At 43.0% G+C, this 61,800-nt stretch overlaps 1 protein-coding gene across 1 annotated transcript; it reads right to left on the reverse strand.

Moving 5' to 3' along the window:
* Positions 1 to 38,998: 38,998 nt before the first annotated feature.
* Positions 38,999 to 54,188, reverse strand: LOC310958506 (long-chain fatty acid transport protein 6). The gene is made up of 10 exons (XM_083929480.1): positions 53,596 to 54,188; positions 49,478 to 49,681; positions 48,678 to 48,836; positions 48,269 to 48,393; positions 46,469 to 46,663; positions 44,315 to 44,405; positions 44,001 to 44,199; positions 41,097 to 41,194; positions 40,396 to 40,526; positions 38,999 to 40,304 (listed from the first exon to the last, which is right to left on the reverse strand). The coding sequence occupies exons 1-10, from the start codon at positions 54,071 to 54,073 to the stop codon at positions 40,128 to 40,130; spliced, it is 1,857 nt and encodes a 618-aa protein (XP_083785606.1). The 5' UTR covers positions 54,074 to 54,188; the 3' UTR covers positions 38,999 to 40,127.
* Between the last annotated feature and the right edge of the window lie 7,612 nt (positions 54,189 to 61,800).

Raw genomic sequence — 61,800 nt, forward strand, 5'->3', positions numbered from 1 at the left:
TAAAGTGCCCTCTTCAAAGCCAAAAAGGGTGGTAAAATACTCTCTAGGAGCCAAAACGTGTGCTATAGTGCCCTTTTCGCAGCCAAAATGCGTGCCAAAGTATTCTCTAGGAACCAAAACTTGCGCTAAATTGCCCTCTTCGAAGCCAGAATGCGTGGTAAAGTACTCCCTAGAAGCCAAAACGTGTGCTAGTGTCCTCTAGCAATCAAAAAACTTGTGCTAAAGTACTCTCTAGAAGCCAAAATGTGTGCTAAAGTGTCCTCTAGGAACCAAAACGTGTGCTAAAGTGCCCTCTAGAAGACAATAAGTGTGCTAAAGTACTCTCTAGGAGCCAAAATGTGTGCTTAATTGTACTCTAGGAGCCAAAAAGTGTGCAAAAGTGTTCTCTAGGAGCCAAAACGAGCGCTTAAGTGCCCTCTAGAAGCCAAAATGTGTGCTTAAGTGTCCTCTAGGAACCAAAATGTGTGCAAAAATGCCCTTTTTTAAGCCAAAATGCGTGGTAAAGTACTCTCTAGGAGCCAAAACGTGCGATAAATTGACCTCTTTCGAAGCCAAAATGATTGTAAAGTACTTTCTAGAAGCCAAAACGTGTGCTAAAGTGGCCTCTAGGAGCCAAAACGTGTGCAAAAGTGTCCTCTAGTAGCCAAAAAGTGTGCTAAAGTACTCTCTAGGAGCCAAAACGTGTGCTATAGTGCCCTCTTCGAAGCCAAATGCGTGGTAAAGTACTCTCTAAAAGCCAAAACGCTTGCTAAAGTGCCCTATTCGAAGCCAAAATGCGTGCTAAAGTACTCTCTAGGAGCCAAAACGTGTGCTAAAGTGCCCTCCAGAAGCCAAAAAGTGTGCTAAAGTACTCTCTACGAGCCAAAACGTGTGCTAAAGTGCCCTCTTCAAAGCCAAAATGCGTGGTAAAGTGCCCTCTACCAGCCAAAACGTGCTAAAGTTCCCTCTTCGAAGCCAAAATGCGTGGTAAAGTACTCCCTAGAAGCCAAAACGTGTGCTAGTGTCCTCTAGAAATCAAAAAACCTGTGCTAAAGTACTCCCTAGGAGCCAAAACGTGTGCTAAAGTGTCCTCTGGGAGGCAAAGCATGTGTTTAAGTATCCTCTAGGAACCAAAACTTGTGCTAAAGTACTCTCTAGGAGCCAAAACATGGGCTAAAGTGCCCTCTAGGAGCCAAAACATGTGCTAAAGTACTCTCTAGGAGCCAAAAGATGTGCTAAAGTGCCCTCTAGGAGCCAAAAAGTGTGCTAAAGTACTCTCTAGGAGCCAAACCGTGTGCTATAGTGCCCTCTTCGAAGCCAAAATGCGTGGTAAAGTACTCTTTAGAAGCCAAGACATGTGCTAGTGTCCTCTGGAAGCCAAAACGAGTGCTAGTGCCCTCTAGAAGCCAAAATGTTTGCTAAAGTATTCTCTAGGAACCAAAACATGTGCTAAAGTGTCCTCTGGGAGCCAAAGCGTGTGTTTAAGTGTCCTCTAGGAGCCAAAACATGTGCTAAAGTACTCTCTAGGTGCCAAAACATGTGCTAAAGTACTCTCCAGATGCCAAAACGTGTGCTATATTGCCCTAATCGAAGACAAAATGCGTGGTGAAGTACTCTCTAGGAGCCAAAACGTGTGCTACAGTGCCCTCTAGGAGCGAAAACATATGTTAAGTACTCTCTAGGAGCGAAAACATGTGCTAAAGATCCGTCTAGAAGCCAAAAAGTGTGCTAAAGTACCTTCTAGGAGCCAAAACGCGCGCTAAAGTGCCCTCGTCGAAGCCAAAATACGTGGTAAAGTACTCTCTAGGAGCCAAAACCTGTGCTAAAGTGCCCTCTAGAAGTCAAAAAGTGTGCTAAAGTACTCTCTAGGAGCCAAAACGTGTGCTAAAGTGTCCTCTGGGATTCAAAGCGTGTGTTTAAGTGTCCTCTAGGAACCAAAACTAGTGCTAAAGTACTCTCTAGATACCAAAACATGTGCTAAAGTAACCTCTAGAAGCCAAAAAGTGTGCTAAAGAACTCTCTAGGAGCCAAAACGTGTGGTATAGTGCCCTTCGAAGCCAAAATGCGTGGTAAAGTACTCTCTAGGAGCCAAAACGTGTGCTAAAGTGCCCTCTTCGAAGCCAAAATGGGTGGTAAAGTACTCTCTAGGATCCTAAACGTGTGCTATAGTGCCCTCTTCGAAGCGAAAAAATGCGTGGTAAAGTGCCCTCTACGAGCCAAAACGTGCTAAAGTGCTCTTTTCGCAGCCAAAATGCGTGCCAAAGTATTCTCTAGGAACCAAAACTTGCGCTAAATTGCCCTCTTCGAAGCCAGAATGCGTGCTAAAGTACTCCCTAGAAGCCAAAACGTGTGCTAGTGTCCTCTAGCAATCAAAAAACGTGTGCTAAAGTACTCTCTAGAAGCCAAAATGTGTGCTAAAGTGTCCTCTAGGAACCAAAACGTGTGCAAAAGTGTCCTCTAGAAGCCATAAATTGTGCTAAAGTACTCTCTAGGAACCAAAACGTGTGCTAAATTGTCCTCTGGGAGCCAAAGCTTGTGTTTAAGTGTCCTTTAGGAACCAAAACTTGTGCTAAAGTACTCTCTAGGAGCCAAAACATGTGCTAAAGTAACCTCTAGAAGCCAAAAAGTGTGCTAAAGTACTCTCTAGGAGCCAAAACATGTGCTAAAGTGCCCATTAGAAGCCAAAAAGTGTGCTAAAGTACTATCTAGGAGCCAAAACGTGTGCTAAAGTGACCTCTGCGAAGCCAAAATGCGTGGTAAAGTACTCTTTAGAAGCCAAAACGAGTGCTAGTGCCCTCTAGGAGCGAAAACATGTGTTAAGTACTCTCTAGGAGCCAAAACATGTGCTAAAGGGTCCTCTGCGATCCAGAGCGTGTGTTTAAGTGTCCTCTAGGAACCAAAACTTGTGCTAAAGTACTCTCTAGGAGCCAAAACTTGTGCTATAGTACTCTCTAGGAGCCAAAACATGTGCTAAAGTGTCCTCTGGGATTCAAAGCGTGTGTTTAAGTGTCCTCTAGGAACCAAAACTAGTGCTAAAGTACTCTCTAGATACCAAAACATGTGCTAAAGTAACCTCTAGAAGCCAAAAAGTGTGCTAAAGAACTCTCTAGGAGCCAAAACGTGTGGTATAGTGCCCTTCGAAGCCAAAATGCGTGGTAAAGTACTCTCTAGGAGCCAAAACGTGTGCTAAAGTGCCCTCTTCAAAGCCAAAATGGGTGGTAAAGTACTCTCTAGGAGCCTAAACGTGTGCTATAGTGCCCTCTTCGAAGCGAAAAAATGTGTGGTAAAGTGCCCTCTACGAGCCAAAACGTGCGCTAGTGTCCTCTAGAAGCCAAAACGAGTGCAAGTGCCCTCTAGAAGAAAAAATGTTTGCTAAAGTGTTCTCTAGGAGCCAAATCGTGTGCTAAAGTGTGCTCTGGAAGCCAAAGCGTGTGTTTAAGTGTCCTCTAGGAGCCAAAACATGTGCTAAAGTACTCTCTAGGAGCCAAAACATGTGCTAAAGTGCCCATTAGAAGCCAAAAAGTGTGCTAAAGCACTCTCTAGGAGCTAAAACGTGTGCTATAGTGCCCTCTGCAAAGCCAAAATGCGTGGTAAAGTACTCTTTAGAAGCCAAAACGTGTGCTAGTGTCCTCTAGAAGAAAAAATGTTTGCTAAAGTGTTCACTAGGAGCCAAAACGTGTGCTAAAATGTGCTCTTGGAGCCAAAGCGTGTGTTTAAGTGTCCTCTAGGAGCCAAAACATGTGCTAAAGTATTCTCTAGGTGCCAAAACATGTGCTGAAGTACAGTCTAGAAGCCAAAACGTGTGCTATATTGCCTTCTTCGAAACCAAAATGCGTGGTAAAGTACTCTCTAGGAGCCAAAACGTGTGCTACAGTGCCCTCTAGGAGCGAAAACATGTGTTAAGTACTCTCTAGGAGCCAAAACATTTGCTAAAGTGCCGTCTCGAAGCCAAAAAGTGTGCTAAAGTACTCTCTAGGAGCCAAAACGCGTGCTAAAGTGTCCTTGTCGAAGCCAAAATGCGCGCTAAAGTACTCTCTAGGAGCCAAAACGTGTGCTAAAGTGCCCTCTAGAAGCAAAAGAGCGTGCAAAAGTACTCTCTAGGAGCCTAAACGTGCGCTAAATAGCCCTCTTCGAAGCCAAAATGCGTGGTAAAGTACTCTCTAGAAGCCAAAACGTTTGCTAGTGTCCTCTAGATCTCAAAAAACGTGTGCTAGAGTACTCTCTAGAAGCCAAAATGTGTGCTAAAGTGTCCTCTAGGAGCCAAAAGGTGTGCTAAAGGACTCTCTAGGAACCAAAACGTGTGCAAAAGTGTCCTCTAGAAGCCAAAAAGTGTGCTAAAGTACTCTCTAGGAACCAAAACGTGTTATAAAGTGTTCTCTTCAAAGCCAAAATGCGTGGTAAAGTACTCTAGGAGCCAAAACGTGCGCTAAATTGCCTTCTTCGCAGCCAAAAAGTGGGCTAAAGTACTCTCTAGGAGCCAAAACGTGTGCTAAAGTGTCCTGTAGAAGCCAAAAAGTGTGCTAAAGTACTCTCTAGCAGCAAAACGTACGCTAAAGTGTTCTCTGGGAGCCAAAGCGTGTGTTTAAGTGTCCTCTAGGAGCCAAAACATGTGCTAAAGTACTCTCTAGGAGCCAAAACATGTGCTAAAGTGCCCTCTAGAAGCCAAAAAGTGTGCTAAAGTACTCTTTAGGAGTCAAAATGTGTGATAAAGTGCCCTCTACAAAGCCAAAATGAGTGGTAAAGTGCCCTCTACAAAGCCAAAATGAGTGGTAAAGTACTCTCTAGGAGGCAAAACGTGCGCTAAAGTGCCCTCTTTGAAGCCAAAAAGTGTGCTAAAGTACTATCTAGGAGACAAAACAAGTGCTAAAGTGCCCTCAAGGAGCCAAAAAGTGCGCAAAAGTAGTCTCTAGGAGCCAATTCGTGTGCTAAAGGTCCCTCTTCAAAGCCAAAATGCGTGGTAAAGTACTCTGTAGGAGCCAAAACGTGTGCTAAAGTGCCCTCTAGGAGATAAAACGTGTGATAAAGTGCCCTCTTCAAAGCCAAAATGCGTGGTAAAGTTCTCTCTAGGAGCCAAAACGTGTGCTAAAGTGCCCTCCTCAATGCAAAATGCGCGGTAAAGTGCCCTCTAGGAACCAAAACATGTGCTAAAGTGCCCTTTTTGAAGCCAAAATGAGTGGTAAAGTTCTCTCTAGTGGCCAAAACGTGCGCTAAATTGCCACCTTCGAAGCCAAAATGCGTGCTAAAGTACTCTCTAGGAGCCAAAACGTTTGCTAGTGTCCTCTAGAAATCAAAAAACGTTTGCTAAACTGTCCTCTGGGAGCCAAAGCTTGTGTTTAAGTTTCCTCTAGAAGCCAAAAAGTGTGCTAAAGTACTCTTTAGGAGCCGAAATGTGTGATAAAGTGCCCTCTTCAAAGCCAAAATGAGCGGTAAAGTACTCTCTAGGAGCCAAAACGTGCGCTAAAGTGCCCTCTTTGAAGCCAAAAAGTGTGCTAAAGTACTCTCTAGGAGCCAAAACAAGTGCTAAAGTGCCCTCAAGGAGCCAAAAAGTGCGCAAAAGTAGTCTCTAGGAGCCAATACGTGTGCTAAAGGTCCCTCTTCGAAGCCAAAATGCGTGGTAAAGTACTCTCTAGGAGCCAAAATGTGTGCAAAAGTGTCCTCTAGTAGCCAAAAAGTGTGCAAAAGTACTCTCTAGGAGCCAAAACGTGTGCTATAGTGCCCTCTTCGAAGCCAAATACAGGTAAAGTACTCTCTAAAAGCCAAAATGCTTGCTAAAGTGCCCTATTCGAAGCCAAAATGCGTGCTAAAGTACTCTCTAGGAGCCAAAACGTGTGCTAAAGTGCCCTCCAGAAGCCAAAAAGTGTGCTAAAGTACTCTCTACGAGCCAAAACGTGTGCTAAAGTCCCCTCTTTAAAGCCAAAATATGTGGTAAAGTGTCCTCTACCAGCCAAAACATGCTAAAGTTCCCTCTTCGAAGCCAAAATGCGTGGTAAAGTACTCCCTAGAAGCCAAAACGTGTGCTAGTGTCCTCTAGAAATCAAAAAACCTGTGCTAAAGTACTCCCTAGGAGCCAAAACGTGTGCTAAAGTGTCCTCTGGGAGGCAAAGCATGTGTTTAAGTATCCTCTAGGAACCAAAACTTGTGCTAAAGTACTCTCTAGGAGCCAAAACATGGGCTAAAGTGCCCTCTAGGAGCCAAAACATTTGCTAAAGTACTCTCTAGGAGCCAAAACATTTGCTAAAGTGCCCTCTAGAAGCCAAAAAGTGTGCTAAAGTACTCTCTAGGAGCCAAACCGTGTACTATAGTGCCCTCTTCGAAGCCAAAATGCGTGGTAAAGTACTCTTTAGAAGCCAAAACATGTGCTAGTGTCCTCTAGAAGCCAAAACGAGTGCTAGTGCCCTCTAGAAGCCAAAATGTTTGCTAAAGTATTCTCTAGGAACCAAAACGTGTGCTAAAGTGTCCTCTGGGAGCCAAAGCGTGTGTTTAAGTGTCCTCTAGGAGCCAAAACATGTGCTAAAGTACTCTCTAGGTGCCAAAACATGTGCTAAAGTACTCTCTAGATGCCAAAACGTGTGCTATATTGCCCTAATCGAAGACAAAATGCGTGGTGAAGTACTCTCTAGGAGCCAAAACGTGTGCTACAGTGCCCTCTAGGAGCGAAAACATATGTTAAGTACTCTCTAGGAGCCAAAACATGTGCTAAAGATCCGTCTAGAAGCCAAAAAGTGTGCTAAAGTACCTTCTAGGAGCCAAAACGCGCGCTAAAGTGCCCTCGTCGAAGCCAAAACATGTGCTAAAGTACCCTCTAGAAGCCAAAAAGTGTGCTAAAGTACTCTCTAGGAGCCAAAACGTGTGGTATAGTGCCCTCTTCGAAGCCAAAATGCGCGGTAAAGTACTCTCTTGGAACCAAAACATGTGCTAAACTGTCCTCTGGGAGCCAAAGCTTGTGTTTAAGTGTCCTCTAGGAACCAAAACTTTTGCTAAAGTACTCTCTAGGAGCCAAAACATGTGCTAAAGTACCCTCTAGAAGCCAAAGCGTGTGTTAAAGTGTCCTCTAGGAGCCAAAACATGTGATAAAGTACTCTCTAGGTGCCAAAACATGTGCTAAAGTACAGTCTAGAAGCCAAAACGTGTGCTATATTGCCTTCTTCGAAGCCAAAATGCGTGGTAAAGTACTCTCTATGAGCCAAAAAGTGTGCTAGAGTGCCCTCTAGGAGCGAAAACATGTGTTAAGTACTCTCTAGGAGCCAAAACATTTGCTAAAGTGCCGTCTCGAAGCCAAAAAGTGTGCTAAAGTTCTCTCTAGGAGCCAAAACGCGTGCTAAAGTGCCCTCTTCGAAGCCAAAATGCGCTAAAGTACTCTCTAGGAGCCAAAACGTGTGCTAAAGTGCCCTCTAGAAGCCAAAAAGCGTGCAAAAGTACTCTCTAGGAGCCAAAATGTGCGCTAAATTGCCCTCTTCGAAGCCAAAATGCGTGGTAAAGTACTCTCTAGAAGCCAAAACGTGTGCTAGTGTCCTCTAGATCTCAAAAAACGTGTGCTAGAGTACTCTCTAGAACCCAAAATGTGTGCTAAAGTGTCCTCTAGGAGCCAAAACGTGTGCAAAAGTGTTCTCTAGGAGCCAAAAGGTGTGCTAAAGGACTCTCTAGGAACCAAAACGTGTGCAAAAGTGTCCTCTAAAAGCCAAAAAGTGTGCTAAAGTACTCTCTAGGAACCAAAACGTGTTATAAAGTGTTCTCTTCGAAGCCAAAATGCGTGGTAAAGTACTCTAGGAGCCAAAACGTGCGCTAAATTGCCCTCTTCGCAGCCAAAAAGTGTGCTAAAGTACTCTCTAGGAGCCAAAACGTGTGCTAAAGTGTCCTGTAGAAGCCAAAAAGTGTGCTAAAGTACTCTCTAGCAACAAAACGTACGCTAAAGTGTTCTCTGGGAGCCAAAGCGTGTGTTTAAGTGTCCTCTAGGAGCCAAAACATGTGCTAAAGTACTTTCTAGGAGCCAAAACATGTGCTAAAGTGCCCTCTAGAAGACAAAAAGTGTGCTAAAGTACTCTTTAGGAGCCGAAATGTGTGATAAAGTGCCCTCTTCAAAGCCAAAATGAGTGGTAAAGTACTCTCTAGGAGCCAAAACGTGCGCTAAAGTGCCCTCTTTGAAGCCAAAAAGTGTTCTAAAGTACTCTCTATGAGCCAAAACAAGTGCTAAAGTGCCCTCAAGGAGCCAAAAAGTGCGCAAAAGTAGTCTCTAGGAGCCAATACGTGTGCTAAAGGTCCCTCTTCGAAGCCAAAATGCGTGGTAAAGTACTCTGTAGGAGCCAAAACGTGTGCTAAAGTGCCCTCTAGAAGCCAAAAAGTGTGCTAAAGTACTCTCTAGGAGATAAAACGTGTGATAAAGTGCCCTCTTCAAAACAAAAATGCGTGGTAAAGTTCTCTCTAGAAGCCAAAACGTGTTCTAAAGTGCCCTCCTCAAATCCAAAATGCGCGGTAAAGTGCCCTCTAGGAACCAAAACATGTGCTAAAGTGCCCTTTTTGAAGCCAAAATGAGTGGTAAAGTACTCTCTAGGGGCCAAAACGTGCGCTAAATTGCCACCTTCGAAGCCAAAATGCGTGCTAAAGTACTCTCTAGGAGCCAAAGCGTGTGCTAGTGTCCTCTAGAAATCAAAAAACATTTGCTAAAGTGCACTCTTCGAAGCCAAAATGCGTGCTAAAGTACTCTCTAGGAGCCAAAACGTGTGCTAAAGTGTCCTCTAGGAATCAAAAGGTGTGCAAAACTGTCCTCTGGGAGCCAAAGCTTGTGTTTAAGTGTCCTCTAGGAACCAAAACTTGTGCTAAAGTACTCTCTAGGAGCCAAAACATGTGCTAAAGTAACCTCTAGAAGCCAAAAAGTGTGCTAAAGTACTCTCTAGGAGCCAAAACATGTGCTAAAGTGCCCTCTAGAAGCCAAAAAGTGTGCTAAAGTACTCTTTAGGAGCCGAAATGTGTGATAAAGTGCACTCTTCAAAGCCAAAATGAGTGGTAAAGTACTCTCTAGGAGCCAAAACGTGCGCTAAAGTGCCCTCTTTGAAGCCAAAAAGTGTGCTAAAGTACTCTCTAGGAGCCAAAACAAGTGCTAAAGTGCCCTCAAGGAGCCAAAAAGTGCGCAAAAGTAGTCTCTAGGAGCCAATACGTGTGCTAAAGGTCCCTCTTCAAAGCCAAAATGCGTGGTAAAGTACTCTGTAGGAGCCAAAACGTGTGCTAAAGTGCCCTCTAGAAGCCAAAAAGTGTGCTAAAGTACTCTCTAGGAGATAAAACGTGTGATAAAGTGCCCTCTTCAAAGCAAAAATGCGTGGTAAAGTTCTCTCTAGGAGCCAAAACGTGTGCTAAAGTGCCCTCCTCAAATCCAAAATGCGCGGTAAAGTGCCATCTAGGAACCAAAACATGTGCTAAAGTGCCCTTTTTGAAGCCAAAATGAGTGGTAAAGTACTCTCTAGTGGCCAAAACGTGCGCTAAATTGCCACCTTCGAAGCCAAAATGCGTGCTAAAGTATCTCTAGGAGCCAAAACGTGTGCTAGTGTCCTCTAGAAATCAAAAAACGTTTGCTAAAGTGCACTCTTCGAAGCCAAAATGCGTGCTAAAGTACTCTCTAGGAGCCAAAACGTGTGCTAAAGTGTCCTCTAGGAACCAAAAGGTGTGCAAAACTGTCCTCTGCGAGCCAAAGCTTGTGTCTAAGTGTCCTCTAGAAGCCAAAAAGTGTGCTAAAGTACTCTTTAGGAGCCGAAATGTGTGATAAAGTGCCCTCTTCAAAGCCAAAATGAGTGGTAAAGTACTCTCTAGGAGCCAAAACGTGCGCTAAAGTGCCCTCTTTGAAGCCAAAAAGTGTGCTAAAGTACTCTCTAGGAGCCAAAACAAGTGCTAAAGGGCCCTCTAGGAGCCAAAAAGTGCGTAAAAGTAGTCTCTAGGATCCAATACGTGTGCTAAACGTCCCTTTTCGAAGCCAAAATGCGTGGTAAAGTACTCTCTAGGAGCCAAAACGTGTGCAAAAGTGTCCTCTAGTAGCCAAAAAGTGTGCTAAAGTACTCTCTAGCAGCCAAAACGTGTGCTATAGTGCCCTCTTCGAAGCCAAATACGGGTAAAGTACTCTCTAAAAGCCAAAACGCTTGCTAAAGTGCCCTATTCGAAGCCAAAATGAGTGCTAAAGTACTCTCTAGGAACCAAAACGTGTGCTAAAGTGCCCTCCAGAAGCCAAAAAGTGTGCTAAAGTACTCTCTACGAGCCAAAACGTGTGATAAAGTGCCCTCTTTAAAGCCAAAATACGTGGTAAAGTGCCCTCTACCAGCCAAAATGTGCTAAAGTTCCCTCTTCGAAGCCAAAATGCGTGGTAAAGTACTCCCTAGAAGCCAAAACGTGTGCTAGTGTCCTCTGGGAGGCAAAGCATGTGTTTAAGTATCCTCTAGGAACCAAAACTTGTGCTAAAGTACTCTCTAGGAGCCAAAACATGGGCTAAAGTGCCCTCTAGGAGCCAAAACATGTGCTAAAGTACTCTCTAGGAGCCAAAACATGTCCTAAAGTGCCCTCTAGAAGCCAAAAAGTGTGCTAAAGTACTCTCTAGGAGCCAAAGCGTGTGCTAGGGTCCTCTAGAAATCAAAAAACATTTGCTAAAGTGCACTCTTCGAAGCCAAAATGCGTGCTAAAGTACTCTCTAGGAGCCAAAACGTGTGCTAAAGTGTCCTCTAAGAATCAAAAGGTGTGCAAAACTGTCCTCTGGGAGCCAAAGCTTGTGTTTAAGTGTCCTCTAGGAACCAAAACTTGTGCTAAAGTACTCTCTAGGAGCCAAAACATGTGCTAAAGTAACCTCTAGAAGCCAAAAAGTGTGCTAAAGTACTCTCTAGGAGCCAAAACATGTGCTAAAGTGCCCTCTAGAAGCCAAAAAGTGTGCTAAAGTACTCTTTAGGAGCCGAAATGTGTGATAAAGTGCACTCTTCAAAGCCAAAATGAGTGGTAAAGTACTCTCTAGGAGCCAAAACATGCGCTAAAGTGCCCTCTTTGAAGCCAAAAAGTGTGCTAAAGTACTCTCTAGGAGCCAAAACAAGTGCTAAAGTGCCCTCAAGGAGCCAAAAAGTGCGCAAAAGTAGTCTCTAGGAGCCAATACGTGTGCTAAAGGTCCCTCTTCAAAGCCAAAATGCGTGGTAAAGTACTCTGTAGGAGCCAAAACGTGTGCTAAAGTGCCCTCTAGAAGCCAAAAAGTGTGCTAAAGTACTCTCTAGGAGATAAAACGTGTGATAAAGTGCCCTCTTCAAAGCAAAAATGCGTGGTAAAGTTCTCTCTAGGAGCCAAAACGTGTGCTAAAGTGCCCTCCTCAAATCCAAAATGCGCGGTAAAGTGCCATCTAGGAACCAAAACATGTGCTAAAGTGCCCTTTTTGAAGCCAAAATGAGTGGTAAAGTACTCTCTAGTGGCCAAAACGTGCGCTAAATTGCCACCTTCGAAGCCAAAATGCGTGCTAAAGTATCTCTAGGAGCCAAAACGTGTGCTAGTGTCCTCTAGAAATCAAAAAACGTTTGCTAAAGTGCACTCTTCGAAGCCAAAATGCGTGCTAAAGTGCTCTCCAGGAGCCAAAACGTGTGCTAAAGTGTCCTCTAGGAACCAAAAGGTGTGCAAAACTGTCCTCTGCGAGCCAAAGCTTGTGTTTAAGTGTCCTCTAGAAGCCAAAAAGTGTGCTAAAGTACTCTTTAGGAGCCGAAATGTGTGATAAAGTGCCCTCTTCAAAGCCAAAATGAGTGGTAAAGTACTCTCTAGGAGCCAAAACGTGTGCTAAAGTGCCCTCTTTGAAGCCAAAAAGTGTGCTAAAGTACTCTCTAGGAGCCAAAACAAGTGCTAAAGGGCCCTCTAGGAGCCAAAAAGTGCGTAAAAGTAGTCTCTAGGATCCAATACGTGTGCTAAACGTCCCTTTTCGAAGCCAAAATGCGTGGTAAAGTACTCTCTAGGAGCCAAAACGTGTGCAAAAGTGTCCTCTAGTAGCCAAAAAGTGTGCTAAAGTACTCTCTAGCAGCCAAAACGTGTGCTATAGTGCCCTCTTCGAAGCCAAATACGGGTAAAGTACTCTCTAAAAGCCAAAACGCTTGCTAAAGTGCCCTATTCGAAGCCAAAATGAGTGCTAAAGTACTCTCTAGGAACCAAAACGTGTGCTAAAGTGCCCTCCAGAAGCCAAAAAGTGTGCTAAAGTACTCTCTACAAGCCAAAACGTGTGCTAAAGTGCCCTCTTTAAAGCCAAAATACGTGGTAAAGTGCCCTCTACCAGCCAAAATGTGCTAAAGTTCCCTCTTCGAAGCCAAAATGCGTGGTAAAGTACTCCCTAGAAGCCAAAACGTGTGCTAGTGTCCTCTGGGAGGCAAAGCATGTGTTTAAGTATCCTCTAGGAACCAAAACTTGTGCTAAAGTACTCTCTAGGAGCCAAAACATGGGCTAAAGTGCCCTCTAGGAGCCAAAACATGTGCTAAAGTACTCTCTAGGAGCCAAAACATGTCCTAAAGTGCCCTCTAGAAGCCAAAAAGTGTGCTAAAGTACTCTCTAGGAGCCAAAGCGTGTGCTAGGGTCCTCTAGAAATCAAAAAACATTTGCTAAAGTGCACTCTTCGAAGCCAAAATGCGTGCTAAAGTACTCTCTAGGAGCCAAAACGTGTGCTAAAGTGTCCTCTAAGAATCAAAAGGTGTGCAAAACTGTCCTCTGGGAGCCAAAGCTTGTGTTTAAGTGTCCTCTAGGAACCAAAACTTGTGCTAAAGTACTCTCTAGGAGCCAAAACATGTGCTAAAGTAACCTCTAGAAGCCAAAAAGTGTGCTAAAGTACTCTCTAGGAGCCAAAACATGTGCTAAAGTGCCCTCTAGAAGCCAAAAAGTGTGCTAAAGTACTCTTTAGGAGCCGAAATGTGTGATAAAGTGCACTCTTCAAAGCCAAAATGAGTGGTAAAGTACTCTCTAGGAGCCAAAACATGCGCTAAAGTGCCCTCTTTGAAGCCAAAAAGTGTGCTAAAGTACTCTCTAGGAGCCAAAACAAGTGCTAAAGTGCCCTCAAGGAGCCAAAAAGAGCGCAAAAATAGTCTCTAGGAGCCAATACGTGTGCTAAAGGTCCCTCTTCAAAGCCAAAATGCGTGGTAAAGTACTCTGTAGGAGCCAAAACGTGTGCTAAAGTGCCCTCTAGAAGCCAAAAAGTGTGCTAAAGTACTCTTTAGGAGCCGAAATGTGTGATAAAGTGCACTCTTCAAAGCCAAAATGAGTGGTAAAGTACTCTCTAGGAGCCAAAACATGCGCTAAAGTGCCCTCTTTGAAGCCAAAAAGTGTGCTAAAGTACTCTCTAGGAGCCAAAACAAGTGCTAAAGTGCCCTCAAGGAGCCAAAAAGAGCGCAAAAATAGTCTCTAGGAGCCAATACGTGTGCTAAAGGTCCCTCTTCAAAGCCAAAATGCGTGGTAAAGTACTCTGTAGGAGCCAAAACGTGTGCTAAAGTGCCCTCTAGAAGCCAAAAAGTGTGCTAAAGTACTCTCTAGGAGATAAAACGTGTGATAAAGTGCCCTCTTCAAAGCAAAAATGCGTGGTAAAGTTCTCTCTAGGAGCCAAAACGTGTGCTAAAGTGCCCTCCTCAATCCAAAATATGTAAAGTGCCATCTAGGAACCAAAACATGTGCTAAAGTGCCCTTTTTGAAGCCAAAATGAGTGGTAAAGTACTCTCTAGTGGCCAAAACGTGCGCTAAATTGCCACCTTCAAAGCCAAAATGCGTGCTAAAGTATCTCTAGGAGCCAAAACGTGTGCTAGTGTCCTCTAGAAATCAAAAAACGTTTGCTAAAGTGCACTCTTCGAAGCCAAAATGCGTGCTAAAGTACTCTCTAGGAGCCAAAACGTGTGCTAAAGTGTCCTCTAGGAACCAAAAGGTGTGCAAAACTGTCCTCTGCGAGCCAAAGCTTGTGTTTAAGTGTCCTCTAGAAGCCAAAAAGTGTGCTAAAGTACTCTTTAGGAGCCGAATCGGTGATAAAGTGCCCTCTTCAAAGCCAAAATGAGTGGTAAAGTACTCTGTAGGAGCCAAAACGTGTGCTAAAGTGCCCTCTAGAAGCCAAAAAGTGTGCTAAAGTACTCTCTAGGAGCCAAAACAAGTGCTAAAGGGCCCTCTAGGAGCCAAAAAGTGCGCAAAAGTAGTCTCTAGGAGCCAATACGTGTGCTAAAGGTCCCTCTTCGAAGCCAAAATGCGTGGTAAAGTACTCTCTAGGAGCCAAAACGTGTGCAAAAGTGTCCTCTAGTAGCCAAAAAGTGTGCTAAAGTGCCCTCTTCGAAGCCAAATACGGGTAAAGTACTCTCTAAAAGCCAAAACGCTTGCTAAAGTGCCCTATTCGAAGCCAAAATGATTGCTAAAGTACTCTCTAGGAGCCAAAACGTGTGCTAAAGTGTCCTCTAAGAATCAAAAGGTGTGCAAAACTGTCCTCTGGGAGCCAAAGCTTGTGTTTAAGTGTCCTCTAGGAACCAAAACTTGTGCTAAAGTACTCTCTAGGAGCCAAAACATGTGCTAAAGTAACCTCTAGAAGCCAAAAAGTGTGCTAAAGTACTCTCTAGGAGCCAAAACATGTGCTAAAGTGCCCTCTAGAAGCCAAAAAGTGTGCTAAAGTACTCTTTAGGAGCCGAAATGTGTGATAAAGTGCACTCTTCAAAGCCAAAATGAGTGGTAAAGTACTCTCTAGGAGCCAAAACATGCGCTAAAGTGCCCTCTTTGAAGCCAAAAAGTGTGCTAAAGTACTCTCTAGGAGCCAAAACAAGTGCTAAAGTGCCCTCAAGGAGCCAAAAAGAGCGCAAAAATAGTCTCTAGGAGCCAATACGTGTGCTAAAGGTCCCTCTTCAAAGCCAAAATGCGTGGTAAAGTACTCTGTAGGAGCCAAAACGTGTGCTAAAGTGCCCTCTAGAAGCCAAAAAGTGTGCTAAAGTACTCTTTAGGAGCCGAAATGTGTGATAAAGTGCACTCTTCAAAGCCAAAATGAGTGGTAAAGTACTCTCTAGGAGCCAAAACATGCGCTAAAGTGCCCTCTTTGAAGCCAAAAAGTGTGCTAAAGTACTCTCTAGGAGCCAAAACAAGTGCTAAAGTGCCCTCAAGGAGCCAAAAAGAGCGCAAAAATAGTCTCTAGGAGCCAATACGTGTGCTAAAGGTCCCTCTTCAAAGCCAAAATGCGTGGTAAAGTACTCTGTAGGAGCCAAAACGTGTGCTAAAGTGCCCTCTAGAAGCCAAAAAGTGTGCTAAAGTACTCTCTAGGAGATAAAACGTGTGATAAAGTGCCCTCTTCAAAGCAAAAATGCGTGGTAAAGTTCTCTCTAGGAGCCAAAACGTGTGCTAAAGTGCCCTCCTCAATCCAAAATATGTAAAGTGCCATCTAGGAACCAAAACATGTGCTAAAGTGCCCTTTTTGAAGCCAAAATGAGTGGTAAAGTACTCTCTAGTGGCCAAAACGTGCGCTAAATTGCCACCTTCAAAGCCAAAATGCGTGCTAAAGTATCTCTAGGAGCCAAAACGTGTGCTAGTGTCCTCTAGAAATCAAAAAACGTTTGCTAAAGTGCACTCTTCGAAGCCAAAATGCGTGCTAAAGTACTCTCTAGGAGCCAAAACGTGTGCTAAAGTGTCCTCTAGGAACCAAAAGGTGTGCAAAACTGTCCTCTGCGAGCCAAAGCTTGTGTTTAAGTGTCCTCTAGAAGCCAAAAAGTGTGCTAAAGTACTCTTTAGGAGCCGAATCGGTGATAAAGTGCCCTCTTCAAAGCCAAAATGAGTGGTAAAGTACTCTGTAGGAGCCAAAACGTGTGCTAAAGTGCCCTCTAGAAGCCAAAAAGTGTGCTAAAGTACTCTCTAGGAGCCAAAACAAGTGCTAAAGGGCCCTCTAGGAGCCAAAAAGTGCGCAAAAGTAGTCTCTAGGAGCCAATACGTGTGCTAAAGGTCCCTCTTCGAAGCCAAAATGCGTGGTAAAGTACTCTCTAGGAGCCAAAACGTGTGCAAAAGTGTCCTCTAGTAGCCAAAAAGTGTGCTAAAGTGCCCTCTTCGAAGCCAAATACGGGTAAAGTACTCTCTAAAAGCCAAAACGCTTGCTAAAGTGCCCTATTCGAAGCCAAAATGATTGCTAAAGTACTCTCTAGGAGCCAAAACGTGTGCTAAAGTGTCCTCTAAGAATCAAAAGGTGTGCAAAACTGTCCTCTGGGAGCCAAAGCTTGTGTTTAAGTGTCCTCTAGGAACCAAAACTTGTGCTAAAGTACTCTCTAGGAGCCAAAACATGTGCTAAAGTAACCTCTAGAAGCCAAAAAGTGTGCTAAAGTACTCTCTAGGAGCCAAAACATGTGCTAAAGTGCCCTCTAGAAGCCAAAAAGTGTGCTAAAGTACTCTTTAGGAGCCGAAATGTGTGATAAAGTGCACTCTTCAAAGCCAAAATGAGTGGTAAAGTACTCTCTAGGAGCCAAAACATGCGCTAAAGTGCCCTCTTTGAAGCCAAAAAGTGTGCTAAAGTACTCTCTAGGAGCCAAAACAAGTGCTAAAGTGCCCTCAAGGAGCCAAAAAGAGCACAAAAATAGTCTCTAGGAGCCAATACGTGTGCTAAAGGTCCCTCTTCAAAGCCAAAATGCGTGGTAAAGTACTCTGTAGGAGCCAAAACGTGTGCTAAAGTGCCCTCTAGAAGCCAAAAAGTGTGCTAAAGTACTCTCTAGGAGATAAAACGTGTGATAAAGTGCCCTCTTCAAAGCAAAAATGCGTGGTAAAGTTCTCTCTAGGAGCCAAAACGTGTGCTAAAGTGCCCTCCTCAATCCAAAATATGTAAAGTGCCATCTAGGAACCAAAACATGTGCTAAAGTGCCCTTTTTGAAGCCAAAATGAGTGGTAAAGTACTCTCTAGTGGCCAAAACGTGCGCTAAATTGCCACCTTCAAAGCCAAAATGCGTGCTAAAGTATCTCTAGGAGCCAAAACGTGTGCTAGTGTCCTCTAGAAATCAAAAAACGTTTGCTAAAGTGCACTCTTCGAAGCCAAAATGCGTGCTAAAGTACTCTCTAGGAGCCAAAACGTGTGCTAAAGTGTCCTCTAGGAACCAAAAGGTGTGCAAAACTGTCCTCTGCGAGCCAAAGCTTGTGTTTAAGTGTCCTCTAGAAGCCAAAAAGTGTGCTAAAGTACTCTTTAGGAGCCGAATCGGTGATAAAGTGCCCTCTTCAAAGCCAAAATGAGTGGTAAAGTACTCTGTAGGAGCCAAAACGTGTGCTAAAGTGCCCTCTAGAAGCCAAAAAGTGTGCTAAAGTACTCTCTAGGAGCCAAAACAAGTGCTAAAGGGCCCTCTAGGAGCCAAAAAGTGCGCAAAAGTAGTCTCTAGGAGCCAATACGTGTGCTAAAGGTCCCTCTTCGAAGCCAAAATGCGTGGTAAAGTACTCTCTAGGAGCCAAAACGTGTGCAAAAGTGTCCTCTAGTAGCCAAAAAGTGTGCTAAAGTGCCCTCTTCGAAGCCAAATACGGGTAAAGTACTCTCTAAAAGCCAAAACGCTTGCTAAAGTGCCCTATTCGAAGCCAAAATGATTGCTAAAGTACTCTCTACGAGCCAAAACGTGTGCTAAAGTGCCCTCCAGAAGCCAAAAAGTGTGCTAAAGTACTCTCTACGAGCCAAAACGTGTGATAAAGTGCCCTCTTTAAAGCCAAAATACGTGGTAAAGTGCCCTCTACCAGCCAAAACGTGCTAAAGTTCCCTCTTCGAAGCCAAAATGCGTGGTAAAGTACACCCTAGAAGCCAAAACGTGTGCTAGTGTCCTCTAGAAATCAAAAAACCTGTGCTTAAGTACTCCCTAGGAGCCAAAACGTGTGCTAAAGTGTCCTCTGGGAGGCAAAGCATGTGTTTAAGTATCCTCTAGGAACCAAAACTTGTGCTAAAGTACTCTCTAGGAGCCAAAACATGGGCTAAAGTGCCCTCTAGGAGCCAAAACATGTGCTAAAGTACTCTCTAGGAGCCAAAACATGTGCTAAAGTGCCCTCTAGAAGCCAAAAAGTGTGCTAAAGTACTCTCTAGGAGCCAAACCGTGTGCTATAGTGCCCTCTTCGAAGCCAAAATGCGTGGTAAAGTACTCTTTAGAAGCCAAAACATGTGCTATTGTCCTCTAGAAGCCAAAACAAGTGCTAGTGCCCTCTAGAAGCCAAAATGTTTGCTAAAGTATTCTCTAGGAACCAAAACGTGTGCTAAAGTGTCCTCTGGGAGCCAAACCGTGTGTTTAAGTGTCCTCTAGGAGCCAAAACATGTGCTAAAGTACTCTCTAGGTGCCAAAACATGTGCTAAAGTACTCTCTAGATGCCAAAACGTGTGCTATATTGCCCTAATCGAAGACAAAATGCGTGGTGAAGTACTCTCTAGGAGCCAAAACGTGTGCTACAGTGCCCTCTAGGAGCGAAAACATATGTTAAGTACTCTCTAGGAGCCAAAACATGTGCTAAAGATCCGTCGAGAAGCCAAAAAGTGTGCTAAAGTACCTTCTAGGAGCCAAAACGCGCGCTAAAGTGCCCTCGTCGAAGCCAAAACATGTGCTAAAGTACCCTCTAGAAGCCAAAAAGTGTGCTAAAGTACTCTCTAGGAGCCAAAATGTGTGCTAAACTGTCCTCTGGGAGCCAAAGCTTGTGTTTAAGTGTCCTCTAGGAACCAAAACTTTTGCTAAAGTACTCTCTAGGAGCCAAAAATGTGCTAAAGTACCCTCTAGAAGCCAAAAAGTGTGCTAAAGTACTATCTAGGAGCCAAAACTTGTGCTAAAGTACTCTCTAGGAGCCAAATAATGTGCTAAAGTGCCCATTAGAAGCCAAAAAGTGTGCTAAAGCACTCTCTAGGAGCTAAAACTTGTGCTATAGTGCCCTCTGCGAAGCCAAAATGAGTGGTAAAGTACTCTATAGAAGCCAAAACGTGTGCTAGTGTCCTCTAGAAGAAAAAATGTTTGCTAAAGTGTTCACTAGGAGCCAAAACGTGTGCTAAAGTGTGCTCTTGGAGCCAAAGCGTGTGTTAAAGTGTCCTCTAGGAGCCAAAACATGTGCTAAAGTACTCTCTAGGTGCCAAAACATGTGCTAAAGTACAGTCTAGAAGCCAAAACGTGTGCTATATTGCCTTTTTCGAAGCCAAAATGCGTGGTAAAGTACTCTCTAAGAGCCAAAAAGTGTGCTACAGTGCCCTCTAGGAGCGAAAACATGTGTTAAGTACTCTCTAGGAGCCAAAACATTTGCTAAAGTGCCGTCTCGAAGCCAAAAAGTGTGCTAAAGTACTCTCTAGGAGCCAAAACGCGTGCTAAAGTGCCCTCTAGAAGCCAAAAAGTGTGCTAAAGTACTCTTTAGGAGCCGAAATGTGTGATAAAGTGCACTCTTCAAAGCCAAAATGAGTGGTAAAGTACTCTCTAGGAGCCAAAACGTGCGCTAAAGTGCCCTCTTTGAAGCCAAAAAGTGTGCTAAAGTACTCTCTAGGAGCCAAAACAAGTGCTAAAGTGCCCTCAAGGAGCCAAAAAGTGCGCAAAAGTAGTCTCTAGGAGCCAATACGTGTGCTAAAGGCCCCCCTCAAAGCCAAAATGCGTGGTAAAGTACTCTGTAGGAGCCAAAACGTCTGCTAAAGTGCCCTCTAGAAGCCAAAAAGTGTGCTAAAGTACTCTCTAGGAGATAAAACGTGTGATAAAGTGCCCTCTTCAAAGCAAAAATGCGTGGTAAAGTTCTCTCTAGGAGCCAAAACGTGTGCTAAAGTGCCCTCCTCAAATCCAAAATGCGCGGTAAAGTGCCATCTAGGAACCAAAACATGTGCTAAAGTGCCCTTTTTGAAGCCAAAATGAGTGGTAAAGTACTCTCTAGTGGCCAAAACGTGCGCTAAATTGCCACCTTCGAAGCCAAAATGCGTGCTAAAGTATCTCTAGGAGCCAAAACGTGTGCTAAAGTGTCCTCTAGGAACCAAAAGGTGTGCAAAACTGTCCTCTGGGAGCCAAAGCTTGTGTTTAAGTGTCCTCTAGAAGCCAAAAAGTGTGCTAAAGTACTCTCTAGGAGCCAAAACGTGTGCTATAGTGCCTTCTTCAAAGTCAAATATGGGTAAAGTACTCTCTAAAAGCCAAAACACTTGCTAAAGTGCCCTATTCGAAGCCAAAATGCGTGCTAAAGTACTCTCTAGGAGCCAAAACGTGTGCTAAAGTGCCCTCCAGAAGCCAAAAAGTGTGCTAAAGTACTCTCTACAAGCCAAAACGTGTGCTAAACTGCCCTCTTTAAAGCCAAAATACGTGGTAAAGTGCCCTCTACCAGCCAAAACGTGCTAAAGTTCCCTCTTCGAAGCCAAAATGCGTGGTAAAGTACTCCCTAGAAGCCAAAACGTGTGCTAGTGTCCTCTAGAAATAAAAAAACCTGTGCTAAAGTACTCCCTAGGAGCCAAAACGTGTGCTAAAGTGTCCTCTGGGAGGCAAAGCATGTGTTTAAGTATCCTCTAGGAACCAAAACTTGTGCTAAAGTACTCTCTAGGAGCCAAAACATGGGCTAAAGTGCCCTCTAGGAGCCAAAACATGTGCTAAAGTACTCTCTAGGAGCCAAAACATGTGCTAAAGTGCCCTCTAGAAGCCAAAAAGTGTGCTAAAGTACTCTCTAGGAGCCAAACCGTGTGCTATAGTGCCCTCTTCGAAGCCAAAATGCGTGGTAAAGTACTCTTTAGAAGCCAAAACATGTGCTATTGTCCTCTAGAAGCCAAAACGAGTGCTAGTGCCCTCTAGAAGCCAAAATGTTTGCTAAAGTATTCTCTAGGAACCAAAACGTGTGCTAAAGTGTCCTCTGGGAGCCAAACCGTGTGTTTAAGTGTCCTCTAGGAGCCAAAACATGTGCTAAAGTACTCTCTAGGTGACAAAACATGTGCTAAAGTACTCTCTAGATGCCAAAACGTGTGCTATATTGCCCTAATCGAAGACAAAATGCATGGTGAAGTACTCTCTAGGAGCCAAAACGTGTGCTACAGTGCCCTCTAGGAGCGAAAACATATGTTAAGTACTCTCTAGGAGCCAAAACATGTGCTAAAGATCCGTCTAGAAGCCAAAAAGTGTGCTAAAGTACCTTCTAGGAGCCAAAACGCGCGCTAAAGTGCCCTCGTTGAAGCCAAAACATGTGCTAAAGTACCCTCTAGAAGCCAAAAAGTGTGCTAAAGTACTCTCTAGGAGCCAAAATGTGTGGTATAGTGCCCTCTTCGAAGCCAAAATGCGCGGTAAAGTACTCTCTTGGAACCAAAACATGTGCTAAACTGTCCTCTGGGAGCCAAAGCTTGTGTTTAAGTGTCCTCTAGGAACCAAAACTTTTGCTAAAGTACTCTCTAGGAGCCAAAACATGTGCTAAAGTACCCTCTAGAAGCCAAAAAGTGTGCTAAAGTACTATCTAGGAGCCAAAACTTGTGCTAAAGTACTCTCTAGGAGCCAAAACATGTGCTAAAGTGCCCATTAGAAGCCAAAAAGTGTGCTAAAGCACTCTCTAGGAGCTAAAACGTGTGCTATAGTGCCCTCTGCGAAGCCAAAATGAGTGGTAAAGTACTCTATAGAAGCCAAAACGTGTGCTAGTGTCCTCTAGAAGAAAAAAATGTTTGCTAAAGTGTTCACTAGGAGCCAAAACGTGTGCTAAAGTGTGCTCTTGGAGCCAAAACGTGTGCTAAAGTGCCCTCTAGAAGCCAAATTGTGTGCTAGAGTACTCTCTAGGAGCAAAAAGGTGTGCTAAAGTGTCCTCTGGGATCCAAAGCGTTTGTTTAAGTGTCCTCTAGGAACCAAAACTTCTGCTAAAGTACTCTCTAGGAGCCAAAACATGTGCTAAAGTAACCTCTAGAAGCCAAAAAGTGTGTTAAAGAACTCTCTAGGAGCCAAAACGTGTGGTATAGTGCTCTCTTCGAAGCCAAACTGCTTGGTAAAGTACTCTCTAGGAGCCAAAATGTGTGGTATAGTGCCCTCTTCGAAGCCAAAATGCGCGGTAAAGTACTCTCTAGGAGCCAAAACGTGTGCTAAAGTGTCCTCTAAGAACCAAAACTTGTGCTAAAGTACTCTCTAGGAGCCAAAACATGTGCTAAAGTAACCTCTAGAAGCCAAAAAGTGTGCTAAAGAACTCTCTAGGAGCCAAAACGTGTTCTATAGTGCCCTCTTCGAAACCAAAATGCGTGGTAAAGTACTCTTTAGAAGCCAAAACGTGTGCTAGTGTCCTCTAGAAGCCAAAACTAGTGCTAGTGCTCTCTAGAAGCCAAAATGTTTGCTAAAGTGTTCTCTAGGTGCCAAAATGTGTGCTAAAATGTCCTCTAGGAACCAAAACTTGTGCAAAAGTGTCCTCTAGAAGCCAAAACATGTGCTAAAGTAATCTCTAGGAGCCAAAACGTGTGCTAAAGTGTCCTCTGGGAGCCAAAGCGTGTGATTAAGTGTTCTCTAGGAGCCAAAACATAAGTTAAAGTACTCTCTAGGCGCCAAAACATGTGCTAAAGTACTCTCTAGAAGCCAAAACGTGTGCTATATTGCCCTCTTTGAAGCCAAAATGCGCGCTGAAATACTCTCTAGGAGCCAAAACGTGTGCTAAAGTGCCCTCTAGAAGCCAAAAAGCGTGCTAAAGTACTCTCTAGGAGCCAAAACGTGCGCTAAATTGCCCTCTTCAAAGCCAAAATGCGTGGTAAAGTACTCTCTAGAAGCCAAAATGTGTGCTAAAGTGTCCTCTAGGAGCCAAAACGTGTGCAAAAGTGTCCTCTAGGAGCCAAAAGGTGTGCTAAGGGACTCTCTAGGAACCAAAACTTGTGATAAAGTGTCTTCTTCAAAGCCAAAATGCGTGGTAAAGTACTCTCTAGGAGCCAAAATGTGCGCTAAATTGCCCTCTTCGAAGCCAAAAAGTCTGCTAAAGTACTCTTTAGGAGCCAAAACGTGTGCTAAAGTACCCTTTTCGAAGCCGAAATGCGTGCTAAAGTACTCTCTAGGAGCCAAAATGTGTGCTAAAGTGCCCTCTAGAAGCCAAAAAGTGTGCTAAAGTACTCTCTAGGAGCCAAAACTTGTGCTAAAGTGCCCTCTAGGAGCCAAAACATGTGCTAAAGTACTCTCTAGGAGCCAAAACGTGTGCTAGTGTCCTCTAGGAGCCAAAACATGTGCTAAAGTGCCCATTAGAAGCCAAAAAGTGTGCTAAAGTACTCTCTAGGAGCCAAAACGTGTCCTATAGTGCCCTCTTCGAAGCCAAAATGAGTGGTAAAGAACTCTTTAGAAGCCAAAACGTGTGCTAGTGTCCTCTAGAAGCCAAAACGAGTGGTAGTGCCCTCTAGAAGCCAAAATGTTTGCTAAAGTGTTCTCTAGGAGCCAAAACCTGTGCTAAAGTACTCTCTAGGTGCCAAAACATGTGCTAAAGTACTCTCTAGAAGCCAAAACGTGTGCTATATTGCCTTCTTCGAAGCCAAAATGCGTGGTAAAGTACTCTCTAGGAGCCAAAACGTGTGCTACAGTGCCCTCTAGGAGCGAAAACATGTGTTAAGTACTCTCTAGGAGCCAAAACATGTGCTAAAGTGCCGTCTAGAAGCCAAAAAGTGTGCTAAAGTACTCTCTAGGAGCCAAAACACGTGCTAAAGTGCACTTGTCGAAGCCAAAATGCGTGCTAAAGTACTCTCTAGGAGCCAAAACGTGTGCTTAAGTGCCCTCTAGAAGCCAATTAGTGTGCTAAAGTACTCTCTAGGAGCCAAAACGTGTGTTAAAGAGTTCTCTAGGAGCCAAAACGTGTCCTAAAGTTTCCTCTAGGAGACAAAACATGTGCTAAACTACACTCTAGGAGCCAAAACATGTGCTAAAGTGCCCTCTAGAAGCCAAAAAGTGTGCTAAAGTACTCTCTAGGAGCCAAAACCTGTGCTATAGTGCCCTCTTCGAAACCAAAATGCGTGGTAAAGTACTCTTTAGAAGCCAAAACGTGTGCTACTTCCCTCTAGAAGCCAAAACGAGTGCTAGTGCCCTCTAGAAGCCAAAATATTTGCTAAAGTACTCTCTAGGAGCCAAAACTTGTGTTAAAGTGTCCTCTGGGACCCAAAGCGTGTGATTAAGTGTCCTCTAGGAGCTAAAACATAAGTTAAAGTACTCTTTAGGCGCCAAAACATGTGCTAAAGTACTCTCTAGAAGCCAAAACGTGTGCTAAAGTACTCTCTAGAAGCCAAAACGTGTGCTATATTGCCCTCTTCGAAGCCAAAATGCATGGTAAAGTACTCTCTAGGAGCCAGAACGTGTGCTAACGTGCCCTCTAGGAGCAAAAACATTTGTTAAGTACTCTCTAGGAGCCAAAACGTGTGCTAAAGTACTCTCTAGGAACCAAAAATTGTGCAAACGTGTCCTCTAGAAGCCAAAACATGTGCTAAAGAACTCTCTAGGAGCCAAAAAGCGTGTTAAAGTGTCCTCTGGGAGCCAAAGCGTGTGATTAAGTGTCCTCTAGGAGCTAAAACATAAGTTAAAGTACTCTCTAGGCGCCAAAACATGTGCTAAAGTACTCTCTAGTAGCCAAAACGTGTGCTAAAGTACTCTCTAGAAGCCAAAACGTGTGCTATATTGCCCTCTTCGAAGCCAAAATGCATGGTAAAGTACTCTCTAGGAGCCAAAACGTGTGCTAACGTGCCCTCTAGAAGCCAAAAAGTGTGCTAAAGTACTCTCTAGGAGCCAAAATGCGTGCTAAAGTGCCCTCTTCGAAGCCAAAATGCACGCTAAAGTATTCTCTAGGAGCCAAAACGTGTGCTAAAGTGCCCTCTAGAAGCCAAAAAGCGTGCTAAAGAACTCTCTAGGAGCCAAAACATCCGCTAAATTGCCCTCCTCGAAGTCAAAATGCGTGGTAAAGAACTCTCTAGAAGCCAAAACGTGTGCTAGTGTCCTCTAGAAATCAAAAAACGTGTGCTAAAGTACTCTCTGGAAGCCAAAATGTGTACGAAAGTGTCCTCTAGGAGCCAAAACGTGTGCAAAAGTGTCCTCTAGGAGCCAAAAGGTGTGCTAGAGGACTCTCTAGGATCCAAAACTTGTGCAAAAAGTGTCCTCTAGAAGCCAAAAAGTGTGCTAAAGTACTCTCTAGGAACCAAAACGTTTGATAAAAAGTCCTCTTCAAAGCCAAAATGCGTGGTAGAGTACTGTCTAGGAGCCAAAACGTGTGCTAAAGTGCCCTCTTCAAAGCCAAAATGCGTGCTAAAGTTCTGTAGGAGCCAAAACGTGTGCTAAAGTGCCCTCTAGAAGCCAAAAAGTGTGCTAAAGTACTCTCTAGGAGCCAAAACGTGTGCTAAAGCGCATCTAGAAGCCAAAAAGTGTGCTAAAGTACTCTCTAGCAGCAAAACGTATGCTAAAGTGTCCTCTGGGAGCCAAAGCGTGAGTTTAAGTGTCCTCTAGGAGCCAAAACATGTGCTAAAGTACTCTCTAAGAGCCAAAATATGTGCTAAAGTGCCCTCTAGAAGCCAAAACGTGTGCTAAAGTACTCTTTAGGAGCCGAAACGTGTGCTATAGTGCCCTCCTGGAAGCCAAAATGCGTGGTAAAGTACTCTCTAGGAGCCAAAACTTGTGCTAAAGTGCCCTCTAGGAGCCAAAACATGTGCTAAAGTACTATCTAGGAGCCAAAACTTGTGCTAGTGTCCTCTAGAAATCAAAAAACGTGTGCTAAAGTGCACTCTTCGAAGCCAAAATGCGTGCTTAAGTACTCTTCGAAGCCAAAATGCATGGTAAAGTACTCTCTAGAAGCGAAAACGTAAGCTAAATTTCCCTCTTCGAAGCCAAAATGCGTGCTAAAGTACTCTCTAGGAGCCAAAACGTGTGCAAAAGTAGTCTCTAGGAGCCAAAACGTGTGCTTAAGTGCCCTCTTCAAAGCCAAAATGAGTGGTAATGTACTCTCTAGGAGCCAAAACGTGCTCTAAAGTGCCCTCTTTGAAGCCAAAAAGTCTGCTAAAGTACTCTCTAGGAGCCAAAACAAGTGCTAAAGTGCCCTCTAGAAGCCAAAAAGTGCGCAAAAGTAGTCTCTGGGAGCCAATATGTGTGCTAAAGGTCCCTCTTCGAAGCCAAAATGCTTGGTAAAGTACTCTCTAGGAGCCAAAATGTGTGCAAAAGTGTCCTCTTCAAAGCCAAAATGCGTGGTAGAGTACTGTCTAGGAGCCAAAACGTGTGCTAAAGTGCCCTCTTCAAAGCCAAAATGCGTGCTAAAGTACTCTGTAGGAGCCAAAACGTGTGCTAAAGTGCCCTCTAGAAGCCAAAAAGTGTGCTAAAGTACTCTCTAGGAGCCAAAACGTGTGCTAAAGCGCATCTAGAAGCCAAAAAGTGTGCTAAAGTACTCTCTAGCAGCAAAACGTATGCTAAAGTGTCCTCTGGGAGCCAAAGCGTGAGTTTAAGTGTCCTCTAGGAGCCAAAACATGTGCTAAAGTACTCTCTAAGAGCCAAAACATGTGCTAAAGTGCCCTCTAGAAGCCAAAAAGTGTGCTAAAGTACTCTTTAGGAGCCGAAACGTGTGCTTTAGTGCCCTCCTGGAAGCCAAAATGCGTGGTAAAGTACTCTCTAGGAGCCAAAACTTGTGCTAAAGTGCCCTCTAGGAGCCAAAACATGTGCTAAAGTACTATCTAGGAGCCAAAACTTGTGCTAGTGTCCTCTAGAAATCAAAAAACGTGTGCTAAAGTGCACTCTTCGAAGCCAAAATGCGTGCTTAAGTACTCTTCGAAGCCAAAATGCATGGTAAAGTACTCTCTAGAAGCGAAAACGTAAGCTAAATTTCCCTCTTCGAAGCCAAAATGCGTGCTAAAGTACTCTCTAGGAGCCAAAACGTGTGCAAAAGTAGTCTCTAGGAGCCAAAACGTGTGCTTAAGTGCCCTCTTCAAAGCCAAAATGAGTGGTAATGTACTCTCTAGGAGCCAAAACGTGCTCTAAAGTGCCCTCTTTGAAGCCAAAAAGTCTGCTAAAGTACTCTCTAGGAGCCAAAACAAGTGCTAAAGTGCCCTCTAGAAGCCAAAAAGTGCGCAAAAGTAGTCTCTGGGAGCCAATATGTGTGCTAAAGGTCCCTCTTCGAAGCCAAAATGCTTGGTAAAGTACTCTCTAGGAGCCAAAATGTGTGCAAAAGTGTCCTCTTCAAAGCCAAAATGCGTGGTAGAGTACTGTCTAGGAGCCAAAACGTGTGCTAAAGTGCCCTCTTCAAAGCCAAAATGCGTGCTAAAGTACTCTGTAGGAGCCAAAACGTGTGCTAAAGTGCCCTCTAGAAGCCAAAAAGTGTGCTAAAGTACTCTCTAGGAGCCAAAACGTGTGCTAAAGCGCATCTAGAAGCCAAAAAGTGTGCTAAAGTACTCTCTAGCAGCAAAACGTATGCTAAAGTGTCCTCTGGGAGCCAAAGCGTGAGTTTAAGTGTCCTCTAGGAGCCAAAACATGTGCTAAAGTACTCTCTAAGAGCCAAAACATGTGCTAAAGTGCCCTCTAGAAGCCAAAAAGTGTGCTAAAGTACTCTTTAGGAGCCGAAACGTGTGCTTTAGTGCCCTCCTGGAAGCCAAAATGCGTGGTAAAGTACTCTCTAGGAGCCAAAACTTGTGCTAAAGTGCCCTCTAGGAGCCAAAACATGTGCTAAAGTACTATCTAGGAGCCGAAACTTGTGCTAGTGTCCTCTAGAAATCAAAAAACGTGTGCTAAAGTGCACTCTTCGAAGCCAAAATGCGTGCTTAAGTACTCTTCGAAGCCAAAATGCATGGTAAAGTACTCTCTAGAAGCGAAAACGTGAGCTAAATTTCCCTCTTCGAAGCCAAAATGCGTGCTAAAGTACTCTCTAGGAGCCAAACCGTGTGCAAAAGTAGTCTCTAGGAGCCAAAACGTTTCCTTAAGTGCCCTCTTCAAAGCCAAAATGAGTGGTAAAGTACTCTCTAGGAGCCAAAACGTGCTCTAAAGTGCCCTCTTTGAAGCCAAAAAGTCTGCTAAAGTACTCTCTAGGAGCCAAAACAAGTGCTAGAGTGCCCTCTAGAATCCAAAAAGTGCGCAAAAGTAGTCTCTGGGAGCCAATACGTGTGCTAAAGGTCCCTCTTCGAAGCCAAAATGCTTGGTAAAGTACTCTGTAGGAGCCAAAATGTGTGCTAAAGTGCCCTCTAGAAGCCAAAAAGTGTGCTAAAGTACTCTCTAGGAGATAAAATGTGTGATAAAGTGCCCTCTTCGAAGCCAAAATGCGGGGTAAAGTACTCTTTAGGAGCCAAAACGTGTGCTAGTGTCCTCTAGAAATCAAAAAACGTGTGCTAAAGTGCACCCTTCGAAGCCAAAATGCGTGCAAAAGTACTCTCTATGAGCCAAAACGTGTACTAAAGTGCCCTCTAGAAGCCAAAACGTGTGCTAAAGTACTCTCTAGGAGCCAAAATGTGTGCAAAAGTGCCCTCTTCAAAGCCAAAATTTGTGGTAAAGTACTCTCTAGGAGCCAAAACGTGTGCTAAAGTGCCCTCTTCAAAGCCAAAATGCATGGTAAAGTGTCCTCTAGGAGCCAAAACATGTGCTGAAGTCCCCTTTTTGAAGCCAAAATGCGTGGTAAAGTACTCTCTAGGAGCCAAAACGTGCGATAAATTGCTCTCTTCGAAGCCAAAATGCGTGGTTAAGTACTCTCTAGGAGCCAAAACGTGCGCTAAATTGCCCTCTTAGAAAGCCAAAAAGTGTGCTAAAGTACTCTCTAGAAGCCAAAACGTGTGCTATAGTGCCCTCTTCGAAGCCAAAATGCGTGCTAAAGTACTCTTCGAAGCCAAAACGTAAGATAAATTGCCCTCTTCGAAGGCCAAAATGCGTGGTAAAGTACTCTCTAGTAGCGAAAACGTGCGCTAAATTGCCCTCTTCGAAGCTCAAAATGCGTGCTAAAGTACTCTCTAGGAGCCAAAACGTCTGCTAAAGTGCCCTCTAGAAGCCAAAAAGTGTGCTAAAGTACTCTCTAGAAGCCAAAACGTGTGCTATATTGCCCTCTTCGAAGCCAAAATACGTGCTAAAGTACTCTTCGAAGCCAAAACGTAAGATAAATTGCCCTCTTCGAAGGCCAAAATGCGTGGTAAAGTACTCTCTAGTAGCGAAAACGTGCGCTAAATTGCCCTCTTCGAAGCTCAAAATGCGTGCTAAAGTACTCTCTAGGAGCCAAAACGTCTGCTAAAGTGCCCTCTAGAAGCCAAAAAGTGTGCTAAAGTACTCTCCAGGAGCCAAAACAGGTGCTAAATTACTCTCTAGGATCCAAAACATGCGCTAAAGTGCCCCCTAGAAGCCAAAAGTGTGCTAAATTACTCTCTAGGAGCCAAGACGTGCGCTAATTTGCCCTCTTCGAAGCCAACATGCGTGCTAAAGTACTCTCTAGGAGCCAAAACGTGTGATAGTGTCCTTCAGAAATCAAAACGAGTGCTAAAGTGCCCTCTAGAAGCCAAAATGTGTGCTGAAGTGTCCTATAGGAGCAAAAACGTGTGCTAAAGTACTCTCTCGGAACCAAAACTTGTGCAAAAGTTTCCTCTAGAAGCCAAAAAGTGTGCAAAAGTAGTCTCTAGGAGCCAAAACATGTGCTTAAGTGCCCTCTTCGAAGCCAAAATGCGTGGTAAAGTACTCTCTAGGAGCCAAATCGTGCGCTAAATTGCCCTCTTTGAAGCCAAAAAGTGTGCTAAAGTACTCTCTAAGAGCCAAAACATGTGCTAAAGTGCCCTCTTCAAAGCCAAAATGCGTGGTAAATTGCCCTCTAGGAACCAAAACATGTGCTAAAGTGCCCTTTTTGAAGCCAAAATGCGTGGTAAAGTACTCTCTAGGAGCCAAAACGTGCGCTAAATTGCCCTCTTCAAAGCCAAAATGCGTGGTAAAGTACTCTCTAGAAGCCAAAACGTGTGCTAGTGTACTCTAGAAATCATAAAAACATGTGCTTAAGTACTCTCTAGAAGCCAAAACGTGTGCTAGTGTCCTCTAGAAGCCAAAACGAGTGCTAATTTGCCCTCTTCGAAGCCAAAATGCGTGGTAAAGTACTCTCTAGGAGCAAAAACGTGTGATAGTGTCCTTCAGAAACCAAAATAAGTGCTAAAGTGCCCTCTAGAAGCCAAAATGTGTGCTAAAGTGTCCTCTAGGAGCCAAAGCGTGTGCATAAGTGTCCTCTAGGAGCCAAAACGTGTGCTAAAGTACTCTCTCGGAACCAAAACGTGTGATAAAGTGTCCTCTTCAAAGCCAAAATGCTTGGTAAAGTACTCTCTAGGAGCCAAAACGTGCGCTAAATTGCCCTCTTCGAAGCCAAAAAGTGTGCTAAAGTACTCTCTAGGAGCCAAAACGTGTGCTAAAGTGTCCTCTGGGAGCCAAAGCGTGAGTTCAAGTGTCCTCTAGGAGCCAAAACATGTGCTTAAGTACTCTCTAGGAGCCAAAACATGTGGTAAAGTGCCCTCTAGAAGCCAAAAAGTGTGCTAAAGTACTCTTTAGGAGCCGAAACGTGTGCTATAGTGCCCTCCTGGAAGCCAAAATGCATGGTAAAGTACTCTCTAGGAGCCAAAACTTGTGCTAAAGTGCCCTCTAGGAGCCAAAACATGTGCTAAAGTACTCTCTAGGAGCTAAAACGTGTGCTAGTGTCCTCTAGAAATAAAAAAACGTATGCTAAAGTGCACTCTTCGAAGCCAAAATGCGTGCTTAAGTACTCTTCGAAGCCAAAACGTGCGATAAATTGCCCTCTTCAAAGCCAAAATGCGTGCTAAAGTACTCTCTAGGAGCCAAAACGTGTGCAAAAGTAGTCTCTAGGAGCCAAAACGTGTGCTTAAGTGCCCTCTTCAAAGCCAAAATGAGTGGTAAAGTACTCTCTAGGAGCCAAAACGTGCTCTAAAGTGCCCTCTTTGAAGCCAAAAAGTGTGCAAAAGCCAAAATGCGTGGTAAAGTACTCTCTAGTAGCGAAAATGTGCGCTAAATTGCCCTCTTCGAAGCCAAAATGAGTGCTAAAGTACTCTCTAGGAGCCAAAACGTGTGCAAAAGTAGTCTCTAGGACCCTAAACGTGTGCTTAAGTGCCCTCTTCGAAGCCAAAATTCGTGGTAAAGTACTCTCTAGGAGCCAAAACGTGTGCCGAAGTGCCCTCTAGAAGCGAAAAAGTGTGCTAAAGTACTCTATTGGAGCCAAAACGTGTGCTAAAGAGCCCTCTTCAAAGCCAAAACGTGTGCTAAAGTACTCTCTAGAAGCCAAAACGTGTGCTATTGTCCTCTAGAAGCCAAAACGAGTGCTAATTTGCCCTCTTCGAAGCCAAAATGCGTGGTAAAGTACTCTCTAGGAGCCAAAACGTGTGATAGTGTCCTTCAGAAATCAAAACAAGTGCTAAAGTGCCCTCTAGAAGCCAAAATGTGTGCTAAAGTGTCCTCTAGGAGCCAAAACGTGTGCAAAAGTGTCCTCTAGGAACCAAAACGTGTGCTAGAGTACTCTCTCGGAACCAAAACTTGTGCAAAAGTGTCCTCTAGAAAGCCAAAAAGTGTGCTAAAGTAATCTCTAGGAGCCAAAACGTGTGCTAAAGTGCCCTCTAGAAGCCAAAAAGTGTGCAAAAGTAGTCTCTAGGAGCCAAAACATGTGCTTAAGTGCACTCTTCGAAGCCAAAATGCGTGGTAAAGTACTCTCTAGGAGCCAAAACGTGCGCTAAATTGCCCTCTTTGAAGCCAAAAAGTGTTCTAAAGTACTATCTAGGAGCCAAAACATGTGCTAAAGTGCCCTCTTCAAAGCCAAAATGCGCGGTAAATTGCCCTCTAGGAACCAAAACATGTGCTAAAGTGCCCTTTTTGAAGCCAAAGTGCATGGTAAAGTACTCTCTAGGAGCCAAAACGTGCGCTAAATTGCCCTCTTCAAAGCCAAAATGCGTGGTAAAGTACTCTCTAGAAGCCAAAACGTGTACTAGTGTACTCTAGAAATCATAAAAATGTATGCTTAAGTACTCTCTAGAAGCCAAAACGTGTGCTAGTGTCCTCTAGAAGCCAAAACGAGTGCTAAAGTGTCCTCTAGAAGCCAAAATGTGTGCTAAAGTGTCCTCTAGGAGCCAAAACGTGTGCAGAAGTGTCCTCTAGGAGCCAAAACGTGTGCTAAAGTACTCTCTCGGAACCAAAACGTGTGATAAAGTGTCCTCTTCAAAGCCAAAATGCTTGGTAAAGTACTCTCTAGGAGCCAAAACGTGCGCTAAATTGCCCTCTTCGAAGCCAAAAAGTGTGCTAAAGTAATCTCTAGGAGCCAAAACGTGTGCTAAAGTGCCCTCTTCAATGCCAAAATGCGTGCTAAAGTACTCTCTAGGAGCCAAAACGTGTGCTAAAGTGCCCTCTAGAAGCCAAAAAGTGTGCTAAAGTAATCTCTAGGAGCCAAAACGTGTGCTAAAGCGCCTCTAGAAGCCAAAAAGTGTGCTAAAGTACTCTCTAGCAGCAAATCGTATGCTAAAGTGTCCTCTGGGAGCCAAAGCGTGAGTTTAAGTGTCCTCTAGGAGCCAAAACATGTGCTTAAGTACTCTCTAGGAGCCAAAACATGTGCTAAAGTACTCTCTAGGAGCCAAAACATGTGGTAAAGTGCCCTCTAGAAGCCAAAAAGTGTGCTAAAGTACTCTTTAGAAGCCGAAACGTGTGCTATAGTGCCCTCCTGGAAGCCAAAATGCGTGGTAAAGTACTCTCTAGGAGCTAAAACGTGTGCTTGTGTCCTCTAGAAATCAAAAAACGTGTGCTAAAGTGCACTCTTCGAAGCCAAAATGCGTGCCTAAGTACTCTTCGAAGCCAAAACTTGCGATAAATTGCCCTCTTCGAAGCCAAAATGCGCGCTAAAGTACTCTCTAGGAGCCAAAACGTGTGCAAAAGTAGTCTCTAGGAGCCAAAACGTGTGCTTAAGTGCCCTCTTCAAAGCCAAAATGAGTGGTAAAGTACTCTCTAGGAGCCACAACGTGCTCTAAAGTGCCCTCTTTGAAGCCAAAAAGTGTGCAAAAGCCAAAATGCGTGGTAAAGTACTCTCTAGTAGCGAAAATGTGCGCTAAATTGCCCTCTTCGAAGCCAAAATGAGTGCTAAAGTACTCTCTAGGAGCCAAAACGTGTGCAAAAGTAGTCTCTAGGAGCCAAAACGTGTGCTTAAGTGCCCTCTTCGAAGCCAAAATGCGTGGTAAAGTTCTCTCTAGGAGCCAAAACGTGTGCCAAAGTGCCCTCTAAAAGCGAAAAAGAGTGCTAAAGTACTCTCTAGGAGCCAAAACGTGTGCTAAAGTGCCCTCTTCAAAGCCAAAACGTGTGCTAAAGTGCTCTCTAGGAGCCAAAACGTGCGCTAAATTGCCCTCTTCAAAGCCAAAATGCGTGGTAAAGTACTCTCTAGAAGCCAAAACGTGTGCTAGTGTACTCTAGAAATCATAAAAACTTGTGCTAAAGTACTCTCTAGAAGCCAAAACGTGTGCTAGTGTCTTCTAGAAGCCAAAACGAGTGCTAATTTGCCCTCTTCAAAGCCAAAATGCGTGGTAAAGTACTCTCTAGGAGCCAAAACGTGTGATAGTGTCCTTCAGAAATCAAAACGAGTGCTAAAGTGCCCTCTAGAAGCCAAAATGTGTGCTAAAGTGTCCTCTAGGAGCCAAAACGTGTGCTTAAGTGCCCTCTTCAAAGCCAAAATGAGTGGTAAAGTACTCTCTAGGAGCCAAAACGTGCTCTAAAGTGCCCTCTTTGAAGCCAAAAAGTGTGCAAAAGCCAAAATGCGTGGTAAAGTACTCTCTAGTAGCGAAAATGTGCGCTAAATTGCCCTCTTCGAAGCCAAAATGAGTGCTAAAGTACTCTCTAGGAGCCAAAACGTGTGCAAAAGTAGTCTCTAGGAGCCAAAACGTGTGCTTAAGTGCCCTCTTCGAAGCCAAAATGCGTGGTAAAGTACTCTCTAGGAGCCAAAACGTGTGCCAAAGTGCCCTCTAGAAGCGAAAAAGAGTGCTAAAGTACTCTCTAGGAGCCAAAACGTGTGCTAAAGTGCCCTCTTCAAAGCCAAAACGTGTGCTAAAGTACTCTCTAGGAGCCAAAACGTGCGCTAAATTGCCCTCTTTAAAGCCAAAATGCGTGGTAAAGTACTCTCTAGAAGCCAAAACGTGTGCTAGTGTACTCTAGAAATCATAAAAACGTGTGCTAAAGTACTCTCTAGAAGCCAAAACGTGTGCTAGTGTCTTCTAGAAGCCAAAACGAGTGCTAATTTGCCCTCTTCAAAGCAAAAATGCGTGGTAAAGTACTCTCTAGGAGCCAAAACGTGTGATAGTGTCCTTCAGAAATCAAAACAAGTGCTAAAGTGCCCTCTAGAAGCCAAAATGTGTGCTAAAGTGTCCTCTAGGAGCCAAAACGTGTGCTTAAGTGCCCTCTTCAAAGCCAAAATGAGTGGTAAAGTACTCTCTAGGAGCCAAAACGTGCTCTAAAGTGCCCTCTTTGAAGCCAAAAAGTGTGCAAAAGCCAAAATGCGTGGTAAAGTACTCTCTAGTAGCGAAAATGTGCGCTAAATTGCCCTCTTCGAAGCCAAAATGAGTGCTAAAGTACTCTCTAGGAGCCAAAACGTGTGCAAAAGTAGTCTCTAGGAGCCAAAACGTGTGCTTAAGTGCCCTCTTCGAAGCCAAAATGCGTGGTAAAGTACTCTCTAGGAGCCAAAACGTGTGCCAAAGTGCCCTCTAGAAGCGAAAAAGAGTGCTAAAGTACTCTCTAGGAGCCAAAACGTGTGCTAAAGTGCCCTCTTCAAAGCCAAAACGTGTGCTAAAGTACTCTCTAGGAGCCAAAACGTGCGCTAAATTGCCCTCTTCAAAGCCAAAATGCGTGGTAAAGTACTCTCTAGAAGCCAAAACGTGTGCTAGTGTACTCTAGAAATCATAAAAACGTGTGCTAAAGTACTCTCTAGAAGCCAAAACGTGTGCTAGTGTCTTCTAGAAGCCAAAACGAGTGCTAATTTGCCCTCTTCAAAGCAAAAATGCGTGGTAAAGTACTCTCTAGGAGCCAAAACGTGTGATAGTGTCCTTCAGAAATCAAAACAAGTGCTAAAGTGCCCTCTAGAAGCCAAAATGTGTGCTAAAGTGTCCTCTAGGAGCCAAAACGTGTGCAAAAGTGTCCTCTAGGAACCAAAACGTGTGCTAGAGTACTCTCTCGGAACCAAAACTTGTGCAAAAGTTTCCTCTAGAAGCGAAAAAGTGTGCTAAAGTACTCTCTAGGAGCCAAAACGTGTGCTAAAGTGCCCTCTAGAAGCCAAAAAGTGTGCAAAAGTAGTCTCTAGGAGCCAAAACGTGTGCTTAAGTGCACTCTTCGAAGCCAAAATGCCTGGTAAAGTACTCTCTAGGAGCCAAAACGTGCGCTAAATTGCCCTCTTTGAAGCCAAAAAGTGTTCTAAAGTACTCTCTAGGAGCCAAAACATGTGCTAAAGTGCCCTCTTCAAAGCCAAAATGCGTGGTAAATTGCCCTCTAGGAACCAAAGCATGTACTAAAGTGCCCTTTTTGAAGCCAAAGTGCGTGGTAAAGTACTCTCTAGGAGCCAAAACGTGTGCTAAATTGCCCTCTTCAAAGCCAAAATGCGTGGTAAAGTACTCTCTAGAAGCCAAAACGTGTGCTAGTGTACTCTAGAAATCATAAAAACGTGTGCTAAAGTACTCTCTAGAAGCCAAAACGTGTGCTAGTGTCCTCTAGAAGCCAAAACGAGTATTAAAGTGCCCTCTAGAAGCCAAAATGTGTGCTAAAGTGTCCTCTAGGAGCCAAAACGTGTGCAGAAGTGTCCTCTAGGAGCCAAAACGTGTGCTAAAATACTCTCTAGGAACCAAAACTTGTGCAAAAGTGTCCTCTAGAAGCCAAAAAGTTTGCTAAAGTACTCTCTAGGAGCCAAAACGTGTTAAAGTGTCCTCTGGGAGCCAAAGCGTGTGTTTAAGTGTCCTCTAGGAGCCAAAACATGTGATAAAGTACTCTCTAGGAGCCAAAACATGTGCTAAAGTGCCCTCTAGAAACCAAAAAGTGTGCTAAAGTACTCTCTAGGAGCCGAAACGTGTGCTATAGTGCCCTCTTAGAAGCCAAAATACGTGGTAAAGTACTCTCTAGGAGCCAAAACGTGTGCTAGTGTCCTTTAGAAATCAAAAAACGTCTGCTAAAGTGCCCTCTTCGAAGCCAAAATGCGTGCTAAAGTACTCTTTGAAGCCAAAACGTGCGATAAATTGCCCTCTTCGAAGCCAAAATGCGTGGTAAAGTACTCTCTAGTAGCGAAAATCTGCGCTAAATTGCCCTCTTCGAAGCCAAAATGCGTGCTAAAGTACTCTCTAGGAGCCAAAACGTGTGCAAAAGTAGTGTCTAGGAGCCAAAACATGTGCTTAAGTGCCCTCTTCAAAGCCAAAATGCGTGCTAAAGTACTCTCTAGGAGCCAAAACGTGTGCTAAAGTGCCCTCTAGAAACCAAAATGTGTGCTAAAGTACTCTCTAGGAGCCAAAACGTGTGCTAAAGTGCCCTCTTCAAAGCCAAAATGCGTGGTAAAGTGCCCTCTAGGAACCAAAACATGTGCTAAAGTCCCCTTTTTGAAGCCAAAATGCGTGTTAAAGTACTCTCTAGGAGCCAAAACGTGCGCCACAATGCCCTCCTCGAAGCCAAAACGTGTGCTAAAGTACTCTCTAGAAGCCAAAACGTGTGCTATAGTGCCCTCTTCGAAGCCAAAATACGTGCTAAAGTATGCTTCAAAGCCAAAACGTAAGATAAATTGCCCTCTTCGAAGGCCAAAATGCGTGGTAAAGTACTCTCTAGTAGCGAAAACGTGCGCTAAATTGCCCTCTTCGAAGCCAAAATGCGTGCTAAAGTACTCTCTAGGAGCAAAAACGTGTGCTAAAGTGCCCTCTAGAAGCAAAAAAATGTGCTAAAGTACTCTCTAGGAGCCAAAACATGTGCTAAATTACTCTCTAGGAGCCAAGACGTGCGCTAATTTGCCCTCTTCGAAGCCAAAATGCGTAGTAAAGTACTCTCTAGGAGCCAAAACGTGTGATAGTGTCCTTCAGAAATCAAAATGAGTGCTAAAGATCCCTCTAGAAGCCAAAATGTGTGCTAAAGTGTCCTCTAGGAACCAAAACATGTGCAAAAGTGTCCTCTAGGAGCCAAAACGTGTGCTAAAGTACTCTCTCGGAACCCAAAACTTCTGCAAAAGTGTCCTCTAGAAGCCAAAACGTGTGCTAAAGTGCCCTCTAGAAGCCAAAACGTGTGCAAAAGTAGTCTCTAGGAGCCAAAACGTGTGTTTAAGTGCCCTCTTCGAAGCCAAAATGCGTGGTAAAGTACTCTCTAGGAGCCGAAACGTGTGCTAAAGTGCCCTCTAGAAGCGAAAAAGTGTGCTAAAGTACTCTCTAGGAGCCAAAACGTGTGATAAAGTGCCCTCTTCAAAGCCAAAATGCGTGGTAAAGTACTCTCTAGGAGCCAAAACGTGCGCTTAAGTGCCCTCTAGGAGCCAAAACATGTGCTAAAGTACTCTCTAGGAGCCAAAACGTGTGCTAAAGTTCCCTCTTCGAAGCCAAAATGCGTGGTAAAGTACTCTGTAGGAGCCAAAACGTGTGCTAAAGTGCCCTCTTCAAAGCCAAAATGCGTGGTAAAGTGCCCTCTACGAACCAAAACATGTGCTAAAGTGCCCTCTAGGAACCAAAACATGTGCTAAAGTGCCCTTTTCAAAGCCAAAATGTGTGGTAAAGTACTCTCTAGGAGCCAAAATGTGTGCTAAATCGCCCTCTTCGAAGCCAAAATGCGTGGTTAAGTACTTTCTAGGAGCCAAAACGTGCGCTTAATTGACCTCTTCGAAGCTATAACTGTGCTAAAGTACTCTCTAGGAGCCAAAACGTGTGCTAAAGTGCCCTCTTCAAAGCCAAAATGCGTGGTAAAGTGCCCTCTAGGAGCCAAAACATGTGCTAAAGTGCCCTTTTGGAAGCCAAAATGCGTGGTAAAGTACTCTCTAGGAGCCAAAACATGTGCTAAAGTACCCTTTTGGAAGCCAAAATGCGTGGTAAAGTGCCCTCTTCAGTGGCGAGGATGCGCTGTGTGCCCTTTTTTCCCCCTTTTTTTCGCCCCTGCCCTTCAAGGAGTCTGTAAAATTCTGTCTTTTTACTATTCTGCCAGCGACTCAGATCGGAGTCGAACCTGTGCCAACCGGGCCGGGCACTGCTTATAATGGCTCTATGAGTAATTACTCTTCCTTGGTTCCCCGGATGTTTACACTGAATTTTACAGTATATACTGAATTTTGCAGCTGAATTTAAAATCTGTTGAATTTCTTACCTTTTAATTTATAACATTGAATTGTATACATTGTATTCTGCATCTGAATTTGGTTTATTGGTATTTTTTACACTGAATTTTGTAACGTTGAATTCTTTAACCTTGAATTTGTGAACATTGAAAAATAAAGTTAAATTCAGAGTCAAAATGTTCAGAAACATATTTTCAATGCATAAATATTCAGTGTTAGACATTCAATGTCCTTTTAATTCAACAAATTACATCCATACACTTGGCCTGTGATAGTTCCCCCCACAATAAACCACATTATAGCCACTTCAATGAGACCATGTCATAAGTAAGGACAGTTTGTGAGGGTGAAAACAGTGTGCTAATAAGCCTGTGAATGTTCTCATTCGTCCAGGTCATCGTTATCCTCAAAGCAATTTCAGTCAAAAACAACTGGACTGGTTGTTTGTCTAGGAAGACGTTTCACCTCTCATCCAAGAGGCTTCATCAGTTCATGTACGCATCTGACCAGGCTGGGACTGGTCCTGTGTGCTAATAGATTTCACCATGAAACTCTCCCAACTGATTACTTACGCTAAGACAATTACTATGTTTTTGAATTACAAGTTTTCCCAAATGTTATTTTGTTTAAATGAGGCATTATCTAAATGGTAACCTTTGGTGAATCTACACAGAGGCAAAGCGTAGTAAAATAAACACCTAACTGTGTATTTTGGATTGGTTCTTTCCACTAGTCTGAATGAAGGCTCGTTAAGGAAGCAAAATAGCATCATTAATATTCTATTGTAATATTGTGGATTATTATTAAACAGAAGACCTAAAATGAACCATGAATCAGAAGTTTATTTTTTGTCAAAATTTGAAATTCATACATTACAGCCATTCATATATCCATTAACACATAAAATGTACATACATAGGAAAATATCTATTTGATAGGGATCACATTTACAGTAGGTATCGGTTTTTACTGTTCTATCAACAAATATACAGCAATATTAAAATTCAACTGAATATTACCAACGTGTCCAGGTCAAATTTCAGTGGACAGACTGAATAATTTTCCACCAGGCCAGACATTATTGTACATGTCACTAGTGGAATACAGAGCAGGTCTGAGGGTTACTGTAACCTGACCAGACAGGATCAATCCAGAGCTTGTGAATTCATCACAAAAACTGCAGTTCAACATTAAAAGGTATTTTCAATAGTGTTAAAATATGAAACATTCCCATGCCAAAAAAGAAAAGGAAAAATAAACTTAATACTGAATTTCCACCAGGTTGGAGTGTATAATTGTCTTTACAAAGTTACAAAGTTGTGAGTTTTATATTAATAAGTAATAATAATAATAATACAATTTTAACTTAAGAGCACTGATATAACACTACATAACATTTTTAATTCTGTTATTTGTTTACACCTAGGTGTAATTTATACTTAAGCCACATTAAACTTAAGAAGTATTCATCCATCCCGTTCTTCTAAGAAAACACAATTCCCCCAGGCAGTGGAAAGGTTAAATAGCATCATTTCTCAAATAAAAGTTTGAACATAAAAAAGATATATATACAAAAAAAGTGATTTGAATAATGGCCATGCCCAGAATGATTACTGTACAGCTGTCTCCAATAAAAGGACAGACAAAACATTTCGTGGGAGTGGGTTTACCGCTGCTCTCAAAGTTTTAGAAAATTCAGTGAGTAAGTAACTAGGTTAGAATCTTCTTATGCAAGTTTGGTCGATTGATGAGCATTTAAATTCTCTTTCATCATTTAGACAAAAATATACTAAACAAAGTCACTTGTTTTCAGCACTTCTGAAAGGCTTCTGCTAAGTCGTGATTTGTCATGGTTGAATCATTGAAAATAGGTATGAACACTGTGAGAAGGCGTAGACACAGCTTTGTTTTCATGAACATGCTCCCAAACCAGGGTTATAAGTCCTGACAAATGGAAATGTGGCCAAACATGGATTATGTTCACTGACCTCTCCATGTTCGGTGAATGACTATCTGCACTCTTGAATTCACTTGGACCAAAATGGTTATAAATGGATCTTTCCAGACACAATGTCATGATACAGACAAACAGTCAGGGGAACATAGTCCTTCTGAGAGACATCTAAGAAGCACAGAAGATCCTGGGTGACGTGTGGATTAAAACCCTCCTGGACCAGCTTCACCTTCTGCTGCTTGAAGGTCTCAGTCACATCCAGAGCGGGCTGAGAACACAGGCGGGGATACAAATCACCAACATCACTTCACACTGTAAAACACTTCATAGGGCAGGTAGTGAACACCTGCATGACTTACCTGTATTCTGAGAAACCACGGCCAGGCATATGCAGGGAGGCTGTTTACTAAATGGTTGTAGAGTTTTGTTCCATTTAATTTTTGACCCTGCTTTAAGACGATCGCAGCCATACCTGCCCGACCTTCATACCCTGCATACACAAATTGGAAAAAGTCAATTACTGAAAAAGCCATGCTGAATGAACAACAGCAAATTTCAGAATTGCGAAGTAGAAGGCACTGCTGGTTCTGGAAGTATTTGGATTTTCTTTTGATGATATCAAACTCCAACAGAAGAACAAGAAGAAAATATGTTTTTGAGTGGAAGGGACTTTAAGTAAAAGAATCTGAAAACTTTTCACAGACCCCCTGGCAGAGTGCCATGGACCACACTTTGACTTTTGCTGGTGTATAATACCAAGGATAGAGTGTGGACCAAGTAAAAAGTATGTCGTCTATTTAAATTGTCTGTATCTGAAGCTAGAGTCGGGAAATGTGACCTTGGGACCAAGTAGCACCACATCTGGCTCAACCTGGTCATTGTCTCACTGGTGGCTGGCCCCACAGGCCCGTCCCCGACCTTGCATTGGCTGTGCTCCATTTGGTCGTGCTGGGGTGATGTTTTGTACATAGTAGCAATACATACTTGGTCAATACATTGATTGTGATTCTGTAGATAAGGCAGTATTAGTAATCACAGTGTAACACTAGATTCCACAGACCTGGCACGGTGACTCCGTAGATGTTGACCTCCTGGATGAAATCCAGAAGACCTAAGACCTCTGACACCTCTGTGGTGGACACATTCTCTCCTTTCCACCTGTAGGGCACCAGGTTATACAAAGTTACACCTGCATTAACAGATTTTTGTGGCAGAATAAAGTTGGTGAACTAAACAGTTGCTTATTTACACATCCAGCAGTTATGTAGCAACACTGTCATTCTATTAATTTCACTTCCTCTCCGTATTTGTCTCTACCATCTCCTGAGGGAAATATCTGCTCATCTTTGGCTTCTAAATGCTCCTCTATGTTCCCCAGCTAGTCTCTAACAGTGTCTGTGCTGTTTGCTGCTGAGCAGTTTTTTCTCTGAAATCAGCTTGCTGCTGCTGCTGCTGCTGCAAACAACACTATGAAAGTGCTGAGTCAACCAAAACAGTGAGATTGAGCTGAAACTCACTATAAAGCTCTGTAAAGCAGCAATTCTTTGTTCGATCCTCACTATGAGTGACTCTTCACATTGTCCTTCCATCACACTTGAAATATTGATTTTAACTTTTGTTTTTTGCAATTTCGCAATTATTGGATAGTTGACAATGAAGAGGCAGACAGGGAGAGCGGGGGGTTGTATGTCATGCAACAAAGGTCCCTGTCGGGATCTGAACTGGAGACGTTGATGTGGTGATGTGGTGATGTGGTGATGTGGCGTGTGCTGCAATCATTTGGCCACCAAGACGCTCCACATTTACTGAGGCCAAACTCCTTAACACTGTTTCAGACCAGAGAACCTTGTTTCTCACAGTCTGAAAGTCCTTCAGGTGTCTTTCACTGAGGAGAAGTTTCCATGTGGCCATTTTGCCATGAAGTCCAGATCGGGGGAGTGCTGCAGTGATGGTCCTTCCAGAAGTTTCTCCACTCTCAACACAGCCAAAAGTATGGGTGGAGCTCAGCAGTCAGCTCATAATTATGCATAACTTTAAGATTTAATAAAATTGATGAGTCCTCATCCTGACATTCCCGACTATGGAGTCTTTTATGATGGTAGTGGGATGGCGTGGGCAGAGTGGGATGTGTAGCTGGAAATGCTGGAGTAACCAACACCCCAGGGTTCCTTTGGAGAGCTGGTCCAACTGTTAGCCCTGTGGTGTCCATAGATGAAGGAGACTGGAGGCCTTCCCTTAGCGGAGGTGTTAAATCTGTTGGCCAGCTGGATGTCCTGGGAGGAGAAGATGGAACAGGTACTCTTCTTGCTGTGTTTTTTCTTATGGACAGGGGCTCAGGGCTCCATTCACTGGAGGGTAGAGCTTACCAGCCAGAGCCTTTGGTCTAGCACCAGTTTGCCCCAGGAATCTATAGCCTGGGAGGGAGCTGCTTCTGAGCATGAAACAGCCACGATAGCATTAACAGGGCAAGTGCCAACTAGGGATAAGGGAGCTGTCTCCTTTACTTCAATAAAGGGTGGATATTGTTTGTTACAGGAATACACAGTCTGCACACCAAGGTGGAGAGGTGAGTGGCGGCATGCCTGTCTGGCTAAATATGCTTTGTTTTTCAGTGGAATGGTGGCATGGCGCATAGCATGCAGCGTGCTGATTTACTGGACTCACACAGCCTTTAAAGAGGTAGTTCATATTTGTAGTGTGGCTGTATGAGGTAGTAGGTAGTACGTAGTAGGTCCATGTAGTGTGTTACCTACAGTAGATGGCAGTCGTAATGCCTCCAGTTTAGAGAAGCAGACAGCAACGTACTGCTGGATGGGGGCAGCACCTAAACAGATTTTTAAACACCTAAAAAACATTAATATCAGTTGAACTGTACGCTCTACTTTTAATTGACTTTTATTTTACTTTTGATTATTTTCCCAGCTTTACCTTGCCACCCTTTTTTAAGAGTCCCTATTATGCCTTTTTGGGTTTTCCTGTCCTTATGTTATATAGTATAGGAAAAAAGATATTCCACACCAAAGGCTGTTTTCCATACGGTTGTGCCTCCCTCAGACAGTACTTGTCTTTACCTGGCTGAAACGCTCATGCATTTTTGTATTTACTACCATGAATGTAGTACCTCATTCGTTCCCTAGAATGCCTGGCTGTGCCTTCCTGCTAGTTAGGCATGCCCTCAAACAGAGCGGTGCGGACCTGCGCAGAGACTAGCGGTTAGCCACCGGGACCTGTCAGCTATCTGCTCTGTTGTCAGCTGCAAGAACCAACAGAATAGCAGTCATGTACTCCCACCATCAGAGGAGCTGGAGACCCAGTGGATTAACTTTAGTTTTGAGGATTTTTTAAACTTCACACTTTGGCCACTTAATGCTGTTTTTGTTTTTATTTTGGGGGTTAGCCTGATAAAGCTAATGTTAGCATGTTGCATGGCTAGCTTCTATATAGACAGTGTTTTCAGAGGTAACTGATTCCGTATATGGTAAGGGGCGTAACATTTCCGACACGCAGCCTAAACGGTTGACAATCACAGCAGAGCAGACCAGCTGACCAATCAGAGCACACTGGGCTTTTTGGGTTTGTGTGTTTTTTTGAAAATCAAACCATACTGTAGCTGACCAGAAAAATACAAATATGACCTAAAACCTAGTTTACTAGGGCCTCTTTAGCATGTTTAGCAAGTTCTCTATGCTCTCTTTAAAGCCACAGACTCCATTGAAAAAAACAGTAATTTTACCTGAGCAGGGCAGCGGTAGACCAGCACCTCCTATGTCAGGTGGAGACAGTATGTAGGCTGCTAACTAAGCTTATTATACAACATTGGTAAAGGGTTTCTATTCAATATGACACCGACAAAACATTTTAATTTCATTGTATCCTCATTTTCAACAAACCTGCCAAATGAAATACAAATACCTTAGCAAGGTTTCATTAGCACAGTTTTAAATGATACACACAGTCACAGTACCTGAAGGTGTCCCCGATACGGTCACGGAAGTGAAGAAAGTCCCTATGATCGTGGAGCAGGAGGTCTCCAGTGTTGAAATACACATCCCCAGCTTTAAACACATCCCTGAGCAGCTTCTTCTCAGACTGGACCTGGTTCCCAGCATAGCCCAAGAACTGGTTTATAGCGGTCAGAGGAGCTACCAGGATCCCTGCCTCTCCTGTGCATAGAAACAGGAAGTACATTTAGTGGACACACATGGGCTCTTCCTCTGTACATACAGCTATGTACTCCAGACATTAATGTTAAAGAGACTGGGTATCTGATTCATTTACCTATTTGTGCTTGTATGCATCTTCCAGAGTCTGTTCGGACTGGCTCGTATGTTTGTGGGTCATATCTCAGGAGCTCAAAGGGCATAGACAGCTGAAAAACAAGAGTTGTGACTTGATGAGCCACTGTCTGACTAATAGTTTCTAGACTTCACTAGATCATTGTTAAATAGCATACAGTCAATTCAATTCAATTTTATTTACAGTGCCAAATCATAACAAAAGTTATCTTAGGACACTTTACAGAGTAGGTACAGACCACACTCTATGACTTATTCATGATTTACAGAGACCCAACAATTCCCTCATGAGAACCGAACCAGAACAGACCCAGCTCTATGGAAGACGGACCTCTGTCTGCACCGGTTGGGGACGAAGAAAAGGAGAGACACAAAGACAAACAGACAGACACACTTCCAGAGATGCAAGCAACCAAAAAAACAGTAACTATAATAATATCTATAGTAATGTGATTATGACTTATATGTTATGGCAGTTAATATAGTAGAATAGTAGAAACAAGCACAGTTAAGGTGATATATATAAGGTGAATATGACAATGATAATAATTATGGTGGCAAACATGATCAATGATGAGTAGTGGTAAAAACAGCTGTGATACAGTAAGGCATACACACATTGATGATGTTTTTATGGCTACAAATTTTATAATTTATAAGACTAATGATAGTTTATATGAGTACTACTGATAATAGGAGCAGGAAGCATCATGCAGGACCACGGCAGTAGGCACCACAACGATCAACAGAGACCTAAATCTGACTGCAGCCATATTCCTTAGACTGCACGATGCACTGCTGCCTCAGTATATATTGTATACATTTTATGTTTTAGATATTTATTAGTCAAAGTCTACATTTTGATTTGGAGATACATGTACTACCTTTTTGCAAAATAAAACACTTATACTTACTGTTACTTATCATCCATCCATCAAAATATTAGTACACATGAACAAGTCTCTCCCAAATCCAAAAACTAGAGTGCTAAAACGTAATTTATAAACAGGTGCTACGTGTGTAACTGCTCTATAGATAATGAACTGGGAAAGATGTTATAGATGATACTGAGAGATGCTTTGTGGCTTCCATATTATTTATTTATTTAAATGTATTTATTTGGCCTTTTCATGCATTTATTTGTTAGGGACAGCTTTCAAAGAGTGACATGCAGCAAAGGGCCCCAGGTGGGAATTGAACATGGCCGCTGCATCGAGAAGACGTCTGGCTTCTATATATGGGCCGCCCAACCACTAACCACTGAACCTCCAGGTGCCCCTGGAGATATTTTATACATTTAAGTATGTAGGTGATGGACCTTTTGTAATCACAACATCACAGCATTTCAAGTGGCTTTATTATCTTCAACTGAGGTAATCCAAATTTGAGTCCCTAGTATGGGTCTAGCTCCAAAAACACTGGATTTCCCCAAGCCCCCACCACAGCGACTTCCTGGTTGATCCAATCAGGAAGTGCCAAAAACGGCAGCTCTCTGAGTGTCCACTAGGGGCAGGTTTCATAACAGAGCAGTTTCTCATTGACCCCCATGTTAAACAGGCCGTTTCCCAGCATCATTAAACCTGTTTAAGGCCTGGTACAAAAAAACATTCTAGTCAGTATGTTTAGTTCATATCTCCTTGACAAGAGTGAGGGGGGTGAATTTTTTCTTGTACCAGACTAGTTTTTATTTTATTGGAGGTTAAAGTTTATGAATAATAAGGGGTGGGGCCTCTTGACTGAAAGCTAGCCTCTGGCCCTCACTTAAACGGAGGTAAACGTCATCCAGATGGACGTATCTCCCTCCCCCCAACATCACATACATGCCCTTTTTTGGTCAGAGGAAATGAGGTGGTATCTGTCTGACAAGATGGCGATTACCGTAGTCGAGGAAGATTGGATCAAGTTAAGAGAACGGACCCCGGTCGGGTATGCTACGTCCAATTTTCATAGTCTATGGATTTCCCACAATGCAAGAAATAGAACATTTTCGTTAGAACTCCCCGCCTAGGAAGTATGACTTTTACAGTCAGCTGACCTTCTTGGGCCGGGGAAGAGATGTTTTCAATATGATAAAGCAGTAATCCAAATGATGCTCCAAAAGCACGAGACATAATTAAAAACAGTTTGGTATCCTGACCTTGTTGAAAAAGCTTGCCCTCCCAATTGGTCCGACCTCATCGGTGTAGTTGAGGAAGCCGATGCTGGCCTCAGTCAAGCCGTAACCCTCTCTGATCTTGATTCTACCAAAACGTTTGACAAACCCCTTCCAAACATCTGATCTGAGACCACTTCCTGCTGCCAGTCGAACTCTGTGGGATCTCTCCTCTGGAACCTGGAGGCAGGAGAAGACTTGGATTTAGAAACAGCATTTCATTTTTTCAAGGAACAGGTCTACCTTTGGGAGATCATGTACAGGCTCATCCAGAGTCATAGGAGAAGATGTTTTCACATGAGTTTCTGTGTGTCCTGTACAGAGATGGGTCTGGGACGTGTTTAGTCTCACTTTGCACACTGACTGGAAGCAGTGGGAAACTGCGAGGAGCCTGTAAAAGTGAAAACTGGACTCTCAACAAGTCTCTTGACATCTACTAATAGGCCAGTCAGCAGTTAGTGTAAGAGTCAATCTCTGATCAACCAATTGGTGAAAGGTTGACCCCATGAAACACACACATATGGTCCTCTCATTCATCACACACGCTAACACCACTGATTAGTTTACTTTTTCATTTGGCGTAATTTGACTTAATTTAATCAAACAAAAGGGAGGGGGGGGGGGTTATAAGGCCTGCAGAGTCATCTTAATGAGGCGAAGGAGTCTTCTGCAGAAAATAGCAATACAGCAGCACTTGGTTATTAGCTGCAACATCAATCTTATTAGAAATTCCTGTTTGGGATACCTTACAAAATATAATTTTGTGTGTCATAATGGGTATAATAATGTTGGGAATAAGGAAATCACACAAGCTGAACAGCACAACAATCTATGTAAATAATGACAGCTTTATTACTTACTACTCTATAAAATACACGATCAATAAGACTTTCTTAAGAAATGATCAGTTAATGAGGCGAGTGAACTTAAACACATGTAAGCCTACCTATACTCACCTGTAAGATGTGTAGGAAAACTGAAAGTGAAATGCATGTCAGACAGTGAAGTGTTTTGAACTGGAGTAGGCTAACAGCCAAAATACACGGGGAACAGACGCATAGAGTACGTAGACGGGATGCAGCAGGGTTCTTAACCTGCTACACAGACTGTCAGTAACGCGTGGCTGCTTCTTGCAAAATGATAATGCAGTTGTTCTGCAGGTTTGGAAGCTGTGCTGCCTCACATTGCACTCTGGTACAATGATGTATGTGTCTTAATTATTTTAAACAGATTGTATTTGCTTTTTAGCTGTGTAAAAACAGAGTTGAGCCATGTGGCGCCCACGGCATCCATTGACCATGCAGCTGCTTCATTTGTATATAATGGAAGTAGTACACACCCCATGTATGTTGACCGTTCAATTTATATTCATTTATATTCCTTCGACGGTGGTTATGTACATTACAGCCACCTAACCATTGATGTACTTTCTTGCAAATTGCACCGTGGTTGACATACACTTCTGAAGTGACCATTATCGTTGGATCGGTCCCTCGGCCCTCTGAGGGTCAAGTTCATTTCTGTTTTTCAGACCAATGGAACAACACTTATGATAATTGCGGGGATTCCCCCCAGGACATGTTGAATGAGCAACCATTTAGCCCCTCCACTCCCAAAATAGATTTGTACCATCCAATATGATCATATTATCATTAATATTAGCTGTGATTGACACTGTAGCCTCTAGGGGGCAGCTACTGTATCTCCAGCTTCAAGTCAACGTCTAGTCAAACGTTAGAATTGAGGATAAAGAAAATGGTTTGGTTTAAATGTCGTCAGTCTTACCGTGGGATGGTTGAACAGGTATCGACAGAGCTCTCCTATGTACTGTACCACCGTCACATTGTGCTTGACACAGTCCTTCCAAAACTGACTGGCAGAAAACTTCTTTTTTAACACACACGTTGCACCTGTGATTCAAAGGAGAAGCAAAATAGTGCTAAAACCTCAGATTTTCAATATATACTACATGTCTAGCAATGTCAACAAAAACTACTTATAGCTAGAGCTGTAGAGAGACCTTTTCTCTGCTGTGTTTCAGCCTTTTCTCCTGTTATGTGAGGAAGTGAGAATTCCTTAAAGGCCAATAAAGAGGATATCCGCCAACATGTTGCTTTCCCACAGCATTTGCCCTGGACCTTAGAATGTACTGAATATAAATGGAAAATCTTCCAGGAATTGTCTATGTTCTTACCAAGGTTTATGCATCCTCCAATCCCTAACAGGGAAGCGGACATGTGGTAAAGAGGAAGAGTGATGTAGATGATGTCATCAGATGTGGCTCCACACATTTGAAAGAATGCCATACTCAGTATGGCTTTAAAATGACCTACACGGGCTGCCTTGGAGAGACCTGGAAGAGAACAGAACCAGTTCCTGAAGGAGTCGTCCACGTGCTGTAGACTTAAAGGTGCATATATACATGTATATATATATACTGTATACATATAGTGTATATTTATTTATTAGGGCTGCCGTGATTAGTGATCATAACCAATGACGTTTCACTACTTTGCTGTCAGTGTTTCTCTAAATTTCATTCTGCAGTGGCGGTGCTGATGAGCGCCATTGTTGAAATTTCACACGATCATTCCTCTGCTGTCGCGTTGAGTGGTGAAATCTACGGCCCAAAAGGCTGCATGCAGCGGGCAGCAGAGCAGTCCATTAGTTTTCTTTTTTAATCATAATGCCAGTTTGAACCTGCAGTTTTCCATTTTAATATGTACTGTATATATATGTATATATAAATAACTTTGACAAACTGTCATTGTTAAATGAAAATGTAAACCAATGTTCACACATTATATAAATATATACATTAAACTAATGGACTGCTCTGCTGCCCGCTACATGCAGCCATATATATCTATATCTATATCTAGGTACTACATATATGAAAGTGACAAATACAATTCTGATTAAACAATCAGTTGCTAAAGGGCTGGCCCTCTGGAGTTAATGTAATAACTGAAGGATACAATGCTCATGTAGTACCTGTGGTGCCTGAAGTGAAAATGAAGAGAAAGTTTGACATGATGTCAACTTTAGGAAGGTCATTTAGGGTTTCTCCAGACATGTGTTCCACCTTATCTAGTAAAGTGCTAAAATGCTCAGAATGTGATGTGTGATCCACCAGCCACACAGCTATATGGTCTTTCTTTAGATCAGACGACACCTCCTCCAACAAAGGCACCAAACCTGGAGAAACACACACAATGGGACGTGTCACTGCTGCTTCATCAAACACAACAAACACACAAAGAGCGGTGGATTTCACTCTCCAGACATTGTAGAGCTATTTCGTGCTGAGCTCGGACTCTGTCCTGGCTGTGTTCAACATGACCCCTTCCATGAACACTTACATGGGTGTGCTTATTGATGGGAGAAGTCATGGCAGGGTACTTTGCTCTCTCCCTGTCAACTATCAGTGTGACTGATAGCACTTCTCATGTTAGGACACTTCTATAGGAGGCCCTGACCACAAATGTGTTACCTTTCATTTTTTCTAATACTTTTTCACCTTTTACTGTACAATAAAGGAGAGATAGTACCGATAGCAATGTTACAACAGCTGCATTCTCTAGATAACCTGAGTAACAGTAACTTATTATGATATATACAATATTAAAACTGCGTAAAAGGGGCGTCCTGCAAAGCAAGTACTTTTTCTTTTAATACATTGAGTGCATTTTGCTGATAATATTTTCCGTAGAAAAAGAGATTTAAGTAAAATGTATTTAATAGAGGACTATTTAAACTGCAATTTTATGGTATTAGTGAGTACTTCTTCCTCCACTGCCATATTTTCATTTCGCACAATTATATCTTATATTGCTACAAATTTCACCTACGGTGGCCCTGAAATGCAAATCACAACGGCAAATAGGAAAACATTTCAACAAATTATAAAACATAAAGGCAAATAGGAAAACAAACTAGCAAATGGGAAAACAAAATGACAAATCATAAAACACAATGGCCAATAGGAAAACCGGACAGTAAATCATAAATGCTGGACATACGTACGACAGGAGATTTGATATGTTGTCAACCAATTCCAACATCAGGATAAGTGTACGCACTTAAAAGTCATGTTTGAGAGCATCAGGTTTGTAAAGAAGGAAAAACTATTCCCAACTGGATGAGGTGAGACGTGTCGTCCTTACAGAGCTGTGTGGACCAGGGCAACTACTCGGCTTTCAGACTGTGGCAGGTACATCAGCAAAGGTTGTGTTTAAAACGTAGCTAGTGTTTTTGCTGTCGCTAGTCCAATATACTCATCCTGATGTTTTGGTTGGTTGACAACATAGCAACCATCATGTCGTATATATGCCCTGCATCAAAATAAATCTTAAATACTCATGTTTTACAAATAGGCTCTTTTCTGTGTTTTTCACCCGTACTTCCTGTTAAAGGACAGACAGTCCAATCAGGAGGGTCCATCCTCTGAAAAAAATAGACCCACCTTTTCCGGAAGAAGTGAATGTCTTGTTTTATGATTTGCCATTCTGTTTTCCTATTTTCTTTTGTGTTTTATGATTTGTTGAAATGTGTTCCTATTTGGCGTTGTGTTTTATGAGTTTTATAATTTGTTGAAATGTTTTCCTGTTTGCCGTTGTGGGCCACTGTACGTATCTCATGTTTGATGGCTGAATTTGCTCTTTGAATGTTATGTAGTTTACTCTTTTGATTACACTTTTTACTCTGCAGAGTCTGTGGATATGGTAGGTAAGCCACTGTACACTGCTCTGAGTGTGATTGTGAAGAATATGTGTTTGAATCCTTGAGATAAAATGACTAATTTAGACATTTCAATGTATCTTATGTGACAAGAAACCCAGCAAACGGGGTCAAAATAATGGGACAAAAAGGGCCAATTAGTGCTGGGCCATAATTCCATATGATCATTTATCATCCATCATCTTTCAGTGGAACCGATCATGAAGAAATCATACAATGGAGAAGATCAAAATTAGAGAATAAAACATAAATACTTTATTTGTATTATTGAGAATTTGATTTGATAGAATATCAGCTGTGTCTAGACCACTGCTGTACTGGCATGTTTTTTTTAAATAACCAAGGCACCTCAACAAAAACCTTTATTTTGTAAAAAAAAAAAAAAACAGTGATCATAATGAGATAGTAACCACTGTGTCAGGAAGATTTCCACCATGTTTTCTTCTCTAGGATTAAAAAATGAACAGGAAGTGTAGAGGCCACAGCTTTGAATGACTTCAGCACATCTGCACCCACAGGACATCACTAGTTTCTCACACTGCTCTGGTTTGATCTTGGTCCATTCTGACTCTGTCACTTCCACAGTTCACTAACTGGAGTGGGTTTCTTACACATTACTTTGTTACAGAAGATTTTCCAGACGTTCTCTATGGGGTTTAGATCTGGACTCTGACACCTTCTCCTCCAAAAACTGACTTTTTTTTTTTTTACACACTTTGGGTTCAGTCCTTCCTCAGTCCGATGCAAAACATTAAGGTTCCCATCAGACCCAAATAAACTGAAATTTAATGTCATGTAATGGTTTGCGGGATGTTTTCTGCAGCAGGAGTTGGGCTTCTTGAACAGCTACATGGCAGGGTGAATACAAATGTTTATTTGAACCTCCTTCACCAACATGCAACACCTTAACTGCAAGGTGAGAGGTGGGCTTTTGTAAAGCATGTCTGCACATGTACGAGCACGAACGTGTGCACGGGTACGAGCGCGAGTCCTACGGTGGTTCTGACATCATTTTATGTGCGCCTGTTCGGACATAGAAAAAAGGACGGACCATGCGCGGACATTTAAAACAGTGGCAGCGAAAGGTTCACGTTGGTGTGATGCAGAGGTGGAGTGTTTACTGCAGATTTGTTTGGATGAAAATATTCAAAAACAGTCGACAAGACGCACAAAAACTCTGAAGTCTACGGAAAGATTTGTAAACAAAGCGACGCATCGTGATGACGTCAATCAATAGTGTGAGTACAAACGGTCCTGGACCGCGGGGGGAGAGGGAGGGGGGGACAAGTACCCTAAAGCACGGGGCACGGTACGGATGGACAGTGTTAGTGCACCCTTAGAAATCCACTGCAGTTAGTGAACTGTGGAAGAGACTGAGTCAGAATGGACCAAGATCAAACCAGAGCAGTGTGAGAAACTAGTGATGTCCTGTGGGAGCAGATGTGCTGAAGTCATTCAAAGCTGTGGCCTCTACACTTCCTGTTCATTTTTTAATCCTAGAGAAGAAAACATTGTTGAAATCTTCTCTTCTGACACAGTGGTTACTGTTCTCTAATTTTACTCACTGTGTTTTAACAAAATAAAAGGTGCTGCCTTGGTTATTTAAAAAAAACAAAAAAAATGTTAGTTAAGCAGTGGTATTGCCACAGCTGATATTCTATCACATTCTGAACAATAAAAATAACAATATTTCAAAATAAATGTTGTTGATAAAGAGCACATATTAACTTGTTTTTTCAGAAATTTCAGAGCAGCAATTTCAGAATTTTAAACCTGGCTTTATCCAATGTTCAAATTTCTGTTTTGAACATTCGTGAAAATCAGCACATATTTCCTGGATGATTTACAAATTGCATATATTCACAGACATCTTCATTCAATTCCTTAGTGTTAGTAATCAACTGGAGAAGTTTCATGGTGATATCTAATGATGTTTAAACTATTCACCTGGGTTGTCTCCCTTTAAAAAGAAAAAACAAGTAGTTTGGCAAATGCTTGTTATGAATTTGAATTCAACTATGAAAGTTGTCTTAATAATTCACTTGAATCAAAAGTACCAGCATATTTAAATAGGCTACATTTGTGTTTTCCATAAGGCGCAGGTATCCAGAACAGAAGCGTGTGCTGCAGCTGCCCAGATACCGGGGCCCCTCTCATGACCCGAGTCTTTGTCCGCCTCTGCTGGAGCCGTCGGCCACACTTTCTAATGTGTGTGCGAGCTTATTGTGTGTGTGGAAATGGTACCCACTCTCAATAGTGTGGGAGTGTCGATAGAAAGGGCCGTGGTTGTGATAAACCGGTGCACGGTGAGCAGCATTCAAAGAGTTTGCCTCAGCTACCGGGAAACAAACGCTAAGGGAAACGTGCAATACCTGCGCCGACAACAAGCGTCCTGGCCCCGCAGCCGTGGAGGCAGTGAAGCAGGGCTCGGGCTTTAACGTTGACGTTGAGGAAGGCCACTTCACAGCCCACTTTACACAGTCCCAACCACACGCAAATAAAGTCCGGCTCGTTGAACATCAACAGGGCAACAATGTCCCCTTGTTTCAAAGAGCCCTCCGTCCTGAACGCGTTCGCGAACTGGTTACTTCTCCTGTCCACGTCCTGGTATGTCAGAGTCTGCTCTTCGAAGATGATGAAGGGCTTGTTCGGGTTCTTCCTCGCCTGGAAGAGAAAACAGTCGAGGTATGTGACGATTCCTTGCTGCATACGAGCCTGTAACGTCTTTGTGTACCTCCGAAGTTTCAGGTAATGTATCAAATCCGCCCAGAAGAAGGGATAACTCATCCTCTGGTAGAGAAGTAGAGCCAGTAGTCCTGCTAAAAAGCTGGTAAACACCAGAGTTAGCATCTTAACGTAAAAACACCACGCCTCACTTCAAGACTGCTCCCAAACTTGAACTAGTCCAAATAACAGGCTGTGTTCGCGCCTGTCTTCATGAAACCTACAATCAGGCTGATGACACGGTAACAGCCAATGAGCACTGCGGTCAGGCAGCTCCCACCTCCAAATACACGGTCGAACTAGTTCCTACGTTGTTTTGAGGTACGGATATATACTAGGCATTACGGTAGAAGCGTGTTAGAACCACTTCAAAATAAAAGCTACGTTCCGGTGAACAATAATTAAATCTGTCATTCAGTTAGTATGTCTATAAATACATAAACAAGTGAATAAAACAAAAAGGATAATTATTTAATAATAATATTAAGGAATTCAGCCTTCAAATTGTATTTCTGAGGAAAAGCAATGGCAATTGTGTAAATAACTAATCAATCAATTCTCAAAGACCAATGTGACTTCAGAATAGCAGTACCCCACAGTGTCATTCAGAAACATACTGTTTCCACAGACCAGTTTCACTTCAAAATGATAGCAGACTACCTGAGAGAGGCTCTCATTTCTAGGACCATAGAAATAAAATGGATAGAAAGCACATTACAATTCAAATCAACCTACTAGAATGGTCAACGCAGCGGCCATTTTTATGTGGGCAAGTTGCAGAGATGAGATTCCGCAGTAATTAAATTGGCAGTGGAGTAGTAAAGTTAGGGGAACCAGCCACTTAATGGGACACATTTCAGACTTACCACCCTTACCCCTTCCCCTTAGCCCTACCCCTTGTTTTTGCACATTCATGTGTGTGTCCCAATTTTGCGCGTTCACATTTGTGTCCCAATTCTCATTTGGGTTAAGGGGTAGGGCCAAGAGGAAGGGCTAGGTAGCCCTTCAAATAAAGATTCCGAAGGACCACACTTGAAATGGAGGGCTTTGAGTAATATCCCAGCATCCACCGCCTTACCAGGCATCAAAGTTGTTTTAAAAAGCAGGCCGGTGTCAAGTTTTTACCATGGCGAAAGAATCACACAAATGTAAGTACTTTCAGTGTTTTAATTAATATATAATTACGGCAGTCATGTGTTATGTACAATGTTTGAGCCGTTTTTAATTGTCAAGTTAGTTTTGAATCAATAATGTTAATGTTAAGGTTGTCGTAGCCGATGCTAATGTTACGGTGGCTGTAGCTAGCTGGGGATCATCCTATGTTCCCTGGGTCCTATGTTCTCCATGTCTTTGGTTGATGGCAGACATGGGTACAAAGAGAAGGAGGGCCCAGGAAATAGTCATAATAATGACTTGAGACGATGGCATTTTGGTTTGTTTAGGACTGAAATTGTCATGTCTGGTGAGGCAGCAGTCTGCTAGCGGCAAGAGATGATGACACGACGGTAATCAAGGGATGTCTCATTTCTTAGGGGTAAGGGGTAGGGCTAAGGGAAAGGGGTAAGGGGTAGGGCTAAGGGAAAGGTCTAAGGGGTGGATTTGGGATGCAGCCTTAATGCTTCATCCACAAACTGGTCACCGTGGCGGAAAGCACATTGCTATCGGCAGATGAGTGACAGCTTTTTTCAGCTAGTTTTATGTGAATGGTGTTGTACGGGGGCATGGCAGAGTTAGCAAGCTAGCTAATTAGGGGAGCGTTCCTATGTTCCCCGGGTCATATGTTCCCCGCTGTTATTTGTTCCACAATCAGTGCCGAATTCCCTGGCAAATAGACCCTAACACTACCCCCTAACCCTGACCCTAACCGTAACCCCTAACCCTAACAAAATGCTCAATTAAATCAGTGAAGGCAAAGGCTTATGCGACCAGGGAGCACAGGACCCCTTTGGGGAAAAAGGACCTGGGTAACATACGGATGACCCCATAGCTAACTAGCTATCTACTGTTTGGCGGCTGGCTTGCTGGTTCCGACGTGCTTTCATGCTGCAGTGGTTACTAAAAAAGCGTTGGAGTCACCCAGCCTGCTGACCCGCTGCCTCTGGGTCGACGGTCTCTCCGACACCCTCCCTCGAGGTTGTCTCCTGAGCTGCATCAGTTTGCTGTTCTCCCAGCGTGGGCTGACAGACTTTACAGCTCTACTGATGTGTGTGGTCACCATGACAACTAACAACAATCGCCATTTTGCTTTGTAACAATCAAATGACTCTGGAAAACAACTCAAGCTTGGAGTCCCCAAGTAGCACTTAAAGACCAAGTTTAGAGGTGAGCTGGTTGCAGGAGAGGTGTCAGTTCACCTCCTGGGCACTGCCATGATGCCCTTGAGCAAGATAAAATCCATCTTATTCCTCATCAATTTGATTTAAAAAAATATCACATGTGCTAAAGTTGAGGGTGCCTTTAATTGGTACGCTGTTGAGGCACCATTGGAAGTAATTTGAGTCTGGCTTCCTCTTGTTTATGAAGCTACAGGCTTTACACAAGACAAGGCAAGTTTATTTATATAGCACAATTCAACAACAAGGTAATTAATTAAAATAAAGTGATTTACATAAAACATTAAAAGCATTGGGAAAAAATACATAACATTACATATAAATAACATATAAAATTACATTTAAATATATAAAATGACATTCAAATAAAATAATTAAAGATCAGGACATTTCTGAAAAGGAATTTTCAGTTTTTACAGTGCAGTACAAGCAGTTAATAAATTATTTTGTTTACTGAAATCAGTCTTGAATTAAATTATGAGAACAAAGGCTCAGTTCACACTGCAGTTCACAGTGACTCTTCCTTCTTCCTAATATCACTCGCTCACAAATTTGCCTGCTGCTGCCACACTGTTTTAGCATTAAGCCATTAAGTTCTGTAATACATGATGATAATGACATGTTGGCTTCCATAAACACCATTGTTGCGTGATGTCATCAATGATCAACTGCTCATGTGCAGGAGCTTGAGCTGTACAAACAGCAACCTGTAGAGAGGCCACATTTAAAGACGTAATGTGAACAGACAAACAATCAGAATAGTGCATTAAGACCTGCAGTGTGAACGGAGCCTAATAGTTGCAGCAGACTTGCAGTTTTCTGGAAGTTAAACGCGGTGCATAAAAACTTAAATCTGCCTCTTCATGTCCCAGACCTGACCTGTCCCATGTTTAGTCCTGACTCTGGGGACACAGAGCAGACCTGTCCCATGTTTAGTCCTGACTCTGGGGACACAGAGCAGACCTGTCCCATGTTTAGTCCTGACTCTGGGGACACAGAACAGACCCGTCCCAGGTTAAGTCCTGACTCTGGGGACACAGAGCAGACCTGTCCCAGAGGATCTGAGAGGTCGGAATGGTCCAAAGCTGAGCAGAAGATCTGAAATGTATTTTGGTCCTAAACCATTCAGTGCTTTTTAAACTAACAGAAGGATTTTGAAATCAATTATTTGACAGACAGGAAGCCAGTGTAAAGATCTGAGGACAGGAGTGATATGATCAACTTTTTTGGGTCATAGTGAGGACTTGAGCAGCAGCGTTCTGGATTAACTGCAGCTGTCTGATGGACTTTATAGGGAGACCTGTAAAGACACTGTTACAGTAGTCGAGCCTGCTGAAGTTAAAGTCCTGCTGACACATAATTCCTTTAATCCCTGATATATTCTTTAGGTGATAGTAGGCTGACTTTGTGACTGTTTCAATGTGGCTGTTGAAGTTCAGGTCTGAGTCCATGACTACAACCAAGTCTCAGGCTTGGTTTGTGGTTTTTAGCATTACTGTTTGAAGATGGGTGCTGACTTTTGATCGTTCTTCTTTGGCTCCAAAAACAATAATTGCAGTTTTTTCTTTGTTTATTTGAAAAAGAAAATTCTGCTCCATGTAGTCGTTTATTTGCCCGATGCATCAGCTCAGTGCTTGTATTGGACTATATTCGCCTGGTGATGTAGTTATGTAGATTTGTGTGTCGTCTGCACAGCTACGGTAAAATACGTATGTTCTTGTTATTCATGATCTGAGCCAGTGGCAGCATCTAGATATTATACAGAAGAGGCCCCAGAATGGAGCCTTGGGGAACTCCACGTGTAATTTTTGCCCGCTCAGATGTGTATTTACCTATAGACACAAAGTAGTCCCTGTCCTTCAAGTAGGATTCAAACCATTTTAATGCTGTGCCAGAAAGTCCCGCACAGTTTTCTAGTAGTATGTTGTGATGGACTGTGTCAAATGCAGCACTGAGAACCAATAATACTAAGACTGAAATTGTCTGTGTTTGAATGGATGTCGTTGAAGACCTTAACAAGAGCCGTCTTGGTGCTGTGGTGTGGTCTAAAACCTGACTGGATGACATCACAACAGCTGTTCATTACCATGAAGTTGTTCAGCTGCTTAAAAACAGCTTTTTCAATGATTTTGCTGAGGAATTGGAGGATTGATATTGGTCTATAATTGTTCATTAGTGAAGTGTCTAAATTGTTCTTTTTTAAGAAAGATACATCTTTGAAAAGGCCTGTGGGGAGAATATCGAGGCAGCAGGAGGAGGATTTCAAATGTTCTATAATGTCCTCCAAGATTTTATGGATAATCACATGAAACTGTGCCATGGTATTTGAGTTAGGGTTAGGTGGACACATGGACAGCACATGTCCTGCACCTGATGTGGAGGCACTGATCGTTTGCCTAATTTTATGAATTTTGTCATTGAAAAAGGAGGCAAATTCATTGCAGGGCCCTGGTGGAAAGCAGTTCAGGGGCTACTGACACAGTAGGTTTTTTTTTAGCCTGTTGACAGTAGTAAACAAGGCAAGTGCATTATTATTGTTTTTGGTAATGATGTCTAAGAAGAAGACATGTATTTCTCAGTTTCAAGTTGTAGATTTGAAGTCTTTCTTGGTATGGGGATGGGTTTCTTTTCGTAGTTTGTCACATTTTGATGTTTTATACAGATGAAATGTGTGTAACTATTAGTGATTTGTTCTTCTAGTTTAGTGGCATAGTTGGATTTTGGCTCTTCTTATACCAGATCTCAGTTTGTATTTGGCAGCCATATTTTGTTCTTTGTTTCCTGCCAGCTGTGCTGAATTTGTCTCCTTTCTTATTTTTTAATGTCCTTGTTAAACCACATGTATTATTATTGTAGTGTTTGCTGATGGTAGATGGGGAGGTCTGATGACAGTTTGGTCTGGTTAAAGTCCCCAAGGACGATGACTGCTGTGTCCGGGTGTGAATTTTCCACTGAGGAAACGAGGTTGGCCAACTCGGCTATGATGGTGTTAGCGTTAGTCTCTTAGCGGTAGGTGGAATGTAAACACAGATCATAATAACTGATGCAAACTCCAGTGGGAGGAATGATAGTCTGCACCTGAATGACCTCAGTGAGGTATTCCAGGTGCGGGGAGCATACATGGCTGAGTTCTGTAGAATTTATACACCAGCGTTCATTAATCAGTAAGCAAACACCGCTGCCTTTTGCCTTGCACGATAGTTTGGATGATCAGAGGAAACAGCCACAGACTCCAAACCACCATGCCCTTTCCACATCCTTCATTAGAGCCTGTTGATATTTCTGTCATAGCTGAAAAGTACAGAATTGTATCATCTGCATACAAATGATCGGCATTTAGTCAGCTTTATTGGAAGTACACCTATATATCTGCAGAACAGCATCAGTCTAAGTTCACTTCCCTGTGGCATGGAAAATGTCTGTCATGAAAAAGGTCTCCCCCTGATTTGCATCAATTCCAAAAGACACCAAAATATTTCATCATATTATTCCATTTTATTCCAAAGCATTGGCAAAAAACAGCACTATAACAAAAACAAAGCCTAAAAAAGCACAACAGAATCCCATTGTGCTAGTGGCTAAATCATTGTCAGCTTAATGGGGAACAAATGTGCAGTGGCAGCTTGTCCGTAAATTATTCTTCACATGGAACTGGAGGATTAAATAAACAATTACGAAATCAAGAAACAGATCAATTTGATGCATTTGTTAATCTTGGGAAAATCTCAAACATTCTTTTCAGAGCAAACATCTTTAGTGGTCATTTAAATACACAGTACTCCTGAAGACTAGAAAGGGAAAAGATTACACAAGAAATGCAGTATCTGTAGAGCTAAAGAGTGTCAAGTGTCCCAGTTTTCATAATCGTATTAGTGCTAAACCACATGCCACATGTTCCTGTTTGCATAAAACACTGGGTGATGTTAGTGTTTTTACAGAACTGATCAAACTATATACATTATTGTACAAACATTTCAAACAAGCTCAGAAAAGCGTAAGCTGTTTGCTATATTAGACAACTAAGAATATGAGAAAGACAAAAAGAAAACATACAGTCTAGGGGAGGGACAAAACCAATGGCTAGCCACTGACCCTATGAATTGGCTGGAAATGAGTTGTAACCCCTCAACCGGAAATGGGAAACTGAAAGGATGTCATTGCAAAATTGATACATATTTACGGCCCGTCCACACAGAGATGCGTTTTCCTGTAACCGCACAACTTTAGTATCGATTTGGCCGACCATCGATATGCAGCCAGTGTTATTGGAGCCTGAAAACGGTATCTTTTGAAACCAGGGCCCAGAGTGAGAAGATTTAAAACACTCTCCATGTGTTCTCCACAGCGTCTCCCCGTCTCTTCTTCTCCATTGTTGTTGTATTTCTGTGGCAGTTACAGCGGCACATCCAGGCCTGGCATGTGTACTACAGCGTTTGAGTCGGTTTCACTGGTTTCCTGTGGACGCAGATATTTCTTGAGTTGAGGCCGTGTGGATGCAAATTTTTTTAGGACAAGGAGAAAAAAAAGATAGTTTCCGGTAGTGTGGACGTACCCTTAGTTGGGTTCTTCAGTATATAATTTATATGAACGCCTGTCCGACAAACCAACGTGACCAGAACGGCATTAGAATATGAGGAGAGGAGACCATTCAAAGGGAGCTATTATCCCTTTTCCACTGCAGAAACTAAACTTAATGTAACATAATTGAACTATGGAGTTTGTTGCTTGTGACACACACAACCAACAGTGCATGGAAAATTCAAATAATAAAGCAAGATTACATGCACACAGAGGAGCAAAACAAAATCTACAAAGTACTTCAATACTGTGAACACTATTTTTGATTAGCTTGTGCCGGTCCTACAATGCCCTACTGCCCACAATGTAATGACGCAGAACTGGATTTAAATCAGCCAAATATGCCTTTAATGATGAAGTAAGTCTCACTTTTGCATTTTTCATACTATATATCGGAAACTTCCTGTTTCGTAAAATGCAGCAGAAAAGAATAATTGCGGACAAAAGGCTTACATAAGGTGCGTTTCCATTAGGCTCGAGTACCCAGAATGAGGCGGGTCTATCTCGCTAAAACACCCCTAATTTGCATGTGAGCCACTCAAACCCCTGAGAGAGGCCGGGTTGCTGATTGGATGTAGCTCTCAGCAGGATGTGACATGTGGTAGTGCAGACGCCACAACAACACGGGGAAATAGAGGAGACACTTTTATCCAGAGGTGAAGAAGAACACAGCACAGAAAATTATCTGTGCATGAGCATCTTTGCACGGGCTTGTTAAAATGAGTGCTGCTGTTGCATTCTGACCTGTGGTCCTTTGCTGCATGCTCCCCCTCTCCCTTTCTCTATTCCATTTACACACACACACACACACACACACACACACACACACACACGTACACACACACACACACACCGTACTGCAGCCAGGTGATAACCTGTCTGTCAACAAACACTTTTACATCGCCCAGAATTTTTAATGTGGAGTATTTTCTTCCATGTTAC

Source organism: Echiichthys vipera (assembly GCF_963691815.1).
Source record: "Echiichthys vipera genome assembly, chromosome: 16".
In the NCBI taxonomy this organism is placed as follows: Eukaryota; Metazoa; Chordata; class Actinopteri; order Perciformes; family Trachinidae; genus Echiichthys; species Echiichthys vipera.

Coding starts and splice junctions, on each gene's coding strand:
- LOC310958506 (XM_083929480.1), bottom strand. CDS start 54,073: ATGCTAACTCTGGTGTTTACCAGCTTTTTAGCAGGACTACTGGCTCTA. Junction 48,837..49,477: donor TTTCACTTCAGGCACCACAG/GTACTACATGAG, acceptor GTTCTCTTCCAG/GTCTCTCCAAGGCAGCCCGT. Junction 44,406..46,468: donor GGGCAAGCTTTTTCAACAAG/GTCAGGATACCA, acceptor CTTGTTTTTCAG/CTGTCTATGCCCTTTGAGCT.